General features: G+C 33.0%; 1 protein-coding gene and 1 non-coding gene across 2 annotated transcripts; both read right to left on the bottom strand.

The window, feature by feature from the left end:
• Positions 1–31,804: 31,804 nt before the first annotated feature.
• LOC110672289 (protein phosphatase 1 regulatory inhibitor subunit PPP1R8 homolog) lies at positions 31,805–34,498 on the bottom strand. Its single transcript, XM_021835013.2, has 3 exons — positions 34,364–34,498; positions 33,346–33,985; positions 31,805–32,889 (listed from the first exon to the last, which is right to left on the bottom strand). The coding sequence occupies exons 2-3, from the start codon at positions 33,810–33,812 to the stop codon at positions 32,058–32,060; spliced, it is 1,299 nt and encodes a 432-aa protein (XP_021690705.2). The 5' UTR covers positions 33,813–33,985; positions 34,364–34,498; the 3' UTR covers positions 31,805–32,057.
• A 15,152-nt stretch (positions 34,499–49,650) lies between these two features.
• LOC131178830 (small nucleolar RNA R71) lies at positions 49,651–49,758 on the bottom strand. The gene has a single exon (XR_009147839.1). It is a non-coding gene; the product is annotated as a small nucleolar RNA R71 (small nucleolar RNA).
• Between the last annotated feature and the right edge of the window lie 22,331 nt (positions 49,759–72,089).

Raw genomic sequence — 72,089 nt, 5'->3', positions numbered from 1 at the left:
TTCCTTTTATTCCTAGAACAGTCCCAGTTAAACAAAAATTGAGGAGAATGAACCCTGACACACTGCTCAAGGTCAGGGATGAAGTTAAAAAGCAATACGATGTTGGATTCCTAGAAGTGGTAAAATACCCAGAATGGGTAGCTAATGTTATCCCCGTAATGAAGAAAGATGGCAGGATAAGGGTATGTGTTGACTACAGGGATCTCAATAAGGCAAGTTTGAAAGATAATTTCCCTCACCCACACATAGATGTACTAGTAGACAATGCTACAGGATTGGGGAGATGTTCATGTATTGATGGAGCCTCAGGGTATAATCAGATCTTGATGGACAATGACGATAAAGAAAAGACTGCCTTTATCACCCAGTGGGGAGTCTTTTGCTACCGGGTAATGCCCTTTGGGCTAAAGAATGCAGGGGCTCCTTACCAATGTGCCATGGTCACATTGTTCCATGACATGATGCACAAAAAAGTGGAAGTTTATATAGATGACATGATCATCAAATCCAGAGGGACCGAAAGCCATGTACGGGTATTAAGGAAAGTATTCAAAAGGCTCAGAAAGTATCAGCTGAAGCTGAACCCGGCTAAATGTGTGTTTGGGGCAAGATCAGGAAAGTTGTTGGGATTTATAGTAAGTGAGAAAGGAATAAAGGTGGATCCAGAAAAAATTCGAGCTATTCAAGAGATGTCATCCCCAAAGACGGAAAGGGATGTGCGTAGTTTCCTGGAAAAGTTGAACTACATTTCAAGATTCATCTCTAATCTCACCGCCAAGGCTGAACCCATTTTCAAGTTACTTAAGAAGAATAATACGGCCAAGTGAGATCAAGCTTGTCAAGAAGCTTTTGAAAGGATTAAGCAGTACTTGTCAAATCCGCCAATATTGGTTCCTCCGGTGATGGGTAGCCCATTAATCCTGTACATGGCAGTTCAGTAAAGCTCGATGGGTTGCGTTCTAGGACAACATGATGACACTGGGGGAAAAGAAAGGGTCATTTACTATTTGAGCAAGAAATTCAATGACTGCGAGTGGAGATACTCATTCTTGGAAAAAACCTGTTGTGCGTTGGCTTGGACAGCGAATCGACTCAAACATTACATGTTGAATCATAAAACATGACTCATCTCCAGAATGGATCCAATCAAGTATGTATTTGAAAGCCCTTTCATACTTGGGAGATTAGCAAAATGGCAGGTCATACTTTCTCAATATGATATAGTCTATATGACAAGAAAGCAGTAAAAAGGAGTATGATAGCTGATCTCCTGGCTAAAAACCCAATCAATGATTACGAGGCCTTGGATTTTGAATTCCCAGATGAATATATTAACGTAATGGGTGATGATGTTGAGCGTCCAAATGATGTGTGGGAAATGTATTTTGATGGAGCTGTCAATTTAGCCGGTAATGTGATTGGAGCAGTGCTGGTTGCCCCAGATGGGAAACATTTCCCAATAGTTGTTAAGTTGAGTTTCGGCTGCACTAACAATGTAGTAGAGTATGAAGCATGCGTGAGTGGCTTATAGGCTGCCATTGAAATGAAGATAAAGAAATTAGAGTGTATGGGGATTCAACTCTGATCATTTACTAAGTCAAAGGGGAATGGCAAACTAAAGACCCAAAACTGATCCCGTATCAAAAATATCTCCTTCAACTGATCAAGGAATTTGAAGAGATTTCATTCACTCACCTGAGCCAGGACAAGAACCAATTTGCTAATGCCTTAGCTACTTTAGTTGTGATGACTCAGATGGAGGAAGGGCAAATAATGCAGTTATTACAAATCAAAGCAAGGAGTGAGCCAGCGTACTGCTTTATGATCGAAGAAGAAATGGATGGCAAACCCTAGTATTATGATGTCCAGGTTTACATCAAAAATAGGAAATATCCTCCTAGGGCAAGCAGAAATGAAAGAAGAATGATCAAAAGATTAGCAATAGGATACTTCCCCAGTGGAGAAATCTTATACAAGAGAAGCTCCAACGGTGAGTTATTGAGATGCGTAAATGCCAAAGAAGCAAGGAGAATTCTATTTGAAACCCATGAAGGGGACTGTGCTACTCATAGCAATGGGTACATGACGGCAAAGTAAATCTTAAGGCGGGGTTACTTCTGGACCACTTTGGAAAAAGATTGCATTGAGTACTTCCGGAAGTGTCACAAATGCCAAATTTATGCTAATCAGATAAATATCCCACCTCATCAGCTATACAATCTCGTCTCACCTAATCAGATAAATGTCCCACCTCATCAGCTATAAAATCTCGTCTCACCATGGCACATTATTAAGTTTGCCGACCCTCGTTAAGAGACGAGGTGGGGTGCCTAACACCGTCCCCACCCGTGAACGGACTCCGAATCGAGAATCTCTATTTCGAAAGTGGTTTTTATTTCAGTAATGGTTTTCTTTAATTTTCCTTAAAATTAAAGTGGTGACTCCTCACTTTTTCCACTTTAGTGAGAATCGTCCGACGATCGCAAAACCCTTGCGATAATTATTAAAATTATTAAAAAATATTAAATAATATGTGGTATATTTTCAAAATTAAATGAGAGTAATATACTAAAATATTTTTTCAATCTGACTTATAAGTATAACGTTTATAACTACCAAAATAAAAAGTTGGTCCCCTAACTTGTTCTTTTAGCTTATAAGCCATAAATAAATAGATTAAGTTATTTTTAGAGCTAAATTAAAAGTTAAGGCAAATACCCTTTAAAAAATTCATTGGTAAAATTTTAATAATTTTGATAATTATGTTTTGAGTTGAAAATTTAAGAAATATTTAAAAAAATAATATTTTAAAGTTATTAAAAAATAATTTTAAAAATTTTTATTATTTTAATTTCATAATTAAATATATTAAATTTAATTTTTAATACCTTCAAAAAATATTTTTTAACAATAATTTTAATAATATACCAAATAAATACTGTGTAATTACAAAGGAAAAAATATATATATAGCCACTAATAGGGATGTGTATTTGGTTTAAACCGAACCGAACCAAACTAAATTACCAAATTAATCTGCTTTTAGTCTTAAAGCTTTTCTTTTGTCGGCTTCTTCCTTCTTCTTCTCTTGAGTCACTGAGTGTCTATGTTTCTATCCACTTCCCCTACCTCTAAGTAAGGGGGAATTGTGTTTTGCCTCTTTGGCTTGGCTCTTAAGGATTGCCCTTTTCCAGCTAGGTTAGGATGTATATATTGTGCTAGTTTTGTGTTGGTTTTGGTTGCATGCGAGCTGATCTTCTTCGAAAGGGCTTCTTTATAGTGTTTGTGTGCTGTGTTTGGTGTGGAGGTCTCTGGTTAGGAACTGAGAAGGTGATGGCTAACAGTAGTTTTGCAAATCTCTAGTGGGTGTCTTATCTCTTAGGTCTATGAGTTTGGTTCTGCACGGCGGGAGGGTCTCCTTGCGTTAAGTTGTTTCGCATCTCTAGGAAATGCCTCTATACCATAGCTGGGAAGACCTTCTTGACGGCTTAGAGTACTAAAGAGCTCTACGGCAACCCTTTATGCCGGTGTAGAGTTGGTTTCTTTGTTTCTAATGAGAATCTATGAAGTTTACTGTGTTGTGGTTACGTAGCTATGTTTGGATGGGCGACTTTGGTTGCTTCTTGATTGTTGATGATATTTGGCTTCAATCTGAGTTTAGCTCTTTTAGTAGAAAGCTATGGTGGTGTACAGCGTAGAGTGTACTGTTAAGCTATGTAACAACCCTCTCCCGACTATAGTGTAGCCTACCAAGGTATGTCACACTCGGTGCCGGAGCACCCTAACTTATCTTATTTTATTTCTTTAATAATTTTGAACTCGTTATATTTTAATATCAATTATTTTTTTATGGAGAAACCAATGGAGTTTCCCCTATTTTATTATCGTTTGACGTGATTCACTATTCATCTACTTGAAATTTTCAATAATATATTTTACAATAAAAATAAATCTCATCAATAATTCTCATAATCATCTCATCATTTCATGTATCATCTATATATTTTAATTCTGTCTTCAAACCCATGCAATCTCATTCATGCTCAAATTATATAATTTCATAATTTACATGATATATAAATTAATTATATATGAAAAAAACTAATTTATTAATTTACATCACATTCCTATTAATTACCTGTTCATAATCTACATTACAATACAATATCCAAGTATTTTATACAAAATACAAAATATGATCTATATGGGCCCTATTTACATGCATTGCTGAGGAGGTGACAATCTTGAATACTTCAGACACTTCTGCAGATCAGAACTCCAAAATCCCTGTTTAACATTCGTTGGGCTTTACCTTCAGTACCTACACGAAGGAAACAATCCATCGCGCTAGGCATTACTGCTTAGTGGTATAATAATATAACAAGAAAATAATATATACAAATAAAGAAAGACTGAAGTATAATTCTAAAGTATAATTTAGATTCTCGGGTATCAATTAAATTTACTATGATATTTCTACTATCAACTATCTTATATTCTATTTTTGTTCCTCTTTGGAAGTGATGAGTTTATACAGTAATAATATTCAATATACAGATTAATTCTAGGAGTATTATATTTTCGGTTCCTACAATTCTAAAAATTTCATTTGCACTACTTGATTCAGTTATGTTTCCATTGCTAATCTTTTTTTCTCATTTCATTCAATACTTTCTAATATTTTTAATTACTAATGTTCTTAAATAATTTCAATAATTTACACTGTCCAGGTAACCTATGACAGGCTGATTAAATTGGATAACGGGTCTTTGGCACTGGACACCGTGGTGCCTCGGGCCGTCATACCATGGGACGCAAAACGTCAACCACATATGCAGTTAGTATGGCTAAAAAGCCATGATAACATATAATCGGGCATAAAAAGCCATGAGTGAGGGCATAAAGCCATAAGTGCGGGCATAAAGCCATAAGTGCGGGCATAAAGCCTTAAGCAGTACTGCTAAAACAATACCCTGTTGGCATACCAATCTATCCAATCTGACACACATGTCTAGGCGATACATGGGCACATAAATACCATTAAGTGTTAATATGTATTAGTATATCATTAATTCGTTATAAGTTTTAATTACAATTTATATCACTTAATTCTGTTCCCAGTGCGAACATAAATTTTCTAAATCACAATTATACATAATTTATGCATTTCTCATAATTTATACATTCATTTTATCCTTCATTTTGATCACAATTCACAACAATAGTTTTCATGTACCATTGTACTCAAAATATTTTTCCTTTCTTTCCTAATGAAAACTAAAATCCTATTCACACATTTATGTGATTCATTTATTCATTTTAAAATTTATATGAATTATCACTTATATAATTCACAATTTATCAATTATATCATCTATTTTTCCTTTATAATTCCTTATCTAATTTATTACATCATTTTACATGTCCCTAGGTTCAATATTTTCATTTATATTGATTTCCAAACCATGTTTCAAAATATATTAACAATGTCTCCTAAGTTCTATTTGTGATGAGAATACAATTCCCATCTACCTATTCTCATAATTTAGGTATACATTAATTCCTTTAAGTGGGGTACCAATGACCCTATTAATAACTTAAGTTTTTAGTAGTTACTATTCACTTGACCATTTCCCTTCAAAGGTTGACTTGTTAATTCATAATATATACACAAATGTTTGATACATATTTATACCACATTTTGGGTTCTAAGTTTGTTGGCATTGATTGCCAATTGCAAATCAAAGCCTTCTAGAAGTATTTTCAAAAATTCAATTTTTGTGTTCTATGTTTACTGTTTCATTGGTCTAAGCTACAGTAAAAATTTGGCAAACTTTTCTTCATCAAAGTTGTTCCTTTATATGTCTTCTCTAATTTCCTTTTTTATCACTCCATTTGGAGTTTTGTAGCTCAAGTTATGGTCAATTTATCATAACTGGCCGGATTGGTCCTTACCCAAATTTTCTGGGCAAATTTGGTTCTGCCAAATTTAGTGTCCTAACTTGGACTAGCAATTTGAATTGGTTAAGTTCAAAATTCAAGTTTGTGTTCTTCATAAAAGTTTTTCTAAATTGTGTAATCTTTCTATTGATATAAACTTCAGGTCATTTGAATATTTCTACACTGAGTTATGGCCAAATGAATAAATGTTGTTCATTTGGTCACTTTTCCAGGGCAATATGTGTGTTACCCGGATTAGGTTAATTTTTAGGGAAACTTAAGTTAGTTTTCTGGGCATGGTTTCTTCACAAAAAATGTGGCTTAAGGTCTTAAATTTCATCTCCAATTGGCCTCACACCAATTGGAGTTGTTTAGCTTTACTTATGTTCATTTAAACACACTGAACTCATAAGTCCAGAATTCCCTACACATGAACAACACTCCCAATACCACCTTCCCACACTACTACCATCCATAATTTACATTCTATGCACTTCAATTAATCCATAATTGGTCTCAACATCAACAATTTATCAATATATTATTAAATTCCTAATTTTTATATCGAACTCTAGCTCTAATTCAAGATTTACACAACACATATCACATTAGGCATACTAATCAATTTCTAATTGATGTTTACACATCAAACACCATTTCTAAACCATTAAAATTCATCAAAACTCTAAAACTCTCACTCCCATAAGGCTGGCCAAAATTCCATGAAACCTAAGCATGCATATTTACTTCATTTTTCATCAATTTCTAACCTAATTTAACTTGAATTCCTGCTTAAAAGGGAATAAAGGCAAGAAATATGACACTAACCTCTTTTGAAGAATTTCCAAGCTTCTCCTAACTTCAAATTTCCACTTCTTTTTGTTTTCTCTAGCTTGCCCAAGATGCAAGGACCAAGTTTAATGAAAGCAAGAAGGGGTATTATAGTGTAATTTGGTGGAACTCAAGCAAAATAAAAGAAAGAAGGAAAGAACCTCCCATGGAGATTTTCGGCCAACTTGAGCAAAATGAAGAAGATGGTGTTTTTTTTTTTTTTTTTTTCTCTTTTTTAATGAATTTAAGTGGACTTGTTAAGTTATAATTGGTTATAAAATTTTTAATGACATCATCACTACATCATGCCTATGTAATAAATCTAATTTTATTTTATTTTGTTTTCTTTCCTTTTCTATTCATTTTTAATTAATTTTTCATTAATATTTATTCATATTTTATGTCATAATAATTATTTATTTAACTGGATAAGTTGGCAAAAAATCATCTCCGAAGACGAAATGACCAAAATGCCCTCCATTTGGCTTAAGGAGCCAAAATTGTCTGTACTAATCTTAAAAATTCTTCTAACATTTTCTTGTCATTCTAATGCTACCTAGGGCACCATAACTCTTCACTGACATCCCATAAATTATTTCACAGGGTTTCCCTAGGGTTTAGGGTTATTAGCTGTGAAGACAGCAACTTCCCGTTAGGGTCACCCATCACCGTGGCACCGGCTCATTTAACTTTGTTGTATTTCATTTCTAAAATTTTTCCTTAATTTTTCTTACTATTATTTCAATTATTTATGACTCCTTACTCTAGTCTAAATATAGTTTCAGACATTCTAGCTGTCTGGACAGACATTAGTCACCAGAACAGTATAATGCACGGGCTAACTAAAATGATGGTGTTACAAGCTATTTTTTCTTTTTCCTAGGGTTTTGATTTGGGAAATTGGGTTCTGGGTTAGGTCATTGGCTGATTTGGGTTGGTTTATTTAGATGGGCTTGTAGTTGGTCGTACCTGATTGGCTTTCTTTTCCTTGAGATATTTTTTTTAAGACCCAAGAAGAATATATAGCCTTTTAGGCTTTTAAACAAAGATTGCATTTTTTAATAATAATAATAATAATAATAATAATAATAATAATACACATCCCTTCAATCCTTTCATTGAAGAGGATGTGTCAACTGTTTTAAGATGTCTTCTTTAATTTATTTTGCTTAATTTAGAAAGAGTTTTTTTTTTCTTAATAAAAAGCCACATTCTTTGGTGCATGACAAATTATTGAGGATATTGATAATGACAATTTTCATCATCATCATACACATCATTATATATATATATATATATATGGAGAGAGAGAGAGGGAGAGAGAGTAGAAGAAACTACCCATAGCATTATCCAATCCTTGATTATATGCTTTATGATTAATTGACCATTAACATTAATAATAATTGGCATAATGTGCATGATATGCATGAATAATTTATAACTTTTATTTTTTAGTTTAATTTTTAATTATATTCTAAATCAGATAAATTATTACTATTAAATTAATTTCAACTAAAATTTGTCTTATTTAACTTAATTTGAATAAATTTTTTGCTTGTTATAATAATAAATTTTTAATTAATTTATGATGTAATTAATTAAAATACCTATTTAATTATATATATATATATATAGAGAGAGAGAGAGAGTAGTTTCCATGATTATTTTATTTAAAATGTAATAAAATTAGTTTATTCAAAAAATAATTTAAATTTTATGAAATTTTTATATTTTATCTTATAATTTATGAAATCGATATTTATTTTTTGTAAATTACAAAAAATATATTAGATTAATGAGAAAATAATGTTATTTTAAAAATATATAAATATAATATTTGTTGTTATTAATATAATAAAAAAATAAATTAAATTACTAATAATTTATTAAATTATTTAATTTTAATAATAATGAAAATATATAACATTATTACTAATTAAAAATAACATTTTATTATATTATTTTTAAAAATACAATATCTTTAAATTTTTTAAAGTGTAATTTTTTTTATTAATACGATATATTTTTTTATAAAATAATTCTTTTATAAAAATTGTTATCGTTTTACATAAATTTATGGTATAAAATAAATATATTTCATAAAAATTAAAGTTTAAAAATATCATCATTTTCTATTAATATAATAAATTTTAAAAATATACACTATTTTTAAAAAACCGATCCTATAATTTTGATATTTATAATCTATTTTTAAAATTTTACTTCTATATAAAAATATAATTTAGAGATAATTTATGTATAAAAATGTATATATTTAATTAAAATTGGAAAATAATAAAAAAAAGCAAATAAAAAAATTTTGAGAGCTTTTAAGTGAAATAAAAATACTTAGTGAGAGAATAGTGATTGATGTGTATCAAATGTCTTATATGATATACTATAAACAAACAAATGAAAACCATTTAAATAAAAATTTAATTTTATAACTAAATATTATTTAATGGATAAATTTCAACAATTGTCCCTGAACTTATATGTTGTAACACTACAGTCTTTTAACTTTAAAATGTAACATAAAACCCCCTAAACTTTCAAATTTTGTATAGTAAAATCCCTTTGACTTTCAATTACTGATTTTTCAGTTAGAAACTGATGTGAATAGCTCCCGCATGGCACTTAGTCAACATTTCTCTCTTATCTTTTATGCAAAGTGTAAAATTATTTTCTTTACGCATGAAAAATTATTCTGTCTGTAGAGAGAAAAATAATTCAATTTACACATGGCTTGAGAGAGAAAAGAGAAATACTAACTAAACTCAATGCTGGAACTATCTAAGTCAGTGTCAAACTGAAAAACTAGTAATTGGATATTAGATGAATTTTACTGTATAAAATTTAAAAGTTGATAGGGTTTTATATTACATTTTTAAGTTGAGGGATTATAACGTTACAACTAAATAAGTTCAGGGATAGTTGTCAAAATTTATCTATTATTCAATTGAAAAATGGTAATAAAAAATTCAAATTTAATTTTTTAACAGTAAAATATTTCTCATTTACTTAATCATTTCAATTCAATACCCATAAGTTGGTCATAATGATAATAACAATAAATATTTATTAATCTTAAAAAAGTAAAATAAAAAGAATATTAAATTATTAACATAAAAAATAATACATATTAATTATAAATAAAATCAAATTTCTATATTTTATCTTTATAACTTTTATGTAGACTATACTTTTTATCTCTCAAACTTTTTAACAAAAATTTCATAATAAAAATAATAAAAAATATGACAATATAATAAAAATATTTATTAAAAATATGAAATAATTTTAAAGTTGATTAAATTATATGATATTTGATTATGAGAATACAAATTAGTGATCAATTTTCTTTAAATTAATACTCATCTGTGACTTATTATTATTATTATTATTATTATTATTATTATTATTATTATTATTATGAAAGGTGACATGTAGTAAATAATATTTTTATATAAATGAATTTATAAAAAAATAATATAAATATTTTTTAAATATTGCATTTAATCACAAAAGTCTTAAATTTTCAAAATCAAATTTTAAAGAAAATAATAATTTAAATAATAAATGTTAATGTAGTATTGTAAATAATAATGATAATTAAAAAAAATAAAAAAGAATTAATAATAATTAGAATAAAATAGAGTTTTTTTCAAGGAAAGTGCTACGTAGCATTCCCTTAATAATACTCTCTCTCTCTCTCTCTCTCTCTCTCTCTCTCTCTCTCTCTCTCTCTCTCTCTATATATATATATATATTGAGTATAATTAATAAATTAATATTATTAACTCTTAATTTTTTCTATCTCTAATTAAATTGAGCTTTCTAGATAATAATAATAATAATAATAATAATAATAATAATAATAATAATAATAATAATAATAACTACTACTTACTATAATATTAAAGTATAATAATTAAATAATTTGTAACTTATACATGCAAGGGCGGAGCTACACTTTGGCCGACGGGGGTTAGTTTTTAAAAGTTTTTAAGGATATAATAGTAATTTTTTAAGATATTAGTATTTTTTTTTAATTATTACTATATAAATTTTATGGTGTACTAGGCCTCATTAAATTTTAATAAGTATTTTAAAATCTTTTTGGAGTATAATATAGTAGTAGTTTCTCAAAAATCAATTGTTGTCCTAATATTTTAAAAATTTTCAGGAGTATTACTAATTTTATAAAAAATAAAACCTTAAATTTTAACTGAATGATATTAATAGTGAAACGTAAATTTTTTTGTAAAAAAATTTAAGACATCGTTATTTCTTGACTTATTTTTTACTATCAATTTTATTTTACCGCAATCAATAATTTCTTTTCTTTGAAATTTAAATCATTGAATAAATTATCAAATAAAATTCTAGTACATTTGTTTTGTCTTTTTTTTTTTTTATCAATTTAAAATTTTAGTGACTTTTTTCTCATAATCTTATTGCTATTATTAAAATTTATGCCTTACTACAATTTTCTTAGACTCAAATTAAAAAAAAAAAAATCTTTTATATATTAAAGCCATATCATTTATTTTATTTAATTTATAATTTTAGTTAAATTTGTTTTTCGTGATTACTGTAAAAAAAAATAAATTCAAGATAAATTAGATAAATTTTTTAATTTTAAGCCATTAATATATTGTAAGTACAATAATTCTTAATGTTAAGCATTTATTATTTTTTTTAATTAACAACAACTTTTATTTAATTTTTAGCAAGTAGATTTTATTTTTAAAAAATTTTCTTGTGAATTTATATTATTTTTACGAATTACATATTTTTTAAGTGGGCCCCCCTAAATGAATTTTTTGGCTCCGTCACTAATGAAATTACTTGGCATTTATATATATATAATTTAAAAAATTTTCTAAATAATAATAAAACAATATAACATGATTAATATTAGCCAAAGTAATAATATTAATTATTTATTAATTATCCTATACAAATATCAAAAAAAATAATATAAATTGAGTATTAATATAAATTTCTTGTTTATCATAACTATGAAAATAAAATTTTTTTTTTCATAATTCATTATATATATCATTCAATATATAATTAAAAGCATGTTTTTATTAAATGCGAATTAAAATAAGATAAATAAAAATAAAATAATATTGAAGTAAATTAAAATTTATTAAATATATAAAAAGAAGAGAAAAGACATAGTATTTAACTCTATATGACTACTTTTATAATATGATTTTAAATTATTTTATTAATTTTAAGATACATAATTCTTAAATTTTTATAATTAAATAAAATAATTAAAATTTTAAGAATCATTAAAATTTATGAAATTATGGAAATATATATTTTTAATTAGTTAGCTATAAAAATTATGGTAACAATGGTAATAGTAAAGATATTTAATAGTAATAATAATGATAATAATTACTTATATTAATTACTATAATTATTAAATATAATAATTTTTATATGGTAAGTACTACGTGGCGGCATTAAAGTTTAAAATGCCATATGACAGTAGCAAGAAAAATCTTCTTACTTTATAATACCACATGGTAATATTAAAATTTAGAATGTCACGTGACAATAGTAAGGAAAAATATCCCTGCTTTTTAATAATTAAATGAAATAATTAAAATTTTAAGAATCATTAAAATTTATAAAATTATTGAAATATATCTAATATTTTTAATTAGTTAGCCATAAAAATTGTGATAATAACGGTAATAGTAAAAATATTTAATAATAATAATAATGATGATAATTATTTACATTAATTACTATAATTATTAAATATAACAATTTTTATATGGTAAGTACTACGTGACAGCATTAAGTTTAAAATGCCATGTGGCAGTAGCAATGGAAAATCTTCTTGCTTTATAATACCACGTGACAATATCAAAATTTAAAATGTCACGTGGCAGCAGCAGCAAGAGAAAATCTCTCTGCTTTATATATATATATATATATATATATATATATATATATATATATATATATATATATATATATGTATATAGATTTATGTTTTTGTTAAGTTATAATTCGAAATCTTGATAGCATTGAAGAGATATTTTTAAACTTTTATATGCGAATAATATTTTTACATTAATTTTTTTTTAATTTTAAACATTTATTTTGAAAATTACATAATCGATTACATGTATATTTATTAAGATAAATTATTTACTTTCTTGATTATGTTAAAATTAATGGTCTGATCCTTATATTTTTAAAATTATATGATTTAGTCTCTCACATTTAATTTCATTAACTATGTGGTCCCTCCTTCTATTTGTGTCAATTTAAAACCATTAATCAAGTAATTAAAATGTATTTAATGAGAGACAAAAATATTAATAATGCAAAAAACTCAGGAACAAAAATATTTATAATGATAAAAATTTATAAATGAAAGTATTTGTCATTAATGAAAAAAATTAACAAAAATACACAGAGAGATGAGAATTTATGATAAAATCAAAACTTAAGTACTAACTAATATATATTTTTTAAAGTACAAAGATCAAGTCAATAATTTCATTATAATACAAAGATTAAAATGTAAATTTCTTTATTTATTAATAACAACGTATTTATTAAATTAGATTTTTTTTTAATATAAAGAAAAAATTTATCTAAAAAGTGTCTCAACATTCTTACTCCTGTTGCTTGGATTTTTTTCCCCTAATCTTTTAAGACAAAAATATTATAAAAAAAATTGATATTTTCAAACTTTTTTTTTTTCATATAATTAGTTTTTATTGAGACTCAAACCCGTAATTCTATAGACAACTTAGTACCAATAAGCTAAACTCATTGAAATTTAACCTCCAAATTTTAAATACTTACAAATTTTAATATTTATCTGTAATCAACAATAAAAGAAATACGCAATAGCATCCAATCCAACTCAAGAAAAAATTGTTAATAATATAAAATATATTTATAAATATATATGCAAAAATTTAAAATTTATTAAATTCAATGTTCTTTATAAATTTGATAGCATAAGAGAAGTTTTTTTTTTCCCATCAAAAGATGAAGGTATTCATATTCAAGTCGGGTTAGCATACAAATGAAGAAGAGATAAAATTAAAGTAGATAAATTTCTTAAGTAAATTAAACGTCTAAAAAAGTTACACATTTAATTAATATAATAAAATATAATTAGAAGTCAAAAATTTTGATTTGATACATGAAACTTATTGCACTTGTCAATTCAAATTAAAACCACACGTAATCCATTTCATTATTTATAAAATTTAAAATATTTGAATCTAAATAATTTATAAAATGAAGAATCAATATGATTATGCATATGGCCTAATTCTAAACTGATTTAATTTGAGTTAACTGATCAACTCAAATTTTAGCTTAAAAATAAAATAAAAATTAATTTAATTAAAAAAAATAATATTTTGATCCGCAATATGTAATAATTAACTCAAATTTGATTTAAAATCTTTTTATATAACTACACATCCTTTTGTCAAAGTAAGTCCCTTAATTTTTCAAGAAATACTCTCCCTTCTATCTAAAATAAAAGCCTTCAGTTTTAATTTTTAGTTTCAGGGGAGGTTCGGCTGTATGGCTGAAGACCCTCTCCTTACCTTCTCTTTAGTTATATTTTCTATATTTTTGTTAGGTTTTCTCCTTTAGTTTCTTTGTTTTTCTTTAGTCTCTAGTTATTGAGTTTTAGTTCCCCTCTATGAGTGGGATTTTGTTAGGGTTCAGTGAGGCTATTTGCATACTGCTATTTTCTTCTCTTGTAGTTCAATTTTAAGCTTCCCAGAGCAAATCAATTGGTAGTCTCAAAGGAGAGGTACCGAATTGGTCACTCGATTCCTTCAGGGCATGTATGAAGGGCTTACGTATACCAAGCCTGGTTCCTAGTTTGTTCGACCATGGTCCATAGTCCTTGCTCTCTCGACATTTTTGCTGCAAATCTTCCCTGTTTCCTTTCGGGTGCTTGGCAGGGGAGTCTTTGGTTTTAGTGGGGTATTATAACACTCCTAGTGTTTGGTTCTCTCTTACTCATTGAATGGATCTACAGTCCCATTTGGTGGCTGTAGACACCATATTTTGGTTAACCATTAAATTCACAACTCGTGCAATTAATATACAATTTTCTCTTTAAAAGCTGTAATGTAGTTTTAATTTCATAAAAATGTTTTGAATTTCCAATCTAAACATTACTCGATCTCAATAAGTTACTTTAATTGTGGCTCGATCATAGGTCACTTTTCCAAACTCGGTAATGGTCCAAGTTGCTTTCCAAATAAATGTTTCAAGATTATTTGATCTCATGCACATTTATGTTCAATTGTTTTCCGATATCTTTATAGTGTGTTTATATGTTCGAGCTTCATGATTATCTGATCCTATGCACTTTTATGTCCAGTTATTTTTCGATCTCTTCATCTCCATCCTGTTTTAATTGATATCTGACCTTTGGATTATCCGATGTTAAGTTCTGTTGTTTTTCGTTCTCAATAACATTGTATTCAAATAGCTCATTGCAATCAATCTTGTGTTCAGTTATCCGGTCTTAATTGTGCAAACACTTATTTTAATAAAGGTTAATGTTTTATTTGATCTCGTAAGTAATTATCCGATCTCAGAAAGTACGAGGTAGCTCATGCAAAAAGAGTTATATTATTTATCTCAAACTTTGTAATTACATTTATTCAGCAGACGGGTCTTCCCCAGCCCGATCTACAGTTACATTTTCATTATTTACTCCCTCCTCTTCCTCCAGTTCATCCTTGCTCTCAGCTTCAACACCCGGGGCAAGCTTTTTGAGCCAGGTGAAGTCCTCTTCAGAATAGCGCTTGACCAACTCGGCTAGGAGATCACTATGGGCTTTCACGTAAGCACCAGCTTCCTTCACCAGAGCTTCATCCTCTTTTTCTTTGATCTCTTCGGAGAACTTAGCTAGGTCAAAAGCTCGATAGGCCCGGGCATCTTCAAGTTCCTTTTTCAGCCAAGCTGTCCTCTTTTCATGAGACATCACTAGTCCTTCCAGTTCGATGATCCATTCATTCGCAGTAAAGAGTTAGCTCTTTGCAGCCGCCGCATCTTGGACTGCTTTTGTAATCTCCCTTCTTAAGAGGTGGGCCTTTTCTCTAAGCATGTGTTGGTTCGCAACTGCCTCCAAACTCAAGCTCATCGTTTGAGTGAGGGGATCCTCCATGCTCTTTAGGCCCATCCGAGTTCGGTCTTCAGAGAAGCAGATGGTAGTGCCCAAGACTTTGGCTAAGTCAGTGTTCCCTTGTACTAAGTGGTTCCTCTCTAGTGATTAAAGCAAAACTTGGGCACCTCAGGAGAGTGGTCACTCAGCTAGGACTGCCTGCCCTGAGGGTCCACTCTCTATAGTCGAAGGGACCAGAGGTTGGGAAGGAGCCTTAATAGGTTGAGTGGGAGGCTCCATCGCGAGGATCTGCACTTCCGAGGTTGGTTGCTCTTGAGTTCAGACTAGGGAGCTTGGCACTTCCACCTGAGCCCATTTCTGAGCCTCAAAAGTGGTAGCGGCCTCCTTCATTTCCAACACCTTCCTTGCGAGCTCCCTCTTCCATTTTTGAGTTTCCTTCACAACCTCACCTCCTGCCATATCTACACAGAAAAATAAGTTAGTAAGATCGCTAGGATTAAAAGACCAAAGATTCAGGCTTTACCCGTCCTGGGACCGAGATTAGAGAGTTGTAGCTGGATGTTCTCATGGGCGATCACGTTCATCATCCACCATTTCAGTTCGGCCACGATCACATCCAAGCATGAATATCCACTAGAGATCGCCTGGCTCTTAAGCTCCTTCATCATGGCATCCTCCACATCATTCAGGATGATCTTCTTCTCGGGCCTTTCAGCCAAATAATTCCAACTTCATAGGATCCCCTCAAAACTACGGGGATCTTTGCTTCAGAGGATAAAAAACTGATCTTTCTAATTTTTTAGCGAGGAAGGGAGATCGGTGAAGAGCCCATAGTGCGGTTTCACTTGAAAGAACCAAAATTCATCATCTTTTCGCCGAGCAAGTCTATGTAGTTCGGCAAAGGCCTTCGCTGTGGTTTCAAGTCCATTGGCTCGGCACAATCCTCTGAAGGCCACCAGAGTTTGCCAAGAGTTCAGATGCACTTGGGTGATGCAAACTTGGTGGTACCTCAGGACATCCTTGTAAAATTACTCCAGAGGAAACCGTAGTCCGACCTTCAGTTGTTCTTCATACACTATAGTCAGATCTACCTCCTCGAAGAAGTGATCAGCTCGAAGATCCCCGTGACATTGAATGAGCTCCAAGGAGTCGGTTGGAAGATTGAACTCTTGGCTTATTAGTTCGAAATCGAATATCCTAAGGACTGAGGGGAGCTCATCCACGAATAGAGGCTCTCTCCTTATGACCGGAGCCTACTGTTAGCTCCACCCGGTGAGTTGACTAGTGGTCAGAATGATAGCTGTAATAGTTTTGGGTCGCCCGCTCTATCCGGCCTCATCACCTTCTTCAGAGGACCATGAAAAGTGAACAGAAGGTGGGCTTGCAACTCTTTAACCGTCAGTGCCACTTATTTTCAGGCAATGAAGGTAAGAGTGATTGGAAAAAGATCAAAACTATTACTTGATTGCAAATCGGCACTGGAAAAGCTAGGAAATTAAGAGAGAGTCGTCAAAAGGATTGAGGGGAACAAAGAAAGAAAAAGTGAAAAATGATTGAGCCTCTCCCCTTATTTATACTGGTCCGAGCATTAAATGCTCATCAGTCAGTGGAAAATTTAATTGTATCCCAATTTTCGATGTGCACCAAGAGAAAATCGATAGAGAGGGGCTGCACGGAAAAGATCAGTTGAAAGAGTTGTGGCCATAGATCGGATAGGAGAGGGGCCGAATAAAAGAGATCGGTTGAAAAGGTTATGACCAGAGATCGGATAGGAGAGGGGCCAAATGAAAGAGATCGGTTGAAAAGGGTATTACTAGAGATCGGATAGGAAGGGGTCCGGATGAAAGAGATTGGTTAAAGAGAGTATTAGATAGGAGAGGGATCGGAAGGATGATTTAGAGCAATGCAAATAATAATGAACATAATAAATAAATAAAAATAGAATAAATAAATAAATAAAATAAAATTGAGCTTAAATAAAAGTCCATTTCATTTTCAAAAGATAAGATTACATTATTAGGCAGTCCTCCCCAATCCGATCATTAATTACAGATGTATCTACATTCTACTCTACTTACATTCTACCCATCTTACTCCCATAGTTTAGACTCCTCCCGATCTCAAGATGTTGTTTAAGAGATACCAGAGATTGGGAAGGTAGCTCTCATCAACTATGGTAAAGACTACGAAAAGCTTGTTGTCATCATCGATGTCATCGGCCAGAATTGAGCTCTAATCGGGACCCTTAAGATGGTTAGGAGCCAAATAAACTTCAAGAAGCGGTCACCAATATCAAGATTGAAATTAGCAGTCCCCTTACTTGAGATCAGTCTTTAGCTTGGATCAGCAAGCCAACTAGAGATCAGAATGGTGGTTATTTCGGTCCCAGACTGGCCGTTTAGTTCGGTTTCCTTGCCTTCATCGGATGATGTTCTCGTGACTCTCTGACTGTCAGTGTTGTCCATTTTCAAGTGATAGGCAAAGGAAGTTATCAAAAAAAGATCAAAACGGTTGTCATGATGAAAATTGGCTCCGAATATATAAGGCATGGACGAAGAATACGTCGAAGACTGACCGAAGAAGAAAAGTGGAAATGTGAGAATGACAGCCTACACCCCTTATATATAGGCCTAGACATTTAATGCTCGCAAAACTCGAAGTAGCTCATCGATTAACTGAGAATTTAATGCTTTCTCGATATTCGATGTGCACCAAGTTAGATCAGATACAGAGAACAGATAAAAAAGAGATCGGGAAGGTAATAAGAGATCGGATGTGCAAGGGGAAGGAACAGAGATCAAGTGGGAGAGTATTTAGAAATAACTATTGAGAGATCAATCAAAAGGGAGTAAGATTAAGGGATCGGGTAGATTGAGAAGTTAACCAACAAAGATCGAAAGGTTGGAAAAATTAGAACTTCAGAGGTTACTTTGAATCAAGACCTTTGATTTGTGAAATTAGCTTTCCCACCATCGGATCTAAGTTTGTTAAAGCATTTGGAGTACGATCCAATCCCCACCATCCACCCGTTTGTAAGGAAGGATCTAAACCATCAAATTTGAGGCAGTTAAGTATTTTAGTAAGCCCCAATCTGCACCCTTAATCTCATCTATAAGAATTGATTTTGGGTTGTTCAATTAAAAGTAACAAACAGATTTGGCACCTTTTATTCCTAGCCCTTTGATCCATTCTGTAAGGTAGAATCCCCAGCCATTGGATTAGAGAAAAAAGGATAAAAGAGTCCTGAGCTAAATCTCGGCCCTCAATTCTTGGTCTTTTTAATTCTTGATCCTCAGATTTTGTTCTCCGAAATCCACACCCTTCATTCTTTCCATAAAAAATCTTAGTTGTCCATTTGGAGACGCCCATTCCCTATAAATACCTAAAATGTTCACTGTAGAATGGGTCTTTTGAAGAGGGGGGCGACGGCTGGGGGGGGGGGGGGGTTGCTCTTAGGTCTAGAGTTCTTGGTCTTTATTTATTTGAGATTACTTTCGATCTTTGACCTTTAGTCTTCAAGCTTTAGTCCTAAATTCTTTGTTTTTCTCCTGAATATAAAGTCACTAAAGAGAGGCTTTAGAAACATGTTTTTTAAAGAATCTTGACTATAAAAATCCCAATATACCCTGTTCCCCATCTTTAATAGTTTTGTTCGATAGTTTCGTGGTCCATTTTCGGGGTTTGTCATCAGGATCTCGTCCTCGTCACTCTCATCACTTCAAAAGGTGCTTTGGGCGACCTAGCCCTAGCGGTCCCATTGGGACGCAAGAATCCACATCTGCTCTCCCATCACTTTTAGAGTTCTTCGTAGGTAAATGCTTTAAAATAGTTTTTCTTCTTATTGGGTATAATTAGGCTGCATTAGTGGCGTAAGCTAGAATCTGAACTTTTAAAATGTTTAGGTCATACCAAAATTTTAGAGTAGATTAGGGTTAGACTAGCATACCTCACAAATATTACTATTTTCTATCATCTTATTATCTTGAAAAGTATGTGTTTCTTTTTAGTAGTGTAGAAATAAATTTCGGATGATAATAAATGGTGTTTAGAGTTCAGAGGAAAAGAGAAGAGCTCAGTTAGGATGGATGAGAGGTCGAAAATAATGAGCAAAAAGGGATGTTGATATAGGGAGTTCAATTTGATTAGAGAGATCAGAAATAATAAGAGGGGTCTTGGCATAAAGAACTCAGATCTGATTAGAGATCGAAAATAGTGAGTATGAGGGTTTTGACGAATCAGGATGAACATGGAGAGTTCGGGTGACTAGTAAGAGATCGAAAATAAAGAGAGAAGGAAAGGAGTTTGGATAATGGGAAAGAGATTGGAAAATAACACGCACAATTTGCCATTCGCATACTTATATAGAATTTTGAAAGTAGAACCATCCTATTCTTTGCATCATTTTATAAATATTCTTGTCTATTATCCGTCTGTAGTATTCAAAATAATGAGAGTACGAGAGAGAGTCCTCTACTGGAGTTCATATTTACAATTAGCATCTGATTAACATTCTCTAAAAATTTCTCAAAAGAGAGAGAGTCCTTTCTCTAAAATTTTCTTAACGATTTTCAAGAACTTTGCAATTCAACATTATGGGTTCACATGAGAGTCCTTACATGAGCCTCATGCTTTATAAATTTTTGTTTGGGTCCAATGGAGAGTCCTTTTTAGTACCCTTGCATTTGTGATTTATCTAAATATGAGTGAGAGTCCTCCCATAAAGAGCATCCAAAATTAACCAACTATTTTATAAACATGTAAATAATTTGGAAGTGGATTAATGCCGGAAATGCCTTATGAATAATTAAGCCGAGGATGGGACCTTTCTTCATTAACAGAGAGTCCTCATTAATGAAGAAAACTCTCTAGGTTATAATTAACATATTTCTTTTGAATTAGAGTCCTAATTGAAAGGAATGAAAGTCTTTACTCGTATTAATCCGATTTTCGCATACATATTGCACCCTCAATTATTTGGATACCGATGACGAGATGAATAATATGTGAGCCGAGAGTCCTCCTCACTCATTGTGAATATCTAAGGACCAAGTAATACCTCTTTGGAATCAGAGTCCTAATTTTGAGGAGGGAGAAATTTAATAAAATACATTTATGCATAATAAATAGACACAATCGCAACTCACTTTGAGGCCGTCCTATTTACTCGTGTTCTTGGAAAACCCAGAATAGTAAAATATCAAGCTTCCTTTAATAAACAATGGGAAGCAACATCGTAATTTTAAACCTAGTAATATTATCGATCTTGAGTTATAAAGAGCACACCTTTAAATCTACTTGCCCTTATTGAGGGATGATGTGGGGTGCCTAACACCTTCCCCACACATATAAGGATCTTGAACCTAGAATCTCTGCCTTAGAAGTGGTCAAATCTTTTCCAAAATAAAAATGGTTTTCTTTAATTTCTCTCAAAATTAAAGTGGCAACTCCTCACTCTCCACTTCAGTGGGAATCGTCCAGCGATCGTAAAACCCTTGCAACAGTGGCCATTGGAGAGTTGCTGTTGAAGGAAGGTGGCATTGGTGATGAGAAAGTTGAGTTTTGGCTCATACCTAATTCATCCCTAGGGTTTCCTATTTGTTAGGGCTTAGGCTAAAGTTTTTGTAGATGTTTATCTTTTATGGTCTTGGGCCATATAATCTTATTTCATATGTAATGAAATAATATATGTTTTTAGTAAAAAAAAAAAAAAAAAAGAAAAGAAAAGTCCCTTAGCATTGCTAATGTACAAAAATACAATAGAAAAACACATCTTGTGAAATATTTTTAAAAAATTAAGCTTCCACAATAATAAAGGAAAATGATAAAAAAATTTTAAAATTTCATAATTTTTTACAGTTACATCCTAAATTAAAAATTTTAGTAATTACACCCTATAATATCAATACAATTACACCCCTCCAGTAGTGGCATTGTTAATACTAATAGAATTGCCACATAAGAATTCTTAAAAAAAAAAAAATCTTATCCTCGAGGTTGCGCATTGTCATTTCCTTCTTTGAACGCATTCCTTCCTCTTAACTCACAACTTCTTGAATCCACAGACTCGACAAATAATTTCTGCCATCTCTTTCACCCTTATCCAATGAAATCACATGCCACCTATTGTTGCCATTCCAGCTTTACTCTCACTATCCCTCACCTCGAATGCTTTACAAAAAAAAAAAAAATTCCTCCACATATTTTATAGTCCCTCTTCCCTCTCTCTTGTTGCCACACACACACCTCATTTCTCCACCCCTCAGCTGCATGTTATGTTCGACTCCACTAATAGAGACACATTCTTATTGGCCCTGCTATTGTCGTTCCCTACTACCCATCTCTTCCATGCCATCACTTCAGCTCCTTCCCATTTTCTTTCTTCGAGGCTGCTTCAGGTTTAAGGAAGGAGATGGTCAAGTCAAGACTATGAAGTTCAAGGCGGAAATGAGGGGGGGCTGTCCCGTTAGAGTTTTGGGTGAGAAAATAGATGATGGTTTTTTGAGAGGTAAGTGGGTCGAGGCAACGTTGGGTTGAGGTGAGATTAAGGTCGATGAGTTTGAGGGAACAGGGGAGACAAGTGGGTGTCATTTGTGGGGAGGGAGATGCTATAAAAGGTGCCACAGAGAGAGAGAGGAGATGGTAGAAATCATCATGCTCGGTTTGTGTAAGGGTTTCTATGGGTGGAAAGGAAGGGTGTATGGAAACAAAAAAGGTAATGTGATTGTGGGTCAATGGAGATGAAAGGGAGAGTGTGTAAGTGAGCAATATGAAGGAAATGGAGATTAAGGTGCTATTTGTAAGTATCAAATGGAAGGGGTGATGTGGCTCTATGTCGATGTGTTACGATAAAGAGTGGAGTGGTGAGGCTAGACTTTGGTGAAGAGAGGCAGAAGACGAGAATAGAAGGTAGGTGTTGTTGTGATTTAGGGAGGAAGATGACTTCTTGTGTTCGAGGATGGGCTCAAGAAAAAAGGTAGCATTTAGTCTTTGAAAGAACAAGGGCCTTTTTTTTTTTTTCCCCTTTCTTTATGAAGATAGAAGCTAAAATGGTAATTTTGTCCATCGTTAATGGTGCAGCTAACGAGAGGATATAATTGCAACGATGTATGTATAAAGTATAAGGTATAATTATTAAAATTTTGAATTTAAAATGTAATTGTAAAAAATAAGGAAATTAAGGATTTTTAATCATTTTCCCATAATAAAATAAAAGGAGAAACTAATAATTTCAATTTTAAAAATGTAGCATTTAGTCTTTGAAAATACGCAGCTTTTTTTTTTTCCCTTTCTTTCTAAAGATAGAGGCTAAAATGATAATTTTATCCATCATTAATGGTGCCACTAATGAGAGGTTATAATTGCACCATTTATAAAGTATAGGGTATAATTGTAAAAATTTTAAATTTAAAATGTAATTGTTAAAAATAAGAAAGTTGAGAATTTTTTAATCATTTTCCCATAATAAAATAAGAGGAGAAATTAATAATTTCAGTTTTAATGTCGTAGAGCCTGCAATAAGATTAAAGAAACAGCAATACATACACAGAGAATAGAAAGATAACACTTTCAATAGAAAAATAAGCCGCAATGTATAAAGTAGCGTTTACACTATAAGAAATGTATGAAATAATTTATACACTCAACCAATCATAAACATTATATATATATATATATATATATATATATATATATATGGGCCCCTGCCATGTAAGAAGATAACAGTAACGTACGTAGCAAACTAAAAATTAAAACATCAATGGCAATAAAGTGCATAAACAGAAGCAAAAGTGTCATCAACAAGGAGCTCTTCATCAATAGCAATTGCTATGATTGCTATGTTATATCCTAAAGCATCGCATTCGATAAATTGCCACTGTCGCCCTGGATTTGAAACATAATAATCATGTCACATATTGCTATGTTATCTCTGAAAGTAGTATGCACCTGCTCTAACATCCTCATTATCTATCTATATCTCTTTTCAAGATTGGTGGTCATAAGATTCTTCCCTATTGAAAATCTTTGAATCTATTAAAGCTACAAGACTTTCATTAGGATCTACTTCCATTATATAATTGTGAAGGATACAATATAAATAATAATTATAAACATAAATGTAACTTTTTTTTAAAATAAATATAAATTTAACCTTAATTAAAAGATAATTTAAGGAATTCTAAAAAAAAATAATAATTGAATGAAAAGTTTATTTGATCATCTTAAACTAAGAAAGATGAACTTTAATTAAGATATAAGCACTATCTATAACATTCCCTTTACGACGGAAGATTATCTTAAAATGTGTGCCATTTAGGCTCAATTTATTTTACAGAAAATATATCATTTATATATAGAAAATATTTTTTATAGAAATTATTTTCTAAAAAAATATTTTCCGTAAAAATCATATCTGCCAATGAAAATCAGGTTTTAAAGCTAAAAGAATCAATCCTGGAAGCCGAGAACTCTTTACCTGTATGTCTTCACGATTCAAATCAACTCCACGAGCCAAAACAGACGAAACACGCCCGTTGGTGCGCAGCTCCACCAGAACACGCCCAGAGCATGTTCCTCTCTGCTTGGAATGACTTCTGGTCTCTCCCCACATAAAACGCGAAAAACGACCCCGACGTGTAATTACTCACCAAAATACGCCCACCACGTGTTGTATTCTACTGAAATTTGGAATTCCAATTTCACGTCACACACATTCATAACACATCAGCAGTCACAAGAGATCAAAGGGTGGTTTAACTTATAAAATTATTATTTAATAGATTAAATTAATTAAAATATAAAATTATTAAATAATAATAGTTTTATTCCCACTAAAATAAGATCCATACATGGGGCATCTCGATTACAATGCCTAATCTGACCAGTTTAAACGATCTAAAGGCTTAGCTGAGTCTAAAGGAGGAAGAATTAGAGCTTGTAGAGAAATGCATAGAAGGAAGGATGAAAAATTAATGACATTTTTTATTTAATTTTCATTTAATTTTGAGATTAAGTAATTACAAAAATGACTCTAATAATATTATTGAATTAAAGTATTAATAAAAAAATAATATATTAATATATAATATATAATGTTAATATTTTATTAAATAAAAAATTATATATTTCAACATAAAAATAAACAAATAGAATTATTTTAAATTATATATAAAGAAATATTTACAAGCTAAAAATAATTTTAAACAATCATATCATTAGACACAAAGATTTTTCTTATCTAAACCTGATCCACTATGAATCCAAGACACAAAATATATGGTGAGACCCATTTATTAAATGCATGAATTTTATATATTTATGTCTAAAATTCATAATAAATCGAATTTAAGCAAAAATTTTTCCAATAAACAAAATTATGATATGTAACCAGAATAAATCATAATGCTTTATATTTGACAAGGAAGATCCGTTGTTAGATCCTTATGCTCATTCATCACAAGACAGAGAGACAAAATATTATAAATATTCTCATGAATAAAACAAGAGAAAAAAGAACACTTGAAGTCTTCATAGAGAGCATGATAACCAAGACAGCAGGCAAATAATGTCAACCTTGGGGTGTGCGTAGCTGGAGAAACGTAGCTTCTAAATGGCAATAGTCAATCTCTACTCCATTTCATATGGCCCTACATTCAACTCCAAAATGGCAGGCTCTTCCCCCTTGTTCCATATTAAGTTGATGCCAACGCATTGCCTAGTGAATTTTGCTTCACTTTCTTATCGCATAATATATGCAATTTGGATTCCATTGTCTTCTTCTTCTTTCTCTTTTTTTTTTTTTGTCTACGTTAGAACTGGCAATTTATATGTTGATGCATCATAAACTGGCCGTGTCAATATATGTATGATATAGATATATCTAATTTAAATGTGGTCCATTTAATTAATAATTGAAATATTTAATTTTAATATAAATATATTTATGACATAGGTTTCATGATATGACTTATATAATTTATTTAAATAAATAAATCATTTACATGTATTAACATAAAATGTGTTTAACCAGATCTAGAAAAAAAATTTTGGATCAAAATATAAATAAATTATCCATTATTTTTTATATATTAAAAAATAATATATCAAATACTTATATAAAAGCAGTTAACTCTGAAGTTTAAAAAAATAAGACCCACACCTTTGTAAGTGAAGGTGCACATACACTACGAGTACATAATAATTTATTCAATATATCAAGGATATATTCTCCATTGAAAAAAAGTTTAATACCAAGGGCTTAAGTTAAACAAATATATAAATATATAAGACTAATTAAAAAAAACAAGAGGTTCAATTAACCCCTCTTTTACTACATTGGACCCGCCTCTGTGTTTAACCTGTTTAAATAGCTAGTTAGGACCGGTGGTAAGTAACATCATTAAAATATTCAAATATCAAAATTAATTAAAATTATTCAAATACACAATAAAGTTCAAAGTTTGTGAAATTAATATTTGTAAATCATTCTCTTACATAATTATAATTTATATGAAACTGTTCTATTTTAAATTTATAAAACAAATTAAAAATGCATAATTAAATAAATAGGTCATTAACTAATGAGTTTTAAGTAAGTGACACTAAAATTATCTCCAAAGCTGTAAAGCCTTGGATTCAAACTCTAGACAGAGCCAATTGTATCTCCAAAAAAAAAAAAAAAATCAGTGTGCGTTGTTGGATTAAGTGAGTCAACCCAATTTATGTAAATGGATTTTTCTTCAAACTAGCCACATTTTCCTTCAAGCAGCCACGTGGCAAGTTTTCTCTTAAAACAGTTATGTGGCACAATAAGAGCTTGACTTGCTTATTATTAATTATTACTTTTTCCTTAAATGTTATTATATTCATATTTTAATTTTTATTTAATCATTTAAATTATATTTAAGATTAATGCATATATTGTAATCTATGTAATTAATTAATAAAAAGGTAATTGTATTTGTTATAATATTGATTATTCAATAATAATAATAATAATAATAATAATAATAAATTCATGAGCTAGGGGGCCCAATCCAAAAAAAATGGTTGGCAAAAGCTAAGGCACCTCTAGCAATAGCATGAGTTGTTTTATTAACTTGCCTACTAACCCAACTTATGGAGTAATTACTCCCTTGCTGTAAAAGGGATTTACAGTCCAAGATAACACTACCAAACTTAGCTTGATTCTCATAAGAAGATCCCATAGCCAAAACAACATTATGAGAATCAACCTCTTTGTCCACATCATCAATTCCATGCTTTATCAACCAAGAGACAATATAATTTAGTTTAATACTATAATTAAGGCTAAAATTTACAAAATATATAACTATATTTATTCAATTAAATTTAAATAATCTCAGGATTATTTATTTATTAATCATCATAATGACACTTTTATATTTTTTTAATCTTTTTTATTTATTTATTTTTATAAGTGATAATATATTTTAATTGTATATGTTAATTAATTTATTTTTTTTCATAGAAAATAGATTGCAAAAAGTGTAATGTAATTTCATTGAAATATTTAAATGAAATATGCAAGAATTAAAAATAAAATATTAAAATGAGAGTATTATAGCTACATACTATAAATTTTAATAATCAGATTGTATAAAAAATATTAAAAATACTTTTAATAAAAAAATGAAATACTAAAACTTAAATTAGATATAAAAAAATTAATTTGTACTAAACTTGTGTATAACACCAGCATTTAGCTAGTTAAATTCTTATTTCTAACCTCTTTTAACACAAAAACGGCTTGATGATTAAAAACTAGTTTTGGCAACACCTGGTTTGGACTACGTATTCTAAAGAATATATGAATTTGCCTAAATTCAATACTTCACTAAAAAAAAGTAAAATAAAATTTCAAAATTATTCATGCTATTTATTGGAAAGTAAATCGAGTTTGCGGATGCTATAAAGAGGATAGGAGAGTTGACGTAGCTTATTTTCAAGGAAATAAGTAATCGGGAAAAATGCAAGAGACATTGGTAACATAGGTTATAAATTGTGGTGCTCTGGGATTGCGAAGAATCAAAAAGGGGTAAGAATCATTGTAAAACCATGACTCAAAGATAAGATGGTGAAAGTGAGGAAAATTGGTGATAAGATTATCACTTTGAAATTAGTGTTTCCTAGAGGATCATGTTAAATACTAAACTATATTAATTTCAATTATTTAAACCATCGAATTTGAGCTCAATTTAAATTTAAAGAATAGATATTTATAAATAAATTAATCAATTAAACACAATAAACTCAACAACCAAGGGATAAAAGACTCCAGAGTTAGGTTTACAACATCAATTAACTATGATATATAATTTAATTCATTGAATTAACTATGATATATAATTTAATTCATTTTCAATTATGGGTGAGTTTACTTTGAAGGAGAATAATCCTAGTTAATACAATGTCCTCTCCCAAGGCAACAAATATGTGTTTTAACTAAGTTAACACCTACTCTAATGGTACTAAACCAATTAAAACCCATTAGGTTATTTGATTATGCAAATAAAATTCCTCAAAGGGTTTTAACCTATCTCTAGGTCATGAATCCCGAATTCAAAATGTTGTATTTCCTATACCAAAATTCACCTTTCAATTCTTCAATTTATATATTTGATCATGCAAAGTGAGTACCAAATACTAAGTAAGCATTAAAGAAACAAGAGAATGAATTAAAGTAAAATCCCCAATTTATTAAATGAAAATCAAATTGCAGTCATTTCTAATTTTAAGGATAAATTTTAACAATCATCTATGAACTTATCTAGTTGTAATATTACAGTCTATCAACTTAAAAATGTAATATAAAACCCTATTAATTTTCACATTTTGCACAATAAAATCCCTCTAACTTCTAATTATTAGTTTTTCAGTTAGACGTTAACCTGGACAGTTTCAATATGGAGCTTAGTCAATATTTTTCTTTTCTCTCTCAAGCCATAGGTAAATTGAATCATTCTCTTCTCTATAGATAGAATAATTTTTCACGTGTAGAGAGAATAATTTTACACTTTGCATAAGAGAGGTGAGAGAAATGTTGACTAAGTACTATGTGGGAGCTGTTCACGTCAATTTTTAACAGAAAAATCAATAATTGAAAGTCAGAGGAATTTTATTGTGAAAAATTTAAAAGTTTATGGGGGTTTTATGCTACATTTTAAAGTTGAAGGATTGTAATATTGCAACCATAAAAGTTCAGGGATATTTGTTAAAATTTATCCCTAATTTTAAGTGCTACATCCCTAACATTAGAAAGAGAAACCAGCTTATCATGCTATTAATGAATACAAAAGATGAAGAATAAACAAAACAATTCATTGAATAAATAAAGCAATCCGTTGATAGAACCCATCAATAAAACTAAATTGATGAAAGAATAGAAAAGCTTATTAGAAGTTCTTTAATGGACCTTGGGTCTTCAATCTTATTGCTTGATCTCCCTTGCTTTAACTTCCTTCCAGGCTAGGGTTATTGTGTCTTGAGTTTAGAATGATCTCCCTCTTATTTTGGTGAAGAAAATATCTCATTTTCTCTCTTAGAAAGTCTTGATTGAGTTAGATTAGAAAGTCCTCCAATATCCCCTTTTATTTCACAAAACAAGATAAATTTCTTGTCATTAATGTGCCCTAGGGTTTGCATTTTGCTTTCTCACATGCCCTAGGGTGTGTACTCTTCAAACTAGTGGCCTTTCTCACCTTTTTGCATTCCGCACGCCCTAAGGCATGTGAGTCCTCATTCACATGCCCTAGGGCTTGTGTTTTTCAAGATACATGCCTTGGGCATGTGTTTTCTCTGCTAACACACCTTAGGGCGTGTTTTCTTTGTCTAGAATTTGGCCCTTTTTCTTTAGCTCTTGCATAGTACACACCTTAAGCTTGTTCATCCATGATAATACATGCCTTAGTGTGTGCTCTTTGCTACCTCATATGCCCTTTTTCCTCTTTTTATTGCCCCAGTTAAGATCATTAAGATGAAATCATCTATACTTCATCTCTAAGGGTTTTTGGACTAACTTTTCATCCATTAAACACTAAAACAAAATCAAAACATGAGAAACACTCCTTAACTTAAAACTCACCAAATTAAAAACCTTCATAACATCAATAAAACTCAAGCAAAATGACCTCACAATGGCCATAAATCATGAGCTCATCAGGGACAAACGAACACGAGCCATATTTCTACCTAGTCAAAGAATTGAAGGATAGATGAATGCGAGCTACCTTTGCCTAGTCAAAGAAGTAAAGAAGAAGAAGAGGTAGAGAGAATGAGGAGATCGATAAAAAAAATAAAATTAAACCGAAAATCGAAGTTCCCCGAAATATTAAACAAAACCAAACTGATTAACTTGAATAACTAAACCAAAAAATTGGACTAGATCGATATGATTCAACTTTTTTTTTATTAAAACTATTGAATGCATACCCCAAAATCACATGGTGAAATTAAATACTATGGTTGATTTGTGCATCATACAATAAGCAATGAGAATTTGAGTGTTCACATCAACATCCTACTAATTGTCCTACTCCCATCAACTATGATACTTATCGATTGTTAAAAACAAATAATAATAATAATAATAATAATAATAATAATAATAATAATAATAATAAAATTAAAAAAAATAAAAAATAAAAAAGAAAGAAAAATTTTATGTGGATTCAAGCTCTACCCTGAACAAGTAATACTAATTATTTAGACAGTTGAGGTAAATTTGAGGCCAAAGACTAAACTTGGCCAATGAAATTTTTAATGAACTCATATTGAACTCAGAAGGTTCAAGCCGAAGCCCAACCCAGTATGTTTAAACTCATATAAAAATTTACCCAATTCTATATATTTTTTTTCTTTTATTTCAATTGACTCGTTTTATTTACAAAGAAAATCTCGACTCCAGAAAAAACATTTTACTTGTTAACTTATTTATTTATTTTTTTTATTTTTTAATCTGCCACTGAAATTTATGATGAACCTTTGAGCTCACTTGACCCGAATCCAAGCCCTGAACTTGTTGTCAAGCTAGGAACTGGTACTATGGTACATGCGGTTCTAGCCCCTGCCTAGAATACAATATCATTAAATTAAAATTTATAAAATTAATATATTTTTAGCAAAAGATTGATAGTAGGGCCGAGCAGAATTCGGTTCAAATCAAAAAATCGAATCGAATCGAGTCAATTCAGTTTAATCGGTTCGGTTTTAAAATTAAATCGGTTCGGTTCGGTTTCAAATTATAAAAATTTCGATTATTTCGGTTCGGTTTTAAAGAGAAAAAAAAATCGGTTAAACCGAACCGAACTGAATAATAATTTATATAGTCAAATCGAATTAAATCGAATCGAATCGATTTTTGAATTAATTTATTTTTATGAAAAATTTATGAATTATATTTAATTTTATATATATTAATTGTTTAATTTCATTAATTAATGGTTATTAGGTTCAAACTAAAGTTAAAATTAGACCAAATAACTTGAAAATCAAGTCTAAATTAAAAAATTAATAAAAAATCAAACCGATTGATTTAAATCGAACCGAACCAAAATAGAGCGATTCAATTCGATTTTTACCCATTTCGGTTCGATTCGATTTCTAAAATTTACGATTTGATTTTTATAATTTAATTCGATTCGGTTCAATTCGATTCAGTTTAAACCGAATGCTCACCCCTAATTGATACTCTTCACTCTTCAGGATCAGCCGAACTTTGAATTCTATAATTTCTTTAGTTTCTGTACACAAGGGGCATTATATATCTTGAAGCAAACACATAGTATAAATTGCAATCAGCATCATGTAAAATAGTATTTCTGTAATCTAAATTGCAATTAATCTCTCTTAAAAGAAATTGATAACCTGCTAAAAGAAATACCACAAGTCAATTCAATTTCATTTCTTCCAGCTTAAAACAATAAGTTCGAAACCAGTCCAAATGTAACTAAGTTGTAAATTAAAAATCCCAAATTGGGTGGTCTTCCACTACAAAGATATTCCAACGAATTACAACAAAATTTCCCATCTACAAAGGAACCAGTGGTCTCTTATGTCCACTGGCTGCTGCTCTCCAAAGCACCTATGAAAGAACAACACAGCATCCTTCCAACACTATTTAATTAGTCACCAAATAAATCATCATCATTGTCATCGTTGTACAAGTTCGAGTTGTTCTCTAGTTTTCCACTTGAAGCAGCAATATCCTTTTGTTTGTCATCCTTAATTGGAGGATCCAGTTTGCTGCCAGAAGTAACCATAGGATACGCCCAGGAAGACCCCAATTTGCCAGAAAATGCTTCTCCATAAAGGTCATCATGCACACCACTTTTGGGAACAGTCTTGACTTTATTCAAGACTTCTTGCAATTTATTAGTAACACCTGTTTGGGAAGCATTGTTTTCCTTTGCTGGCAATTGTTCCTTACCTTTCGGTATTACTGTAGTCTGTATAAGGGATTCATATTTTCCAACAAGACTTCCTTCTTTTACACCTATTGGACCAGGCTCCGTTTCTACATCTACACCATCTGAAATCCCAACAACTTCAACTAATTCTCCCCCAACTTGATCTCTGAAAGCTACTCTTGCTTTTTTGATTCTCTTTGAGGCTCTGCCAGACTGCTGGCTGTCATCTCTACCACTTGCTGAGCTACCAGATTTGCTAGATCTAGACAGTAGATCAGGGCCGCCAAGACCATATCGATTTAAAAGAGTATTATAAGCAACAACGGCTTCCTCATCAGATGGATCAGGAGGTGGTGGCAGATTAATCTCCGAAGGTGGTGGAGGACGTGGGAAAAGAGCAGCATCGTTCTTTCTCAAGATATAAGTTCGTGTTGAGGCAGCAAACCGCAAAGATTGGCCCACTTCAAGCTCAACAGGGGTATCTTTGGTCAACCGCTCATTTGCCACAAATGTACCATGTGCAGACCCCAAATCAATTACAAATACGCTGCAGAAGTTAACGATACATATGAATTACAAAGAAACTTTTAGCATGAGAAAGCTAAACAATATCCAAGCAAGAAAAAGACTCTTCTCAAAGTCTTGACAAGTGGAAATTTAAGGGGAAATGTCATCACTGAAGGTGGTGGATAAGTAACTTGGGAAGACTTAGTAGTCTAATCAATTGTTAATAGTGACCATTCAATTGATAAACATTTTTCAACAATAACTTGATAGTCTTAATGCTTAAAAAGAAGCATCAACCCTCAAAATGAAAAATTGGTGAACAAATCTAATTTATGTTACATTGTTAAAAATAATTAAGATACCTAATTTACAAAATAATAACTAAGCAAAAGATTACAATAAGGTTTCCCAAAACAAAATCACAGAATTGTAGAGCAAAGATCCAATTACAAGGCCAAGTAATGCAACATCATAGAAAATTAAGGAAAGATCTAACCTTCCATTTTTGTGAGGAATGACAGCAGCATGTTGGCGTGAAACAGACTGATGGTCAAGTACAAAATCACATGTATGAGATTGCCTCCCAAATATGTGCCTCCTTCTATCCAGATTAATCCGATCAAGTACCTCTCCATCCTTCAAAACCTCAAGATAATAAACTCCTGGTCGAGGCTCAATCGCCCAATCTGGTGGCTGCCAAGTTGACTGCCCCCCTCCAACGTGGGTCACCTGCTGAGTCTGCCCAACCAATGGTCCTGCCTCAAGCCCTGCTGGCTTTTGAGGGACATAGGGTTGGTACTCGTATTGGGTTTGTGTCTGAGACTGCAAATATTGAACTGAGGGATGGATAACTGGCCTAGAAGCATGTTGGGTAGTGGTTTTGGGAGCTGAATTGACAGTGACTGAGAATGGGTCTGAAGATTGAGCCTTTTTAAATCGTTCAAGGCCTGCTCTACCATACATTCTTTGTTCCTTGTTATCAAATAAGGCTCCTTAAAATGAATATAAAGATAAAAATACACTAGCGTTGCATTAGAATCTAACAAGGAACTGAACCAAATGCTAAATTTGCATAGTTTCAAGTGGAAACAATCCACAAGCTCAGACGATGCAGCACCCTCATATCCAAACCCTAACTACAAATACAAAAAGAAGCACGCTTAGCTCAACTAACAAATACGAAAATCTTCCCTACTAAACTCGAAAGGTCCACTAATCAATCAAAAGACCTAGATTCCACACATATTTATCAAAACCAAATCCAACCCAAAAATACGAAGCAGCATCCATTATGAATCCAAAAGAAGTAAAAACCAGTTTTCGATTCCAGAAAGATGATTGATTCTATCCTCTGTTTGGTTTCCGAGAAAAAGGATGAAAGAAGATTAGAAGCGAAAAGGATGATTCATCGAAGGAGAGCTAGAGCAAGTAATATAATTACAAGGATATTAAAAGAAAAAAAAATAAAAACTAGATTAGCAAAGTAGCATCGAATCGGATTTGAAAGAATTTACCAGAGGGAATTTCTCTGATCATTCAAAATAATCCTTCAGTTTCGTTGAGGGATACACCAAGCAGAGCAAGAATCACAAAGGCCAAGCAGAAAAGCTGCTTGCTTCTCTTACGAGACGCAGGTTTTTTTTGTATGACAAAATTCTCCCCAACTTTTCACTCATTGCCAACTATACCCTTTTCTTTTTGGAAATGTGAATTTTATCGTCACAAATTTATTTTTCAATATTTTGGATACCAAATCTCAAAATTTATAACATATAAATTAAAAAAAATTATTATTTAATTTCTACATGTTAACAAAAATAATTATTTAATTCTTATATTTTAAATTTAATAACTTTTTTTAGTCTTTTAGATTATTTATTCTTTTTGTTAATTTTTTCATTAGTTAATGAGTTTTAGTGTTAATCAAATTAATATATATTCTTTTTATTTTAGTGAAATTAATTAATTAACCTTTTAATTTGAAAAACACTACTATTTAATTTTTCATATTAATTTAGTAAAACAACTTAATTTATTTTTATATTTTAAAAATATATTTCTAGATTAAAAATAAAAATTTTATTATGTAAAGACTAAATCTGAATTTATATATATATTTTTAAATTATTTAAATATTTTTATTTAATTTTTTATACAATATTTTTATATTTTTTCTATTAAAAAACAATACTTAGCGAGTATTAGCCGATGTAAATCTCTAAATAATCTAAGAAAATGGATTCTAAATAGATACAAAAATATGCTTAGGGAATTGAAAAGTTAAACTTGAATAATTTTAAAAAAATATAAATTTAAATTTAGTCTCTACACAATAAAATTTTTCATTTTTATCTAGGAATATGCTTTTTAGAATATAAGGATTAACAAATTTATTTTAGTAAAATAGAAAGACTAAATAATAATATTTTTAAAATACAATGATCAATTAATTAATTTCATTAAAATAGAAAGATTAAATAGTAATTTAACTAGTATTGAATTTACTGATTAACAAAAAATTTGACAAAATAACTAAATATTTTAATGGAAGTAAAAAAAAAAGAAATTAAATAATATATTTTTAAAATATATAAATTAAATAATTAATTTCCTTAAAATATAACAACTAAATAATAATTTTTTTAAATTAAATTAAATAAAAAATATTAGAATACATAAATTAATTTATGTTTTTAACAAAATAAAATTTAAATAAATTTAATAGCATAAGTTAACTCATATATAATATTAACGTATGATTTTAAATTTTAAAATAGTATCTTTAAATATATGGTTGTATGTGCAATCTTGGTGTTTGTAATGTTTTTGGGGGCAGAGCTTTGGGTATTTTTCGTGGTCTGTCTATTGCATGCAATGGCGGATTTATGGTTTAAAATGAGGGTCAATTAACTCTTTTTTTTTTTTTTTCAAAATTATACATTTATTTAAATTAATTCATCATATATTTAAATATTAATGATAGACGTACGTGTAAATGGCAAATCAATTGACACTATTTTTATTAAAAAAAAAATCTTGACTACAAAAAAATCTTTATATTGACTTCAGAAATTTTTTTTTTAAGATTCGTCACTGATTGCATGGTCTCTGGATTTTAAGATTATTGAAGTTGAAGTTGATACTCAGGTGGCTTACAATGCGATCTTCGGTGTTTCCCCATTTTCAACACGGAAACGAGATGACAAGGCGACAAGATGTTTTCGGGCCATTTTCAGAATACTAAAAATTGGACACGCATTTCTTAACATGGACACATGTTTCTTTAAAAAAAAAAAAATACTTAAGTTAAAAGCGCAAACTCTTGCCTAAATCACTCACACAGTATCAAAAGGCATAGAAGAAGAAGGAGGAGGAGGAGGAGAAGGAGAAGCGAACTTACCTGGCAACGCAACGGTGACAAACGGCGACAACAACTACGTCGGCGCAAGTGAGGGATTATGCTCTGCCTCTCGTGGTCTTGCCTTTAAGCTTCTTCATTCCATGCAGTGTTGCCTTTATATTGGAACGGTTTTGATTGTTTTGACTTTTAAATCTGGTTGGCTTATAATTTATATCAGAAGAAATTATATATATTTTTCTTAGAATAGATGACTTTTTTCTTTCTTATAATTTAATTCATCATTTCCCTTTATTAATTTTTTTTTTCTTTTTTCTTCCACCACTACTTTCTTTTTGGTTCATTTAATTATAAATTCTCAAGCTCTTTTTGGGACAAATTGGATACACATAAATTAGTGTGTTTTATCATCACTTCACTAGTATCTGTTGTTTTTTAAGATGTAGAATTCATATGGGAAGATGCCAAGCCATTTACGGCTCATTTCGATGCAATGGAGGTCCAACACTATGATGCAATGGAGGTCCAACACTATGATGCTGACATAAGTCTTATCCAGTTTTTGAAGAAGACCTCACCAAAGGGCTTAGGGGGCAGCAGCATGTGACTCCCATGACATAAGTCATATCCTCTGTGCAAAATCTACCATGACAGCTGGACTCACTATTCCTAGAGAAGGCATACAGAAGGCCGAAATGGGAGATTCAACAAAAGAACTTGACACTACACTTACAATCGTGCCTTACAAATGGACAAGGGTGGAGCTTGTTATAGATGAGTTTATGATGAGTGATAAATATATAAAAAAAGGAAATGATGGTAGTTACAGCTGCCATATCTAGAATTCAGTTGCAATAACTCCTTGATAAGATAAAAGCAAAAGTAACTCTAGAGATAAAAAGTGCTGAGGTCATTTACGAAGAGGAATTAAAGGAGGATGGCCTAGAGGAGATACAGCTTTAAGACCTAGAACCTGCACCTATAAAACTAGATCACATATTGACCAGAGTTCAGGACCCTTTGGAGGAGGTCAATCTCGGCTCCCCTAAGGAGCCTCAGTTAACTTATATCAATTCTTTGTTAAGGAGTGATTTAAAATGAAAAATAATCTCACTTTTGCATGAGCACAAGGATTACTTCGCATGGAATTATGATGAAATGCTAGGATTATAGAAGAGCTTGGTTGAGCATAAATTGCTCATTAAGCCAGATTACATGCCACAACGACGAGTGCCTAAAAGGATGTCAAGAGAGGTAGTCCTAAAGGTGAAGGAAGAAATTGAGAAACTATTAAAAGCAGGTTTTATCATACCAACCAAGTATAGTCAATGGCTTTCTGGTATTGTACCGGTTGTTAAGAAAAATGGGAAGTTGCGTGTGTGTTTTGATTTTAATGATCTGAATGTCACAACCCCAAAGTACATGTATGTAATGCCAATAGTAGACATATTGCTTGATATTGCCGCTAAAAATGAGCTATTATCCTTCCATAATAGTTTCTCTGGCTACAATAAAATCTTCTTTGCACTTGAGGATATGTCCAAGATTGCCTTCGAATGTTCTAATTCCATCGGAACATTTGAATGGTTAATCACGCCCTTTGGATTAAAAAATGCCAACTCTACATACAAGAGAGCTATGAATGCCAATTTTCATGACATGCTTAGACACTTCATGGAGGTGTGCATCGATGACATTGTAGTAAAATCCAGGAAAGCAGTTGACCACCTTGAACACTTGAGGAAGATTTGCCAGAGGATGAGAGCATCAACTAAAAATCAATCCTTCAGAGTGAAAGCCAATAACTTCTTAGGATCTTGGTAAATTAGAGAGGGATTGACATTGATCAAAATAAAGCTAAGGCAATTTAGGAAGCTAAGCCACCTCAGACCAAGAAACAACTGTAAAGGTTCTTAGGGCAAATAAATTATTTAAGGAGATTCATCTCTAACCTTGCAGGAAAGGCAAAAGAAATTTTCAATCTTTTGAAACTTAGGCAAGAAAATGAGTTTAAGTGGGAGAAGAAGCACCAGCTAGGCTTCTATAAAATCAAGGACTATCTCACCAAGCCACTGGTGTTGGTTTCGCCTAGGGGAGGTGATCCATTGATACTCTATTTGTCTGCCATATTTAACTCTATTAGTTGTCCACTAGCACAAGATAACTGAGTGGGTCATGAGTAGGCGATGTACTATCTTAGCTAAAATCTTATAGACACGGAAACCATGTACTTTCCTATTAAAAAGATTTATTTAGCTCTGTATTTCTCTTATATAAAATTGAGACATTATCTAATTGTGTCTAGAGTGTATGTTATTTTTTAAATTGAGTTAATGAAATATATGTTGTCTAAGCCTTTAATTATTGAACGAACTAGGAAATGGTTACTGGCATTGTTCAAATTTACTTTAATTTACTATCCTCAAAAAGCTATGAAAGGACAAATGCTAGCAAACTTTTTAGCAGACCATCCTTGTCTAGAAGTGGTAGAATTGGTGGAGTAAGACTAATATTTTCAGTGTTGAAAAGGTTCCATGGACTCTCCAATTCGATGGTTCTAGTATGGAAACTTCAGCAAGTTTTAAAGTTGTAATCACTTCCCCAGTAGAAACCAAGACAGTAATATCTTTCAATCTAGAGTTCGAATGTACCAACAATCAAGTTGAATATAAGGCATTGATCATCGGTTTGGAGATTTTAAGAGAATTGGGAGCTAAAAAGGTACATATCATGGGAGATTCACAACTGGTCATTAAGCAGCTAACAGGGGAGTACAAGTGTGGTAGCTTTTCTCTAGCTCCATATTTCACAATAGCGATATAGCTTTTGGACAGCTTTAGAGAAGTGGCTTTCATACATGTGCCTAGAGAAGTCAACTGGGAAGCTAATGAGTTGGCCTAATTAGCCATTGGCTTAAAGATGTCTCAGGAACTCACCCACAGAATGATTTTGGTCCAAAAAAGGAAACACTCATCTATTGAGGAAAGAGGTATTCCAGTTTATTCATTTATAACTAACTTGGTTATTACAGATGACTGGAGGACCTTGCTAATGAGGTACCTAGAGAATCCTGTGGGTAAAGTATCTCATTGCATCAAAATACAAGTCTTCAACTATTTATTACTGGAAGGAGAGTTATTTTAAAAAGGTTTAAATGGCCTGTTGCTCAGGTGCCTTAGTCCTTCTACGACTTTAAGAGTGATGCAATAGGTGCATGAACGTATTTGTGGGGCACACTAGGTAAGGGTGAATATGAGATGGCTTTGTAGGAGACACGGCTACTATTGGCCAAAAATCCTAAAAGTTTGTATAACCTATGTTAAGGGATGCCAACAGTGCCAGAAGTATGGTGTGGTCAGAAGAAGGCCAGCAGAGGAAATGCACCCCATTTTAAAGCCTTGGCCATTTAGAGGCTGGGCGATATACTTTATTGGAATGATTCACCATGTGTCTTCAATGGGGCATTCTTTATCATTGTTGCAATAGATTACTTCACCAAGTGGGTAGAAGTGGTACCTACGAAGAAAGTTAAACTGAGGGACGTAATCAATTTCATCAAAGAACATATCATACACAGATTTGAAATCCCTCAAACTATCACATCTGACCAAAGGACTATATTTTCTAGGCAGGACATGTGAGACTTTGTAGAAGGTCATGGTATAAAACTATTCACTTCAACTCCATATTATGCCTAAGCCAATGGATAGGTAGAAGCATCTTAAAAAACCTTGATAGGTATCTTAGAAAAGATGAACAAGGAAAACCCAAGGGAGTGGCATCGGATACTGTTAGAGACCCTGTGGGCATAAGGAACCTCCAAGAGAGGTGCAAAAAAACTAAGCCCTTTTGCCCTAACCTACCAACATGATGCTATCCTTCCTATGGAGGTAGTAGTTCCCTCACTTCGAGTGGTAAGACAAAATAACTTGAGTTCGGGAGAATACACAGAGTTAATGGCTATGGAGTTAGAAGAACTAGATGAAGTTCACATTAGGCCTTTAACCATATGGCCACACAAAAGAAAAAAGTCACAAGGATTTACAACAAAAGGATTTGAAGATAAAACTTTAAGGAAGGTGACTTGGTCTAAAAAACTGTGCTGCCAATAGTTACCAAGGACAAAAAATTTGGCAAATGGTTTTTGACTTGGGAAGGACCCTTCTGAGTGCACTGGGTACTTAGAGGAAATGTGTATTAGTTGGCGTAGGGAAGCCACACAAAAAAGCAATTAATGGCAAGTACCTAAAAGAATATTTTCCCACTATGTGGGAAATGCAAAAACAGCTAGAGGAGGAAAGTTAGAGCCAAACCTATGGCCCCACCTGGCCGACCCCATGACTTCCTTGAGATTTCCTGTAAGCACTATAATAGATAAAGCTGACATACGAGAATGTTTTCAATGTATTCACACATGTAAAGTTAAAACAGTTATGTAAAAGTAGACCTGTCGGCCACTAATGTAAATGAAAGAGCCAATCCATGGCTAAATGTTCATCGAAAGCCATTAAACAAATGTCACAAAATATACTATACTACATCCCATAAATTAAAAATCTCAAATTAGGTCTACAACAAGGATAAAAGAGCTGCTCGGATAGATGACTAATGGCTACTACTAAAAGAAAGGAAGTCAAGGCAACTATAATAGCTCTAAATCTGAAGTTTGATCTGAGGAAGTGTTGCCTTCAGAAGCTTTCCCTCATCATATATCTTCTTAATGTTCTGGGTGTAGTCAACTCACATCTCTGCATATGATCCAACAGTAAGGCCCTATGGGCCTTTACCTGGGCAATCTTAGCCTGTAACTCAAGTAACCACTGATCCAATGCAGTAATCTCCTTTTTCTTCTCTTGAACCAAGCTCACTTGAGAGTTGGCCTGATCTACCAGCAAGTGAAGATCGGTCTTTTGAGAGATAAACTTTTGAATCTCGTTAGTCAGAGACTTAACCATCTTCATCCTATCTAAGTACTCAGCAAACAAATCAGATAATTGTGCTCAAGGAACAAATCAAACACTGAGCTCCAAAGTCACCAAACTGCCCAAATGGCTTAGAAGCGCTAAAGTAGAAAGAGAAGATTGTACCATGCCTTTCTAATCCTCAGAAAGGTCACCAATCTTTTAGGTGAGCAAAAGCCTCACTAACAACTGATGCTGTTTAAGTGGAGAACTAGTAGAATCAATGTTGAGATCAGTGAAGAATGAAAGATCCAAGGATGACAGGCGATCAGTTGCAGTCTAAAAACTAATTAGTGGAGATATAGGAGCAGTTAGTGCAATAGCAGCATTAGGCTCATTAGCTGATGCTGTGGTAAAAGTAATAGTAGGGTCAACAGAAATCATTATAACCTGAGGATCTAGTTCTAGTATGAAAAGAGGAAGATAGTATAGTGAAACGGAATAGTAATGCACAAAGGGTGAAGTCATACACCTCAAAAAGAGAAGTAAACTACACATCATCTGGGGAATCAACTTCCTCCTCTACTACCTTAGTGTCATCTCTCTAATCAAGGGCAGGTGTAGCAGTCCTTCCACCATTACTAGAAATAGCATCCTAGGAAGAAGAGATATCCGTGGTTGAAGTGCCCTAAGAGGAATCAACACAGTCAAAGTCTGAGGCAGCAAGAATCACAATAGGACTCAAGGCAGAGATCTTAGGACCTTTAGTCCTTAGAGTCATACGGCCTAAGCACCTAGAAATAATAGATATAGGAGGATCTTTCTTAGGTCTATTAGTAGACAGGGAAGTGCTCTAAACCTTAGGCCTGAACCATGGTATGGTAGACTTTACTTTCTTAGTAAGAGGAAAAAGTTTTGAGGGGGCCACCTTTTGTTTTTAGACAGACTGAGAAACAAGCGAAGCACCTATAAAAGACATTAACTTAGAAGTGCTTATATATAAAAGAAACAAAAATAAAGTGAAAGAGTTACCTAGTGGAATTTAAGCTCTTACAGACTCCTGGAACCTACAAGTCCACCAACTGTGAAAGGTGAAAGCAATAGAGGCAGGGGAAGTACCAAACAGAACTAAGTCATTTCACATTCACCTTACCCATGAAATAAAAATGCCACCAAGGGTATAAAAAAATATATATAAATCTTGAAATGCAAAATGTTTTATACAACTCATACAAGTTGGATTTACTATTGCAAAAACACATACTAGTTGATTACAACTCTTGTAATTAATTGCTATTAACCTATTTGCTATTAAGAAACTAAAGCCAAACATAATTAAGGTTTTAGGGATTTTACTTGAATATTCACAGAATCAAATCTAACACCAAATCTGGAAACCAAAGACCTCCAATTGTTGGTCCTCTAATCCGTCCACACGAAAAGCTTAATCAAAGCTCCAACTTTATACCAAAATCCCTTATGTGCTCCCTCTTTTAGTTTGGCCAACAACTTGCACAAGAAGGGGATTTAGGTTTCTTTGGTTTTAACCTTATGGAAGAGTAGATAAATAATTTCTTTAGCTTTAATTCAAGAGTAACAGCTTCTAATTTCTCTTAAATTAATCACAAGAAGAAAGAAGGAAAGGTTTGGCTTGAGAAAAAAATGAAGGAAGAATGTATCTCTGATGTTGTCTTCCAAAAGGAAGACTTGGCCTTTTTATGTGTGTAATTTCTTTGGCTTATAACTAATTAGCAATGAGAATATCTCTAATATTATTGGAACTCTTTCCATACCAATAGTAAAATTCCCTTTTCACTTTTAGTTCTTATAAATCATGGTTAAAACCTAGCATAATGTACCATGACTCCCCAATTAGTGATGACCTAATTCATCTCTTAAATTTTGAACCTTGATCATGTATACCATGTACTAAAATCTTTTTGTTGTATAATCCTGTTTCTAGCTAGGGTCATGGTTATGTCAAACCCTAATTACTTGGAATCATATGTCCTCATCTTAATTCTAATTCTTGATTAATAAGACTTTTCAATCAGAAACTCTTTTCTTATTTAGTCTATCTGTCCTGGCTAGGAATGTAACACTGTCATATTAAGTAGTTTCGTACATTCTATTGTTCTCGTAACTAATGTCTGTTTGGATAGCATGAATGTCTGAAATTATACCTACACTATAGAGAGAAATCATGAATAAAATTAATAAAGATTAAAAGAGCTTGGATAAAAATAAGAAAAATGAAGCACAAATTAGTTAAATGAGCTTAGGTCTTGAGGATGAGTGACCTACACGGAAAGTGACTATAAGTTCAGTTGCTACCCTAAATTCGTGTGGGATCCTATAGAGTCCTTAATGAAGGAATTATTTAGAAATTATTGGGAAGTTGAAAACCAAACAAATGAAAAGAGAATGAGTACAAATAAGGGAATCAAAATATAAGGACCCATTGGGTATTATGGAAAAAGATGGACTATAACCCGATGGGGGGCATTTTGGTTAATTCACTTCAAGAGTTGACTTTTAACCTAAATATATAATTAAAATGAGTAAGACTAAAACACTAGAATGAAATTAAAATATAGAAATGTGTATGGAAAAATTTATGGGGACACATAAGGAATTAAATAAATTGTATTAACAAAATTCATTTAAGAGGAACTTATCTTCTTCCTCTCCTTATCCATATGGCCAGCTTATCTCCATCTCCCTCTCCCTCCATTGTCAACTAATTCAAGCTTCTAAATCTTTGAATTCTTCCATGATTTTCATAGTTGAACAAGGGGAAATTGTGACATTTGACCTTGATAGAGAGATTAGAAGTGAAGGAACCAAGAACTTTGAAGAATTTGGGAAGTTGGAAATTGCCTAAGTGAGGTAAGTGATCTTCCAAGCTTGAACTCTTGTATATTTCATGAAATTAAGTTTAAATGTGAGGAATTGAATTGAGAATTAGATGAAATCATGCATGAAATCGAAGTGTAAATTTCAGCCAGCCTAGGGAGACTTGGGGTTTTATGTGTTTTAACTTAATTAAGCATGAATTCTAGCTTAGATTAAAGGATATACATAATTAATGTGTTGAATTTGCATGATATGAATTGGGAAGATGCGAAACTAGGGTTTTAGAGAAATTAGCATTTTGTTGATATAAAGTACAATTGATGTTCTTAATGTTGAATTATGATCAATTAGTGTGAATTGAATGAGAATTGAGGTTGGTTGGTGAAAGAAATTAAGGGAATAAAAGTGTGGTCATTGTGCTGGAATCTGGACAGCTTGTGTCCAGTGCACTTAAATGCTCATAAGTTGAGCTACATGACTCCAATTATTATGAAACCAATTGGAAATAAAACCTAAAACATAATGCTAAAATTTTTATGAGGAGAATCTGCCTAGAAAATGACCATAGGATACCTCAAATTAGGCTTGAATCCGGGTTACCAATTCTAGATCTAGAGAAAATGACCAAATGAATAGTACTTATTCAATTAGGCATAAATCACTCTAGAAAACTAAAAATTAGGTGATTCTTGAACCAATGGAAACCTAAGACATAGGAGAACAATTCTTATGAAGACTATAAAGTCAAATTATGACCCTAACTTGATCAAATTAATAGATAAATTTAGTCTAGCAAATTTGCCTTGAGTATGGACTGAACCTGAAAAATGTGAAGGATTAGGCATCGCACCAGTTTTGACAAACTTACCATAACTTAAGCTACGCAATAACAAATTAAGTGATTCCAAAGCCAAAATAACCATAAGACATAGAACTACAAATGTCATATTTGGACCTAAACCCAGTTCTTAGGGCAAAGTAGAGGAATTGTTAGAGAAAGTCAAGAATGCCAAATATGGAAATCCTGCATTTCAACAAAATTGCCCTGTGACCTCCAAATGGTTATTAGGCCATAACATCCTCTACAAAACTCCAATTGAAGTATTCAAAATGATTTGAAAACCTAAGACAAAGACCTAAAACATCATTTAGGGACCTGATGCCAATTCTGAGCCTAAGGTACTCAGATATTAGATACAAAATTTGGTGAAATTCTGGAAAACTGGAAAAGGACAGTGTTTAGTACCTTGGGCAGTACTTAGTAATTTGACTATAACTTGAGCTACAGAACTTCAACTTAAGTGATTCAAATTGGAAATTAAAGCTAACACATAAAGGAACAATTTTCATGAAGATCACTTTAGCAAATAAGGACTGGAATTAGGTTGAAATTGGGTTCTACAGTGAGCCTTCAAACCTATCCAAAACCAAAAATTCATTTAACTTCCATAGTTAACTTAGGGATTCATTAGACATTTATTTAATTAGTTATTGGTGATGATTGGGATGAGTATTGAGACACTTCAATTGTGTGTTTTCAATAGAAAGGAGTCTTCCAAGGAAGGAAAAAGTTGAGCTAAGTCAAGAGAAGTATAAAAAGGTTTGTGCACCACTAGCTTTTTCCCTTGTTTTTCAATTTGCATGGGAGTTGAATGAATTAATTATGCTTTTTATTTGTATTTGAGAACTTTAATTTGTTGAATTAACTTTGTATGATTTAAATATGATATCTCTTATGAATTTAAGCATTAATTACATTGTTTTGAAGATATTAAATTGTGAAATGATTTTATATTATGGAAAGGTAGATGTTGGCCCTTAATTTCAATGTAGCAAGGGGGTGGGCCGGTATTTGAATGTGTTTTGAAGTGTTTTTGTGAACTTGATGTGTTGCTAACCATGTGTATGAATTTATAATAATTAAATATATTTGTTGATTTGTAAATGCGTTTTGTGAATGGAAATTATTTTAAATATGTTTTGAAATCATAGTTGACATGGCAATGTGATTTGTGTTCCTCATTAGCTTGCCTAGTGAGATGATATTTGATGTGATCTCCTCCACTTGTAGGGTTGAGCTTCCCTCTCTAGCTTGTCAGTTGAGGTTGATTCAGATGAGTACTTATTAGCTAGCTAGCCTTTGGTGCCTCCCTTTAGCCTCAGTTGTTGAGGGGAATTTGCTTTGTCATGTGTGTACAATATGGTATTGATCATAAAATTTGGTATAAAGGGTCTAACTGTGTAAATTGTTGGCAACAGCCTTAAACTGTGATTTCTTGATAAACATGGGATTGAAAAATAAATGTTTTGTGAATGATTGCAAAATGTTATTAAGATTTCATGGAAATGTGAACAATGCAAATACATCTTTTGATTTACTTTGATAAATTATGATTTAGTATATAAAATGAGATTGAAAAAAATGATTTTTAATGGTTGAAAAATTGTGATATTGGTTTCAGTGCCTTATGAAAAAAGAAAATTGAATATTGTAAATCTTTTGTTATGATTTGATGAATTATGTTCTACCTTGAGTTTTAAATTATTAGTTGTGCACCACTGAGTTCGCCGCTCAGTGATAGCTTTTGTATGTTGTCGCAGGAGAAAAAAAAGATAGATCAGTTGAGTGAATTTACTTGAAGATGTGATTTGAAGCTAAGTTGGAGTTATCTTCGGGTAAATTTTTGGTATACCCTTTGTAATTTCCATTTTGATGTGTTTATAGCTATATGTATGAAACAGTCAGTTGAGCAGTTGTATAAAACAGTTTGTACACAAACATTGTAATGATATTTTTGTAACTTTGAATATTTGTAAAGTTGTAATTAAATATTTCTTTTGGATTGTAAATTTTTGTAATATTACTTTCTTAATTTCGATGAATGTAAATGTTAATTTCCTTTTAAATGGTGTGTGAGAAAATGATTTATTTACTGATGGAATTGATGAAATTGAATTGCACAGGCTATCACAGGTTGTTTTTAGTTGGTGAAAAAAATTGGTTTATTGAATTTTAAGCCGCCACCACGCAGATTTTCAGAAAAAATTTAAAAATGCTTATTTCTTTCTACAGGATCATGCCATATCTTACAGAGGAGTAAGGTATAACATATTTTAGTTCTATCAGAGTGAGTTTTTAATGTAAGTTTCGAACTTTGAATTTGAAATACTTTTCGATAAATACAACTGCTCAAATGTTTGATAGATATAATACATTTACATCATGAAAATGAACTAACAGGGAGAAATCTCCTTGTGTTAGTTGTTTAGGAGATAGAAAATCCTATGAATAGAAATGGAAGAGGGAGATAAAATAGTAGAATAGTCGATTACTGATACATACATTTTGCATAGTCATTTAGGTTTAATTTTATAGCCATTTTATTTGATTATTAGTCACTTTTAGCTAATTTCATTAGTTATTTAGATAGTTTTTCATAATTGCCAATTTTGGATTAATTTGTAATTTTACTTTGTTTTGTAAGAAAAAATGGTGTTTTTGAGGGACTAAAAAAAAAAATTTTGCCATTGAGGAGTGATTTCTACAGCCAAAGATGTCAAAAACAAGTTTCAAAGTTGAAGTATGCATTGGCCAAATTGCGCATAACTTGCCGCATAAGTTGTGCAGTTCTGCACAAGGAGAAGAAACAATGTCCCAAACTTGCCGAAATCTGCATAAGTTGCCGCATAACTCATACAGATTCGTGCCTTGCTTATGCGACCTCACAAAAAACTGCATAACTTATGCAGTCTTGCACCTTGCTCATGCAGATTCGCACAGAGAGCCCAGGAACCAGCCGAAAACTGCATAAGGTTATGCAGTCCACTTATGCAGGTCCATAAAGTCTTCATAATGAGCTGGCAGAAGATTCCCTCATAAAAACACATTTCAAAACACCATTTTAGGGCTCATTGTCAGAGAAAAAAGATATAAATAGGCCCTTATCCTATTTTAGAAAAAAGGGAGAAAAGAAAAGAAGAGGAGTAGCAGCTGAAGAGTAAAAAAGGGAGCAAAAACGTCACTCCCACCATTTCCAGCCAGATTTGGAATTTTCTTTCCTTTATTGCATATTTCCTATCTTTCTTGTATTGGGTTTCTTAGTTCTTAGCTTAGATTAAAGTTTTATCTCCATATGAACTAAGAATATCTTGTAAATATTATAGATAGTGAGTAGTTTTCATTAGATTCTGAAGTTGGGATGTAATATTTGAGATATTTAGTGGATTTTGATTGGGTAATCCATATTTTGTGGTCTTAATGAGTTTTATTCATTTCTTGTGTGCTCAATGACATGCTTAGTGTAGGATCCCATTAAGTATTGTTCTTAATCCATGGTTGAAGCACCGAAAGGAGAAAGCCTTGTGATAGATAATCAAGAAATTGGACTTAATTAACTTAGATCTAAAAATAGACTAAGGATGAAGAGGATTTACAGATTAATTAAGGAACTTAATGGGTCTTGATTAATTTTAACTCCACAAAAGTAGGATTAGATTGATTAAGGCACTCTTTGTCCCACTTGAAAGGGTGTTCAAAGGATTTAAGAATTAATCTCTTTAAAACCCGTAAGTTCCACAAGATTGGATAACCAATTTAAAAATCCCAAAATAGCTTGAATATGAACTCTCGAACTCCGGAATCGCCTTTTTATTATTGTTAATTTCTAATTGAATTTAATTGCTTGTCATTTTAAATCTTGCCATATTTCAATTTGTTTATTTTAATTTGATGCAAATTTAGTTAAATCACTACATTATTGAATAGATTATTAATTTTACACACATAGAATTTTCACTTCAATATCTATTAATTTATTACTTTAATTTCAAAAATAGTTCAAATTCGTCAGAATTTTTATATAAAAAATTCAATCATTAACATAATTCCTCATGGGAACGATATCTTTTCTATATTACTTGTACAACCCGTGCACTTGCTGTTGGGCCACATCAAGGTTTTGGCATCGTTATTGGAGAAGTTGTTTGTTTAAGATTGAATTCTTGATTATTTTAGTTGTTTATAGTTTTATCTTTGTTATCTTTTCATTTTATGTTTGTTTGTTCTTTTTAGGTACTCTTAATCTTTTATGAGAAGAGCTAGAAGCACAAGTGACACATCTTTATTGTTTAATCCTGAAATTGAGAAATTTTGTAGAGCCAATAAGAAAGAAACCAGAAAAAGGAAAGAAACCTTGAGAGAAACTGAAATTGAAGCAGACATGGCAGATGAAAGAATTAGAATTGGTGGTAGTAATGCTGGAAATGATCGAAATAATGAACATGCAGCCCAAGGTGAAAAGGTTGTAAATGCTAATGTGCCTAGGGGAAGTATGCTAGATCATGCTTTTCCTCGTTTTGATGACTTGAGAGAGAGTATAGCAAGACCAAGAATTGATGCAAATAGTTACAAGATGGATTTTGGAGTTTTTCAAATGATTTAAAATTCCCAATTTGGGGGACATCCTTCTGAAAATCCACACACACATCTAAAGAAGTTTGCTATGATTTGTGATATGTAAAAACAACCAGGAGTATCTGATGATGCAGGAAGATTGAAGCTATTCCCATTCTCTTTGAAGGATAGAGTATTGGATTGGCTTGAATCTTTACCGCACAACTCCATTACAAATTGGGAGCAACTCACTGATGCATTTCTTGCCCAATACTTTCCACCTGGAAAAACTCAAGAGTTGAGGAATCAAATGACAGCTTTTAGACCAAGAGAAGATGAGACTCTCTATGAATCATGGATGAGATGGAAGGAGTTAGAGAGACAATGCCCACATCATGCCATTCCAAAATGGATGATAAACCAGAATTTTTACACCAATGTTACTCCTGCAATTAGAGGGATAATTGATGCTCAAACAGGAGAAGAATTTATTATGAAGCATGAAGATGAAGCTTATGAGTTATTGGAAAAAATTGCAAAGAATACTCATCTTTGGAGTAGTCCAAGAGGACCAACTCTAACTCAAAAGAGGTAAGCTACTGGAATGTATGACCTTGATCCATTCAACATGATTAATGCAAAGTTTGATGCACTTACAAATGTTTTGGCTAAGAAGATGGAAGATTTAAGTATGTTGGTTAGTTCATCATCATCATTTGGAAGTTCACAACAAGTTGCTTATGCAGAAGGAACTACCAGCTGTGGAGTAGACTATGGAGAGCAAGCAGCATATGTTGGTAATTATGGAAACAAACAAATGGGGAATTCTTACTCTCAAACTTATAATCCAAATTGGAGGAATTATCCCAACTTTTAATGGGGAAATCAGCAAAGTCAAGTCCCAAATCAGAATCTTCAGCCACAACAGCAACAAGGAATTCCATATCAGTAAAATAGGCAACCATTGCCTAATTTTCAGCAGAGACATATGAATCCTCCACCAAAACAGCAAGAACAAAGTTCCATCACAGAAGCTTTATTACAACAGATTCTTGCTAACCAAAATAAGCATGATGAAGAGATGAGAGAGATGAAAGCAAGGCTAGAACAGATGCAAACACATAACAGAATGTTGGAAAATTAGATTGCACAACAAGCATCTTCCTCAGGTACCAAGTCTTTTGAAAAACTTCCAAGTCAACCGGAAAACCCAAGAGAACAGTGTCAAGCTATTACTTTAAGAAGTGGGAAGGTTGTAAATAATGAGAAGAGTGAAAAAAATGAGAAAAGTGAAAATAGTGAGAAGAGAGAAAATGAGAAAGAAATTGATGAGAGTGAAAAACAAGAAAGTGAGAAAGAAAGTGCAGAAAAATGTAAAGAGAAAATTGAAGAGAAGGAAGAGAAGTATATACCTCCAGAGCCTTACAAACCACAACTTCCCTTTCCATAAAGATTTCAAAAAGCCAAGCTTGATAAGCAATTTGGAAAGTTCTTAGAGGTTTTGAAGAAGCTTTACATAAATGTTCCTTTTATTGATGCTCTTTCACAATTGCCCTCTTATGCAAAATTCTTAAAAGAAATTCTCTCAAACAAGAGGAAACTTGAAGACCATGAAACTGTAGCTTTGACAGAAGAATGGAGTACTATCCTCCAAAGGAAACTTCCTCCAAAGCTCAAAGATCTAGGAAGTTTTTCAATTCCATGCCATATTGGGGAATCATGTTCTACAAAAGCTTTATGTGATTTAGGGGCTAGTGTTAGCCTTATGCCCCTCTCCATTTATGAGAAGCTCAATATGGGAGATCTAATAACAACCCACATTTCTCTTCAGTTAGCTGACAAATCAATTAAGTATCCTGAAGGGATTTTGGAGAATGTGCCTCTAAAGGTTGGAAAGTTCTATATACCTGTTGACTTTGTCATCTTGGACATGAAAGAGGATTCTAATATCCCAATTATCTTGGGAAGACCCTTTCTAGCTATAGCAGGAGCATTGATTGACGTTAAGGGAGAAAAATTGACTCTTAGAGTTGGTGATGATCAATTGGTTTTCAATATTAATAACACTATGAAGAAGCATCATTCTGAAGTTGATACTTGTTTGAGAATTGATATCATTGATGAGCTTGTTGAATAACACTTCAGAAAGAGATATCCAGAAGATCCACTTGAAAATTGCTTGGTTCATGGAGGAAGTATAGACTATGACAACCTTCATGTGGTTGCATATGCTCAACATTTAGAGGGTAATCCACCATTCATTTCTGCTCTAGTTTTTCAACTCACACAAAAGGAAATAGTCGAATCTAAGCAACCATCATTCAAGGAAGAAGATGCAGCTAACGTAGAACTTAAGCAACTTCCTTCTCAGCTCAGGTATGAATTTCTTGGCACCAATAACACTTATCCAGTAATTGTAAATGCAAACTTGAGTACTTTAGAGGTTGATAAGCTATTAAGAGTGTTGAGGCAATTTAGGAAAGTTTTAGGATATACCATAGATGACATTAAGGGAATAAGTCCACACTTTTGCATGCACAAAATTATTTTGGAAGAAAATTGTAAGCCATCTATTGAACATCAGAGGAGATTGAATCCAAATATGAAAGAAGTTGTTAAAAAGGAAATTTTGAAGTTGCTTGATGCAGGGATCATATTTCCTATCTCAAACAGTACTTGGGTGAGTCCAGTACATGTTGTCCCAAAAAAGGTGGAATGACAGTGGTAAAAAATAAAAATAACGAATTAATTCCCACTAGAACAGTGACTAGTTGGCGAATGTGCATAGATTACAGAAAATTAAATATTGCCACTAGAAAAGATCATTTTTCACTTCCCTTCATTGATCAAATGTTAGAAAGACTGGCTAGGCATTCTTATTTTTGCTATTTAGATGGGTATTCAGGATTTTTTTAAATCCCTATCCATCCAAATGATCAAGAGAAAACCACTTTTACTTGTCCATATGGAACCTTTGCTTATAGGAGGATGCCATTTGGGTTGTGCAATGCACCAGCCACTTTTCAAAGGTGCATGATGGCAATCTTCTCAGATTTCATTGAAGATATAATGGATATGGATGACTTTTCTGTTTATGGATCTTCATTTGACATATGCTTGGCAAACCTTTCTAAAGTTTTGCAGCGATGTGCAGATACTAACCTTGTTTTAAACTGGGAAAAGTGTCACTTCATGGTTCAGGAAGGGATAGTGCTTGGACATTTGGTGTCTAACAGAGGAATAGAGGTTGATAAAGCCAAGGTTGAAGTAATAGAGAAGATGGCTCCTCCTACCAATGTCAAAGGAATTCGAAGTTTTCTAGGGCATACCGGGTTCTACAGAAGCTTTATCAAGGATTTTTCTAAAATGGCCAAACTTTTGTCTAATTTTTTAAGTCATGACATACCATTTGTATTTGACCAAGAGTGTTTGGATGCCTTTTGTAGGTTGAAGCAAGCTCCTATCACTGCACCAATCATGCAACCACCTGATTGGAGCCTACCTTTTGAAATTATGTGTGATGCTAGCAACTATGCAATTGGAGCTGTTCTTGGTCAAAGAAAAGACAAAAGGGCTTATGCTATTTACTATGCTAGTAGAACACTGGATGAGGCTCAAACAAATTATGCAATAATTGAAAAGGAATTCTTAGCAATTGTCTTTGCATTGGAAAAGTTCAGACCTTACATTATTGACTCAAAGGTGGTTATTGTAACACCCTCCCGGTAGCAACTCCGTACATTCTACTGTTCCGATGACCAGTGTCGGTCCGGACAGCTAGAACGTCCGAAAAAATATTTAAACTAAAGTGAGGAACCATAATTAACTCAAATATTAATAAGAAAAATTTAGGAAAAATTTTAGAAATAAAATACAACCAAGTTAAACGAGCCGGTGCCCTAGCGATGGGTAACCCAGAGGGAAGTTGCGGTTCTCGCAACTAGGAGCCCTAGACCCGGGGGAAAAATCATAAAATAATTTTTGAGACTCCGGAGAAGGGTCATTGAGGTCCCTATGGCATTAGAATGCCAAGAAAATATTTAGAAAAAATTTTCAATTGGTACAGACAATTTTGACCCATTAAGCCAAACGGAGGGCATTTTGGTCATTTCGCCTTCAGAGGTGATTTTTGGCCGACTTGTCCAGTTAAGTAAATAATTATTATGACATAAAATATGAATAAACATTACTAAAAATTAAATTGAAAATGAGTAGTGATGAAAAGAAAAGAAAAATAAAAAAAAGCTCATTTATGACATATGATGATGTCATTTAAAGGCTACCACCAATCAAATTTAAACAACCAATTAACTAACTAATAAAAGAGATAAATAAAGACCAAAGAATTAAAAAAATTTTCAGCCATCTTCTTCCTCATTCAGCCGCACCACCATAACCAAGAACCCTCCATTTTTCTTCTTAAATCAAGCTTAAAAATCTCTTAAACCTCTCCCCAAAACCCTAAGTCATCTTCACTAAAATTAATCCACACACCCTAAGGAAGCTCTAGGCAGCCACAAAGAGGAGAAATTTTAGAGTTTTCACAAGTTCAATAAGTTGAGCCAAGAGGTTAGTGCTTACTTATGTTAATATTCCTTTATTTCCATGTTAAGGACTTGAATTTAGTATGAAATTGTAAGTTAAATGAACTAAAACTCATGTGTATGTGTACCATAAATTTCGGCAGCCCTAAGGAAGGAATGAGTCTGATTGTTTTAATGGACTTAGAATGAATTAGAGATTATGTTTAAGGTGTATATACACATATATGATGAATGAAAGTGTTTAACTAGGTGTATGGGTGAATTGAAATGGGAAATTAGGGTTTTGGGAGTGAAAAATTGGACTTGGCTTATGAAATGATTAATGGACATTCTAATGATCAATTAGTGACCATTTGAGGCAAGTTAATCATAATTTGAAGTGAACTAAAGTGTTACAAACCCAATTGGTAGGCTGCCTAGTGACAACAACAATGAGGCTGTGAGTCCAGCCTGTTTGGACTGCTATATCTTTGGCTATCCAATTGGTGTTTGGCCAATTGGACATGAAACTAGACTTATAATGGCACAATTTTTCTGAAGAAACCATGTCCAAAAGACCAAAGTAAGTGGACCAAAAATTGGCCCTAATCCGGATACCCTACAACCAGAATCTGCAGAATGACCAACTGTTCATTTGGCCATAACTCACTGTAGAAATGGTCAATTGACCTGAAATTTTTACAGCAACAAGTAAGACATAGACAAACAACTTTCATGAAGAAACCTACCCCAAATTATGGCCAGAACCCATCCAACAAGGCAGTGGCGATCCATCCTGCCTTGTAGATATGGTCAATTCTGTGATTTGCCATCCTGCCAGTGTGGTTTTGGACCATATCTAGAGCTACAAAACTCCAAATGGAGTGATACAAAAAGGAAATTCAACTAGACAAAATAAGGAACAACTTTCATGTTTACCATTTCCTCAAATTCCCACTACTGTGATTGCCTAATGGAACAAGAAAGTTTGGTTACAAAAGCTGAAAATTTTGCTTCCCTTGGTTTAAGCTTAGAAATGGTATTAATGCTTAATGCCAACAAGTTTTCAATGCAAAAAGTGGTATGATGGGAGTGTCAAAACCAATGTACCTATTTTCTATCCAAAAGTCAATATTTTTGTTGACCAATGAGGTGAATAGTGACACTAAAACTTGAAATTCAAAAATTGAAGAATTTAAAACTATCAAATTCCCTAGAATACCAAACAAAATCGGATTGGATAGTTTGGCATGCCAATAGGGTTCGATTAGCGATCGCACATGGCATTATGCCATTCTATGATTTTATGGCTTTTAGCCATTTTGATATTGTGTTGAGACTTGGCCTCGTGCCTAATATTATTCTGACATTGTTAGTCGCTGCACACCGGGAGATGCATATGTGACCGATGGTGTGGCCCGAGGTACTAGATACCCGGTGCCATTTACGTTTATCCAAATCGTTCAAGATAGGTTACTTGGGCAACAAAATGAATGAAAATGGACAAAGTTAAAGAAATAAACGAATATAACAGATACAAAACAAATAAGACATATACATTAAATACATATTTATTTTCTGTTATTTTCTTTTATTTTATTATTGCACCACTAAGAATCATTGCTTAGTGGGTTGCTTTTGCCACGCGTAGGTTCGGGAGATACTGATCGTGAGCCTAGTAGACTGCAGACTGGGTGAGTCCATCCTGCAGCTCTGCACAGTGTCCGTGTGACCTCACCATCTACAGTGCATTGGTAGGACACTAGGTGTCATTTTGGCATTTTGTAATAAATTTTTATTTTCTCATATGTAGTTGAACTTGTGTAATGTATTTTGATATTCATGTAAATAATGAGAATTGTGTTTGTGAATGGAAAAGTGAATGTTTATCTGTGTTTTATACATGATTACCACTTGAGATGAATGATTGACAAATGAAATTGAAAAATGTTGAGATTCTGATATTGGAGTTTGAGAGTGATGAGATATGAATATTGGAAGTGTTTTTCACAAGTTCCGAAGAACTGTTTTCTCCATTTTTAGCCGGTACTCTGCCGGATTTTCTATAAAATTTTCGGAACCTCAAATAAATTGTAATTTCAATAAATGGCTTAAATGAATTATATTTCACAAGTTGTATTCAAAACTATGATAAAAATTGATTAAGTTAAAATAGAGGGTGCCGATACACCGTGTGACATTGCTTACTCGGATATACTGTACACGGGTAAGGGGTGTCACAGTTATATTTTCAGATCATGCTGCTATCAGGTATTTACTCTGTAAAAAGGAGGCTAAACCTAGGCTCATTAGGTGGATTTTGATGCTACAAGAGTTTGATTTGGAGATTAGAGATTAGAAGAGAGCTGAAAATATAGTTGCGGATAATCTTAGTAGGTTGAAATTGGATGATGAAGAAATGGATGAAGTCCCTATTGATGACTTTTTCTTGGATGAACAACTTTTCTCTCTTGTTGTTAAACTACCTTGGTATGCAGACTTGGTGAATTATCTATCTTGTGGAGTTTTACCTCTAGGAATGACATGGCAACAAAAGAAAAAGTTTTTGCATGAGGCAAAATTTTATAGATGGGATGATCCTTTACTCTTTAGGAGATGTTGTGATGGTTTAATAAGAAGATGTATTCCTGATGAGGAGACACAGAATGTTATGCATCATTGCCATGCTTCTGATTATGGAGGACATTTTGGAATCTCTAAAATAGCTAGTAAAATTCTGCAGGCTGGTTTCTTTTGGCCAAATCTTTTTGAGGATGTGAGGAAATTTGTGTTAGAATGTGATAAATGTCAAAGGAGTGGAAATCTGTCAAAAAGAGATCAAATGCCCCTAAATGATATTCTTGATGTGGAATTATTCGATGTCTGGGAAATAGATTTTATGGGCCCATTTCCTCCTTCATATGGTAATAAATACATTATAGTTGCAGTTGACTATGTGTCAAAGTGGGTGGAAGCCATTGCAACTCCAACTAATGATGCTAAGGTGGTAGTGAAATTCTTGAAGAAATTTGTTTTGAGTAGCTTTGGAGCTCCAAGGGCTGTAATTAGTGATGGGGTTTCACATTTTTATAATAAGCAATTTGATAGCTTAATGAGGAAATATGGTGTAGTGCACAAAATAGCTACCTCATACCATCCTCAAACTTCAGGACAAGTTGAAATTTCTAATAGAGAACTCAAACATATCTTGGAGAAAACAGTGAGCAATTCTCAGAAAGACTGGTCTGTCAAACTAGATGATGCTTTATGGGCATATAGGACTGCTTACAAAACCCCTATAGGAACTATTACCTTTAGGTTGGTGTATGGTAAGTCTTGTCATTTACCTGTGGAGCTAGAACATAGAGCATATTGGGCCATTCAGACCTTGAATTTTGATCTCAAGCAAGCTGGTGAGAAGAGGCTATTGCAACTTAATGAGCTTGAAGAATTGAGGATGGATGCCTATGAAAGTGCCCGTATTTATAAAGAAAGAACTAAAGTTTGACATGATAAGCATCTTAGGCAAAATGAATTTAAAGAAGGTGATTCAGTTTTATTGTTCAACTCAAGATTGAAATTGTTCCCTAGAAAACTTAAATCAAGGTGGACTGGTCCATATAGAGTTTCTAAGGTTTTCCCTTATGGAGCAATTGAAATTTGGAGTGAAAAATCTGGGAATTTTAAGGTCAATGGGCATAGATTGAAACATTACTTAACTGGAGACCCAATAAAGGGAGCAAGCTGTTACAAGCTCTCTAATCCCTCACCTCTTTTTAGTGAAATGCATGAAGAGTCCAGCTAAGGACTATAAATTAGCACTCTTGGGAGGCACCCCAAGTCCTTTTATTTTGCTTTTATTGATTTACTTTTATTTGCATTACTTTTGTTTTTATCTTAAATCTCCCTAAAATCAAATTTTGACATTATTGAATCTTGTCCTTTGTAGATGTATTTTAATGGATGAAGGTTGTTGCATGCTGGGGAGTAACCCTTAATCTGATATTTCACCCATTAACTCTCCCAAGATTGGCTTATTTTCATTGCATAACCTGTGCAGGTCTGCTTCTTGGTTTATGCAAAGAAATGAAATTTTTAGCAAATAGGGGTCTACAGAACGTGGTATTTGCTTCTTTGTTGAGGTTGGGTGTGTAACTTTTAAGTATTTATGCTTATCATGTTAATATGATGGTAAGTGGGTCATTTTAGTAGTTTTGAGCTTATTTGGGTTGTGTGATTCAATGTGCACATGCTGCATTTTCTTGGCATAACTTGGAGAGTCCATTTTCTTTTGTGGATAAATGCAACTTTATGCAGATTTTTATTGAGTTTTAATGTGCTAAATGTTAATTTGCAGAGTTTGAGTTGAAATGACATAATTCACAAATGCCTCTTATGCAGAACTTACTTCTACAAGCTTGTATGATGCAATTGTGATAGATTTTGTATATATTGATGTGTTTTTTGTGATAATTTCTCATGATTTATACTTCATAGAATTATATTTCTTCATTCTAGTATATTTTTCAAACTTGCAAATCATTTTCAATTGTAATCTCAATCTTGTTGAAATCTGCATAAGGATGTGCATAGCTTATGCAATTCTGCACTGCTACATTTTTGTCATTTTTCATCTCTGCTGAGCCCTGCATAAGCCTGTGCATAACTTATGCAATCCTGCATAACCAAAATTTTGCCATTTTTCATCTCTGCTGAAATCTGCATAAGGATGTGCATAGCTTATGCAATTTTGCACTACTACATTTTTGCTATTTTTCATCTCTGCCAAAATTTGCATAAGTGTGTGCATAACTTATGCACTCTTGCATAACTTCAAATCCTGCATTTTCATTTTCTGCCGAAATCTACATGACTAAGTGCATAAGTTATGCACTTTTGCATAACCACATTTTCTGGAATTCCATTTTCTGCCAAAACTTGCATAAGGGAGTGCACAACTTATGCACTTTTGCATGACCACATTTTCTAGGATCCCATTTTCTGCCGAAGCTTGCATAAGGGAGTGCACAGCTTATGCACTTTTGCATAACCAATTTTTTAGACACCTAATTTTTTGCCGAAACTTGCATAAGGGAGTGCATAAGTCATGCACTTTTGCACGACCAATTTTTCACATTCCCATTTTCTGCCGAAACCTGCATAAGAGAGTGCATAACTTATGCACACCCATTCTCCCCTTATGCAGTTTTTCACATGTCCTGTGCAAATCAAAAATTTTCGACACCCCACTTTCCCACCTCCCACTTCCCGTCATTCCTGTTCACAAACCCCCATGTTCATTTTTCTCGGCATTATTCCTTTTCCCCACACCTCTTTTCACCACCCGATACCCTAACTTCCCTTTACCTCTTTCATTTTTTTTTTCTCACCTCCTCCATTCCCACCATTGATGACAATCACCATGGAATCACCTCTCCCTTCCCCTCAAGGCTCCCCTCTCCAAGTCACACCTCTAGCAATGTAGGCCCCCAATCTCGATTCTCCTCCACAACAAATCCCTCCACCTCCTCCTACATCCACCTATAAGAGGAGAATCCAGTCAAAATCAACCCGACCCATGGCCTCTGCACCACCTCTCACAAAATGCAAAGACCCACCTACTACTCCACTTTCAGAACCCACACCCAAAAACCCAAAAACCCCAAAACTTCAGCTTCCACATGATAGGGGTTTGGCGTTTCTACCTCTACCCCACAAGCCAAATCACCCTCCTCTAGCAAAAAGCAAACTTCAGCAGCAACACAGGTATCCAAACTACCTTGGCCCCTTCCTGATGCAACCCACAAAGCAACTTTTAAGAGACTAAAGGACAGGAAAGTGCAACCCACTAGGTATATTTCTGTAGATGCCCTCCAATCAGTTGATTTATTTGATAATGTTGTTGCCTACCTTGATGGTCTAGGTTGGATGGAATTTGTGCATAAACAAGAACTAGTTTATCCAGCTCTAGTTTTGGAATTTATTTACTCATTTTCTGCTACTCTAAAATTGCATGAGATAGATTACAAGCCAACTATGAAGTTTAGGTGTTTGGGGCAAAATAGAGAGCTATCATTAGACCAATTTCATAGTATTTTTGGGTTTGCAATTGATGGATTGTTTAGGGTACCATATACAGGCATAGAGGTAGCAAATAAAGGTGTTTGGAATGCTGTTCAGTTTTGGAGGAGTATTACAAACCAATCTCAGAGTTTTTATGCTGGCAGATCCAAGACCTCCTAAATAATAGACCCTGCACTTAGATTTATCCATAGGCTTTTTACTAGCACTATCTTAGGCAGAGGGACTAGTTCTGGTGCTGTTGGAAAATATGAATTGTTCATGCTATGGTGTGCTTTTCACAAAGTCAAAATATCTCCTGGTTACTTCTTCTGTGAGCATGTGTTACATATTGCTATCAAATCTGTAGGTGATATAGTCATGGGTGGGCTCATAATTGTTATAGCTAAGCATTTTGGTTTTGATTCGGAAGAGCATCCTCTACCAGCCCTTTCAGACACTTTATATTTTGATGCTACTCACCTATCCAAAACTGGATTCAGTTTGCCACCATCTGACACTGCACAACCAGCAACAGATACAGGACCCACTACACAACCAGAGGCACAATCTATACCACCAGTCCAACAGTATTCTACTGAACCTGCACCACCTACTCAGTCTGCACAGGATACCTCAGCAGAATCTACACAGCCAACACCTTCTGCAGCTGGACCCTCTTCATCCACTGCACCTGTGACACCCCTTACCCGACTACAGTGTAGCCAAGCAAGTTATGCCACTCAGTGTGCCGGAGCACTCTATTTTATCTTAATTCATTTTTATCGTAGTTTTGAATATAACTTGTGAAATATAATTCATTTATTGAAATTGTAATTTATTTGAGGTTCCGAAAATTTTAAAGAAAATCCATGAGTCTGGCTAAAAATGGAGAAAAGCAGTTCTTGAACTGTGAAAAACACTTCCTATGATCATATTCAATCAATCCCAACTCCAATTATCAACAAAGTCTCAGAATAATTTCATCAATTTCATTTATTTCCCAATCATTCATCTCATGGTACTCATATACAATTCACATTTTGTATCACATCAAGTTACAGCAATTTCTTAATGATTCTTCTATTTATCATTTCACATCATCATTAGACTCAAATCATAAATAAATTCTCACATGTGATTTATAATCACAAATTACAAGTACTTACATTAATACAAAATTATATTACATTTGTTCAAATACATATGTTGAAATAAGAGTTTAATTACCAAATTTACAAAAATCTCAAAATACAAAATGGGACCTAGTGTCCTACCAATGCACTGTGGATGGTGAGGTGACACGGACACTATACAGAACTGTGAATGGCCTTACCCAATCTGTGGTCTACTGGGCCCTCTGTCCAACTCTTCAGTACCTACGCGTTGCAAAAGCGACGCGCTAAGCATAAAGCTTAGTGGTGCCAATAATACAAGAAAATATAATATGCAAATAAAAATCATAATTTCTTAGCCATTGTGTTCATAAGAACTGAATAATTACCAACTTAATGTTTAGTCGAGGGCTAATTACGTTTCATGATATTTACTTCTTCATGCATTTTGTTAATTATTTTCTTCATGATCTTGAGTTTCTTTGTATTCTATCATAATCATTCCTGATATTTAATTTTCGTATTTTCTTTAACAATCAGTTCAATTACAGTTATACTTTTCCATTCATTTGGTTGCCCAAGTAACCTATACTGGACGACTGGACTGGATAACGGGTCGTTGGCACTGGACACCGCGGTGCCTCGGGCCGTCATACCATGGGACGCAGAACGTCAACCATGTATGCAGTCAGTATGGCTAAAAAGCCATGATATCACATAATCGGGCATAAAAGCCATGCATACGGGCATAAAAGCCATGAATACGGGCATAAAGCCATGAATACAGGCATAAAGCCTTTCGCAGTACTGTTAAAACAATACCCTATTGGCATGCCAATCTATCCAAACCAATCACATTAGGCCTACTAGGGCATTTTGCACTTTTAAGTTTCACAATTTTTGAATTTCAAGTCTTGGTGTCACTATTCACTTCATTGGTCAACAAAAAGTTGACTTTTGCATAGAAAATAGTTGCATTGGTTTTAACACTACCAATGTACCACATTTTGCATTTAAAACTTGTTGGCATTAAGCATTAATACCATTTCTAAGCTTAAACCAAGAGAAGCAAAATTTTCAATTTTTGTAACTCAACTTTACTATTCCATTGGACACTGTTGTAGTAAGAATTTGAGGAAATGGTAAACATGAAAGTTGTTCCTTATTTTGTCTAGTTGAATTTCCTTTTTTGAATCACTCCATTTGAAGTTTTGTAGCTCAAGTTATGGCCAAAATAAATTTACTGTTCACGCAATCGCTCATGCCGAGATTTTGGTCCGCGATTTTTGGTCCAACTTTGGTCAGTAATTTGATCAAGTTAAATTCATAATTTGGTCTTACTTTCTTCTTATGAAATGTTATACCATACTGAGGTTTCCATCGGTTCAAGAATCGCCTAAATCCGAGTTTTCTAGAGAGAGTTATAGCCATCCAAACATTACTGCTCAAGTGAAAATCTGCAGAGTTGCAGGTTTGATAACTTAAATTTGCCCAATAATTTGAATGGGTTAATGGCATAAGTTGGGGTGATGTTCTTCATGAAAGTTTTTTGTCTATATCATATCTTGTTGCTGTAAAAATTTCAGTCAACGATTCTTGCTCATTTGGTCATTCTGTGGGCCGCTTTGTGGTATCCGGATTGGGGCCAATTTTTGGTCCTCTTGCTTTGGTCTTTTGGGCATGGTTTCTTCAGAAAAAATGTGCCATTATAAGCCTAGTTTCATGTCCAATTGGCCAAACACCAATTGGACCAACACAACAAGGATATGGCAGTCCAAGTGGATCAAATCTCCGCCATCATGTCTTTGTCTTTAGGCACCTACCATTCCACTTTGCCATGCCATTTTTCAGTCCAATTTATGGTCAACATACCTCAAATGGTCACTAATTTACCATTAGAATGTTCTTTAACCAATTCATAATCCAAGTCAAATTTTCATTCCTAAACCCTAGCTAAATTTCAAAGTTTTCACAATTTTCCTAATTTACTCTTTCATTCTCTCTCTATATATATGTATACACTTTAAACATAATCTCCAATTCACTCTAAGTCCATTAATACAATCAAACTCATTCCTTCCTAGGGCTGCTAAAAATTCATGTACACATACACATGGGTTTGGTTCATTTATTTCACAATTTCTTACCTATTACACATCTCTAACATGGAATTAATGAGTTTTAAATACATATGTGCACTAACCTTTAAGTGGCAGAATTTCTCCAAGCTTAACTTCACTTTCCTTGTACTCTCTTGGTTGCCAAACACTTCCTCTAGGTCCAAGGATTCATTTTAGTGTTGGGGTCTTGAGGAAATATGGTGAGGAAGCATGAGAAATGAAGCTTTTGTTTGAAAATCAATGGAGGGAGAAGAGGGAGAGATTCACGTCTTGAGGAAGAAGAAGAAGAAGAGCAGCTGGTTTTTAATTCCTTTGGCCTTCATTTTGTCTCTTTTATTAGTTAGTCACTTGGTTGTTTGAATGCAATTGGTTATAGTTCTTAATGACATCATCAAGATGTCATAAATGAGCCTTTCTTTGATTTTTCTTTTCTTTTCATCACTACTCAATTTCAATTTAATTTTTAGTAATATTTATTCATATTTTAGATTATAATAATTATTTACTCAACTGGACAAGTCGGCCAAAAATCACCTCTGAAGGCGAAATGACCAAAATGCCCTCCGTTTGGCTTAAGGGGTCAAAATTGTCTGTACCGATTGAAAAATTTTTCTAAATATTTTCTTGTCATTCTAATGCCATAGGAACCTCAATGACCCTTCTCTGGAGTCCCAAAAATTATTTTATGAATTTTTCCCCGGGTCTAGGGCTCCTCGTTGCAAGAACCGCAACTTCCCTCTGGTTACCCATCGCTTGGGCACTGGCTCATTTGACTTAGTTGTATTTTATTTCTAAAATTTTTACTAAATTTTTCTTGTTAATATTTGAGTTAATTATGGTTCCTGACTTTAGTTTAAATATTTTTCCGGACGTTCTAGCTGTCCGGACCGACACCGGTAACCGAAACAGTAGAATGTACGGAGTTGCTACCGGGAGGATGTTACAACTCTTCCCCTCTTATTTAAATTTCGTCCTCGAAATTTACCCAGGGTAAATATTCGAGGAGCTACTACCTCTTTATTTCTTCATCTTTCCGTGTTATCCTACTTCACTTTCTCCTTAGTCTCAATCCTATCCTTAAATAGTTATGTACTCATCCTTTTTCATCTTAAATACAGTCTCCTTCTCATCTCCATTCGCTATCTCATTGTCTCTTCACTCTCTTATTCCATACCTTAACTTAAAATAAACAGGAAATACAGATCTGCAATAGTGTCACCTCGACTCTTATAAATGCAATGCATGATATGCAGTCTATCTAGGTCCAGAAACACCTAAACCGCGCTCTGATACCACTAAATGTGACACCCCTTACCCGACTACAGTGTAGCCAAGCAAGTGTTAGTAGTATGCCCTAGAGCATATCATTTAGTATGTATCTTGTACATATTTTTAATAATAAAAGGCATTTCCACTTTTCCGTTTATATAATATATTTATGTGTAATAGAAAAGGTCCATTGATATTTTGTTAGAAATATTATTCTTAAGTTGTTAAGAATATGAGTGACAATATTTCTAGCACAAAGTATCATAAATAGGTTCACAATCGAGGATACTTCATAATAAGGACATGACTTATCCAGAAAGATTGTATTCATGTTTGTTCCCAAGTTATTTATATGAGATGTAAATAAGATGGAATGGTGAGTCTCATGCCATATAACAAACATGATAGGCACTTATAAATGATAAGTAGGCGAACGGTGACACTTATGACAAGCACATGGAGTTTACTCTTGTCAATGTTTTGTCATAAATCATATCGGCATATAATCTTTAGACACGAGATAGCACAGTTATCTTGTATATAGGTAGTTTGAGTTTGATCTGCTTTCATACTTGTACTATGTATGGGTATATGGGCATGTGTTGGCTCCTCTAGTTATATATGGAGGTAGGTGTTGATCAAGAAGGAATCTGTTCCTCTAAGTAAATAGAGATAAAATCCTATGTTCATTTAATTGTTCTTGATGTTTTCAAGTTCCTGGCCAGGACAGATAGATTTATTCAGAAAAGAGTTTCTGATGAGAAAAATCTTTTAATCAAGAACTGGAATTAAAAGAGAACATAATATTCATAGCAAATGGAGTTTGACATAAACCATGACTCGGCTTGAGTTGGGATTTTGTACAGAGAGATTCTAGTGCATGGTAACATATGATTATAGGTTCATTTAAGGTAAATCTTATTACTAATTGGGTGGCCATGGCATGCTATGCTAGGTGTTAACCATGGTCTATGAGGTTCATAAAATGATTTAGAGAAATCATTTATGGTAAGAAAGAGTTCGATGATATTAAGAGTTGATATCATGTCTCATTGCCAATTAGTGATGAGCCTAGTAAGTCACACACATACACAAGTTATCACCTATTTAAATATGATTTAATTAATTAATTAAAGAGTTTAATTGATTAATTAAATAGATTTGGTTTGCAATAAAATTGCAAAGTCCTAGCATGACTTGAAACCAAATCTAGATTATTGGATGTGTAGTATAAATTAAATTTATATTTAAAGTGTTTAAATATGAATTTAATTGATGAGAAATTAATTAATAGAGATTAATTAATTAATTTATATTTGATATAAATTAATTAGAAGAAGAAAATAATTATTTTGGGTTAAGAACTCAAAATTAAGACACAGGGGCATTTTGGTCATTTTGCAGTGTGACACGTGGCACCATGAGATGGTGACACATGGCATAACACATAAGCTTGCCAAATATTTTTAATCATGTAAGATGATTAAAATCAAGATTAAATATAGGTTTGACACTTGGCACAATGTGATTGAGTCACTTAAACCTAGAGCTTATCAAAAGGTGACATGTGGCTAGGGTTTAATGTGTTAACCTAGCTATTTAAGTGGGGTTATGAAAAGAAAACACAACCAGCAGCCTCTCCTCTCATATGTCACGCCACTTTGAGCCTCTCCAGCTATTTCTCTTCATCTCTCATCAATTCAAAGAGATTAGCCATCAATCTCTTGAATTAAAAACACTAGAAATTGTTTCTAGTGTCCTGTTTGCATCTCTAATATCTTAAAAGGCAGAACTTGAATTTCTAATTAATAGAAAAGGCTTTAGAAGCTGTTCAAGGGCTGCCATAGGTGTTCTTGGTGTGGACAAGCTAGAGGGACAACATCCGTGTCCTCAAGACGAATCTCAAAGGCGCATACGCTGCAAAGACATCAAGAGGTTAGTGTAATCGTTCTTGATTTAATCTAGGGTTCTAAAATTAATCTGATTAATTTTAAAATCTTAAATGGCAAATACAGATCCAAAAACATATTAAAAGAGTTTTAATATGTTGTTTATCATTGAAATCAAATAGATAAAAAAAAATCTTGCATGGTGCTTGTGACCCTAGGTGAAAATTTTTGAATTCAATGGTATAATCTTGTGTTTTTCACGCCTGCTTCCTTCAATTGGTATCAGAGCCACTATATTTGCCATTTAGATTGTTGATTATATAATTTAATTGTGTGTTTGATCATGAGATCAAGAGATTCATTGCTGGTTGGATCATGAGATGTGGCGTCACACATGGAGAAGCCACCATTGGTGGCGGCAACAATGGTTCCATGGGTGATTCAAGGTTTGGCTTTTAATTCTGCAATTGTTGTATGATCTAAGGCCTATTCTTTGACTAATTAAAGTGTTTAATTAGTTGTTTTAATCACACAATTAAATTATGATTCAAATCAGAATTTTAAATTTATGTTTGAATGTGATTCACTTCTGAAGTTTAAAAGTTGTTTGAATGAGATTCAAATCTGAATTTTTAAAGTTGTTTGAATCATATTTAAATCTGATTTTTTAAAATTGATTCAATAAAATTCAGATCTGATTTTTAAAAAAAAATATTTGAATGTGATTCAAATCTGATTTTTTAAAAAATGTTTGAATGTGATTCAAATCTGAATTTTTGAAGTTGTTTGAATGTGATTCAAATCTGAATTTTTAAATTTGTTTGAATGAGATTCAAATCTAAATTTTTAAATTTATTTGAATCATATTCAAATCTGGAATTTTAAGTTGAATATGAGATATTCAATTTAATTTAAGAATGTATGTTTTATTTAATTGTTAAATAGTGATATGCATGATGGATGATCATGGACTATAAAAGACCAATGTGATTGGATTTATTTCTTTTATGTTTCTTTGGGATTGTAAATTAATTAATTTATTTTAATTTATTTTGGGCATGTATTATTAAGTTTGTAATATTTTTGGGTTGTAATTTCATTTATTTAAGTTCTTGTAAATTCGCCTTGGTATGCCAAGGATTACTATGTAATATTGGATTGCAAGAAGTTCAAGGAGGTCAAGAGCATTGGTGGGACCAGTGGGAGGAATTCAATATCAAGTGTTGATTATGTACTCCTTCAGCAACTCTTGTAAAATGAATGAATGAAATGCCCCTAGGAATGCCCGATTCAATTCTTGGTGGCTCAGAATTGAATCCCTTAGAAAGTCCATGATCATACCATATTTATCGCTTATCCATGAATGCATGAGATGTATGGGAATGTATGCAATTATATGATATATGCATGCTAAATGGATAATGTGCAAAGTGAGACCTTAATAGTAATTAGGTTGGCTATAAAATCTTCCAAACAAATGATTAAGTTGGAAATGCTATAATTAAAGTAATTATAACATAAGCCCTCCATTGGGGCAATTATTTTAAGAAATTTTAAATAGTTGCATGAGATGCAATTAATTTAAGAGATTTTCTTAAGAATAATTGTTAAGCATGAGATGTTGTAAATATGTAAATGGTTTGGTGGCCAATATTGGATGTACCTGAGGACATTAAAATTATTTGCATAATTACTTGGCTCAATGGGATCAACTTAACTAATGCAAGATAAGTCAATATTGGATGTACTGAGATTTTGAGCATTAGGGGCTAGTAAAGGATTGAACCTCACATGAGATGTGATGGGCAAGGAGTTGCTCACTTATAGTTTATTGTAATTCCAATAATGGATGTACTGAGGATGATCATTAGAATTATAAGAATTCAATCACCCACTAGAAATCCATCCAACTAGGATTTCCGTTTTCTACTTTGGAAGTGTAGGATTCGCTAAGTTAGTGGGAGGACCAATTTGATTAAAAGACCATAATCATTTTGGTTAATTACATGATACATTTATTAATTAATCTGGTTATTTTCTGCATTAATTTTACGATAAAAATGAGCACAAAACAACCACCACCATCCAATATCCTTGCAAGCATACTTGATCACAACAGTTGACAGGACCTAATCATGCGATTGGCTAAGAAATTTGAAACTTGTCTGAACCTTGAACATATAGGATATGTTCTAGATTCAAATGTTCTGGTCCCTTACCTCCGGAGGCCACACAAGAGGAACATGATACTTTGGACAAGTGGAAGGAGCATGATATGAGAGCTAAGTGTTACATGCTTGCTTCCATGAGTAATGAGTTCTGAAGCAACATGAGAACATGCAGAGTGCTAGTGAGATCCTCCTTCACCTACAAGAGTTGTATGGTGAGCACGAGGAATGCTAGGTATGAGATATCTAGACAGTTATTCCGTATGAGGATGTCGAGGGAGAATGTTGGGGATCATGTCCACAAGATGATTGGTGATTGAGCGGTTGGAACATCTTGACTTCAACATGGATTTCCAACTACAAACGGATTTGATCCTTGATCCCTTCTGAGTCTTTTGGGAATTTTGTGACAAATTTCCATATGACTAAACAGAATGCACCTTAGTGAATTACTCAACATGCTGGTTATTGCCCAAAAGAATATGCCGCAATAAAGGAAAAGAGGTAGCTTTGGTTGCATCTTCTTCTGGAAGGTCCAACAAGAAGAAAGGCAATAAGAAAAAGAAACCTCAGTTCTGGTCCTTCAAGAAAATAGCTAAGCAGAAAAGGAAGACTAAAGGCGATGAAGGCAAAGGAAAGTGTTTCCACCGCCAAAAGGATGGGCCTTTGGAAAAGGAGGCGCCTGAGTATCTTGCTTCTCTGAAGGACAAGAAGGATACACCTTCGGAAGGTATGTCCATATCTTGTTATTTAGATTACGATGATACTTATAGTTCATCTACGACTTGGGTTTTAGATCTGGTGCGGTTCTCACATTTCTAATGATATGCAGGAACTAGCAAACGATGGCGACTTGCATTCTCAAGATATTAGAGTCGGATTGGCAATGGCTCAAGCTGTTGAAGCTTTAGCCATAGGATCTAAATCTTTTTACATGTTTGGACATGTTTTGTGTTTGGATAATATTTTATATGTACCTGATGCTTTTAAGAACATCATTTCTATATCTAGTTTGACTAGAAATGGCTATTAATTTAAGTTCACAGATGATGTTTGCAATATTTATTTTGGAAATAAATATGTTGGTTCGGGTTATATGAATGATGGTCTTTATTATTTGGATAATAATGACAAACACAAAATGAATGCAAGTGATCTAAAAGAATACAATGCCATGGTGAAAACCAACTCAAGTTCAAAATATATTTGGCACTTAAGGTTATGTCATGTTGCAGAAGATAGGATTGCAAAATTGGAGAAAATGGGGATTCTATCCTCATTGGGCTCTGAGCCTACTCCAACTTGTGAATCTTGCCTTCAAGGCAAAATGACTAGATCACCCTTTGTTGGACAAGGGCTAAGAGCTGAAAATATTTTGGAACTAATACATAGTGATGTATGTGGTCCGTTTAAAGAAATGGCTAGAGGGCTTTCATTATTTTATTACCTTTCTTGATGATAAATCAAGGTTTGGGTATTTGTATTTGATGAAATACAAACATGAATCCTTTGAAAAGTTCAAAGAATTTAAGTGCAGTAGAAAATCAAAGCAGGAAAAATATTAAAGCTCTTGATCGGATCGTGGAGGTGAATATTTGAAATCTTGAATTTGATGAATACTTGAGAGAGCATGGCATTGTTTCTCGGTGACTCCTCCAGAACGCCATACGGTGAATGGTGTATCGAAGGAGAAATCGTACCCTATTGGATATGGTGCGTAGTATGATGAGCTATCTTGATATGCCAATCTCCTTTTGGGGATTTGCATTAGAATCGACTTTATATATTGAATAGGATTCCATCAAAATCGATTTCTTCCACACCTTATGAGATATGGCATAAAGAAAACCAAGTCTTAAGCATGTTAAGATTTGGGGTTGTCGACTTATATCAAAAAGTGAACAACGATAAATTGGAGACCGGATCGTAAAAGGTCGATTTGTTGGATATCCAAAAGATAGTTTTGGATATTATTTTTATTTGCCTACTTCACAAAGGTTGTGATAAGTAGAGATGCCACATTTCTTGAACAACGGTTTGTTCAAGAAGGAGGCAAAGGAAGGCAAATAGAGTTAGAATTGGAGAATTCGACCAACCAACGATCGATGGATATAGATCCATCTAGTCAACCTATACCCATTGATGAAACATCTACACTGTTCCTCGTAGAACAACCGGGTATCTCACCTACGGTGAGATATGGTTTTCTTCATGAAGAAGAACAAGAGTTGTCTACTCATGAAGAAGTAGATCATGGAGATGATCCACTTACCTATGAAGAAGCTATATCGGATATAGACTCTTCAAAATGGATTGATGCTATGAAATCCGAGATTGATTCCATGTATAAGAATCAAGTTTGGGATCTTGTTGACCCACCTAAAGGTATTGTACCTATAGGGAACAAATGGGTTTTCAAGAAGAAAATTGGTTACGATGGAAAGGTAGAGACCTATAAGGCAAGGCTAGTAGCGAAAGGGTTTCGCCAAAGGCAAGGAATAGACTATGAGGAGACTTTCTACTTTGTTGCCATACTTAAATCAATTAGGATTTTATTAGCAATAGTGCATACTATGATTATGAGATTTGGCGGATGGATGTCAAAGCGACTTTTCTCAATGGATACATTGAAGAAAACATTTTCATGGAACAACCTAAGGGATTTGAATCCCAAGATGGTTCCAAGGTATGCAAGCTAAAGCGATCCATTTATGGGTTGAAACAAGCTTCGAGGAGTTGGAACATCCGCTTTGATAAAGCCATTAAATCTTTTGGTTTTATCAAAAATGAGGATGAGCCATGTGTATATAAGAAGGTTAGTGACAGTGCTATCACTTTCCTTGTCTTATATGTGGATGACATCTCGTTGATGGGTAATGATACGTATGTTGATAACTGTAAAGGTATGGTTGTCAAATAAATTCTCCATGAGAGACTTAGGGGAGGCAACCTATATTCTTGGGATTCGCATCTATAGAGATAGAGCGAAAAGAATAATTGGTTTGTCCCAAAGTCTATACTTGGAAAAGGTGTTAAAGAGGTTTAACATAATTAACTCCAAGAGAAGATTGTTACCAGTGAGACATGGTATCCACCTTTCTAAAGAGATGTCTCCAAAGACACTTGAAAAAAGAGATAAAATGGCCAAGATTCTATATGCTTCAGCTATTGGAAGTTTGATGTATGCAATGTTGTGTACTAGGCCGGACATCGCATATGTCGTTAGTTTGACTAGCGGTATCAATCCAATCCAGTTTGGAACACTGGATAGCTGTCAAGAATATCCTTAAGTACTTAAGAAGAACTAAGGATTTATTCTTGATATATGGAGGTGGAGATTTGCAATTGGATGGTTATACTGATTTTGATTTTCAGTCAGATATCGATGATAGAAAGTCTACCTCTGGATATGTGTTCATTTATAATGGAGGTGCAATCAGTTGGAAGAGTTCCAAACAGAGTACGACTACAGATTTCACTACCGAGGTGAGTATATTCTTTGCATCGATGTCGCAAAGGAAGTCGTTTGGATAAAGAAGTTCGTGATGTAACTTACAGTAATTCCTTCCATTGAGTCAAAGCGGTTCCA

Source organism: Hevea brasiliensis, chromosome 3 (genome assembly GCF_030052815.1).
Source record: "Hevea brasiliensis isolate MT/VB/25A 57/8 chromosome 3, ASM3005281v1, whole genome shotgun sequence".
NCBI lineage: Eukaryota > Viridiplantae > Streptophyta > Magnoliopsida > Malpighiales > Euphorbiaceae > Hevea > Hevea brasiliensis.
This window is presented reverse-complemented; position numbering and strand designations above follow the sequence as displayed.

What these genes read in the sequence shown, in the direction of transcription:
- LOC110672289 (XM_021835013.2), bottom strand. Translation starts at nt 33,812, where the DNA reads ATGTATGGTAGAGCAGGCCTTGAACGATTTAAAAAGGCTCAATCTTCA. An exon ending in ATTCCTCACAAAAATGGAAG is followed by an intron (nt 32,890 to 33,345) that starts GTTAGATCTTTC and finishes TAACTTCTGCAG; the next exon opens with CGTATTTGTAATTGATTTGG.